This window comes from Brachyistius frenatus, unplaced genomic scaffold (genome assembly GCF_029030835.1).
Source record: "Brachyistius frenatus isolate BFR_SWC_R1_liver_20210118 unplaced genomic scaffold, ASM2903083v1 Contig_15, whole genome shotgun sequence".
Classification (NCBI taxonomy): domain Eukaryota; kingdom Metazoa; phylum Chordata; class Actinopteri; family Embiotocidae; genus Brachyistius; species Brachyistius frenatus.
The window spans coordinates 6,000,216-6,072,304 of NW_027210614.1; the positions used below are offsets into that span (position 1 = coordinate 6,000,216).

The window sequence follows — 72,089 nt, forward strand, 5'->3', positions numbered from 1 at the left end:
TATCGCATCTGTTTGGACAAGTTTAAGGAAAGATCAGGGTTTTGGTTAAAACCAAGAACTTTTGTTGTCATGTGTGCAATAAGTGGTTAAGATAAACCTTTACTTTAGAAAAGGGAAATAAACAGTAGTCTCCCATGTTACAGTCCATGTTTTGTTGACTCATCCATCCACCGTCCGCTCCTCCCCTCCTACTGTGTTGCCTAGCAGCATCCTTTGCTCCTGTCGTAGTTACCATGGCCCCCAGAGAAACTATATATCAACTACTTGCCAAAGCAACGCTGGTGCTTGATTGGATCAGTAAGGGGGACACACACTCAAAATCCTACAGTGCTGTGATTGGTTGTTTCACTATCACTGAAGTGGTGCCTAAAACTATCCCTAACCTTAACCTAACCTTAACTCTCCCACAATGTAACAACCATTAACAGGCAGAGCGTCCCTCCTGCTGATCCAATTTAGCACCAACCCCAAGCAACCTTTGGGGTCATTGTTTAAAGGAGGACAGTCTTTTTGTTATTTGTGCCTGAATCAACACAATTGTTCTTTAGTGTATTTTAAGTAATTCACTAATCAACTGCTGTTGGTCTAATTTAATAGAAACTACTGTTAAATCAGTGTTGAGTTCACTGCCATAGGGTACACAACGTAGAGGTGATATTAATGCTATGTTATGTGTTAGTGTGCATTCAGCAATTTCGTTAGAATGTACTGCTGGTGCATTGATATTATCATGTTGATCAACTAGTGAATTTTTTTTTTTTTTAAGTTTGGACATAAACTGCTGCAGAAAGGGCATATTTTCTTTTTTTTTTTTTTTTTCATTTTGATCAATGGAAAACAAGACAGAACAGTACGATTAGCAAGCAATAAATACAGGAAAAGTTCCTCGTGTGCAAAATGTACAACTCGCATTTTATGGAGAAAACATAATTAAATCCTCATAGCAACAATAATAAACATGTGGTTATCATCAAATGGTCACAGCTTGGTTAGATTTAAGCACCGCAACTACTCGGTTACGTTAAGGAAAAGATCATGATTTGGGTTTAAATAAATTGTTATATAAGTTATATTACGCACGTATGAACCCTAACCTCATCACCTACACAGACGTCTCACTTCTCACTCTTAATAAAACGTCACCTGAACCTCTTTGCTCTTGTTATAATCTCTACGGCCACGATAGGTCCCTCGTTTAAAAATTGGTCGGTAACAATCAACCTGTGCTGTCCTTTTCTGATGATGGCTGGCTGCATTAATTAACTTGGCAGAAAAAAGATGAGTGCGGCTACTTAAGAGCTGGAGTCGACAACTAAAATGCACAAGTATGTACACTGTAAAGTCAACACTCCACACAAACAAACAGAAACCGCTCTCACACCTGTAAACATGGCTGTGTATGTATCCTGAAGGTTTTATAAAAAGACAAAGGCAGTTTCAAATGGGTTTGAGACACATGCACACACATACCCACAGACACTTTCACATACGCACACGCACACCTCTAATATTGTTATATCGCTGTCAGGTTTTCAGCGGCTTGGGTTAATCAGAAAAGCAAGGGGAAGGGTGCTATCTACTCACCACACTGCCACATTTATCGATTCCATTTGCACATACACACATACCTGCTCTCTCACACACACACACACACACACACACACACACACACACACACACACACACACACACACACACACACACACACACACACACACACACACACACACACACACACACACACACACACACACACACACACACACAAACTGACACCCATTTTCACCAGAAGAACAGGAGCCCATAACACCCCTTTAACTATTCTATTGGCCCCAAATAGATTTTCCCATTTTACGCTGTAGAGGCAGGGGAAACACTGGAGCAGAACTGAAAGAGATATAAATGTATCAAAAAACAGATGAACAAACATTGTGGGAAGATTTATTACTGGAGATTTTAATAAAAATTGGAGGCGGATGAATTGATTTTGGTTTAAGGGAGGGTGTTATAAGGAACAATTTATCGGGATGGCCCAGGTAAGATGCATTATTTTCCGATTGTTATCTGGCTTCACTGTTTAAGGGGCTGATTTGTGTTGTGTATTGCATTTTATGGGTAAGAAGGAAAGGGGAACTTTCAATGATTTAGGTGGGATGTATTAATCAAAGGCAGCCGGTGTGAACCATAGATCGCCAAGCAAAAGAGGTACAGGTGACAGCTCATTCTGCTAAAGAATGTTTTGGAGCTGCACATCAGCGCTTCTCAATTCCCCTTTCTTCTTCACACTCTTTTCCACCTCCCTCTTTCTTTCTCTCTCCATCTTACTATCTTCCTCGCCTCATCATCTTAAGCCCTTTTCTCTTCCCTTCCTCTCCTGCTGTCTTTCTATATCCATGCCTCTTCTCCACAGTTTGGTGCACACTTGGTTTTAATTTTATGAGGCTGAGAGTAGCTTTTAACCATCCATGCGGCAAATAAACTGGGGATTAGGAGTATTTAGTGTTTTCCTCCTTCCCAAAAGCTTTATGCTTCCTCAGTGCTCAGTGACCTTTGCTGCTGCCTCTGACATGTGAAGAGACAAGCTCATCATCATCGGGTTTATGCATTCACTCCACTATCAGTTGGTAAATGATGTACTGTTTGCCTTTGTGCCAGCTGCCTGGTTTCTGCTCTGTCTAGCTCATAGTTTAGCTGCCTTTGTCTTGGTCTCTTGAGGTGTTTCAGTTTTTGCTGTTTTTGTCTCTCTATAAATCATCACATTTCTTTGTGCCTGTTTATTGCCATAGGTTGCTTTGCACCGGTCTCTCAATTGAGTTTACACATCTGTTTTCATGCTTTTCATGGTGTAATGCTGCTGTTTGGTGCATTGTTTGTTTGAGTTGACAAATGTACAGTTTAATACTCATTTTCTTTCTTTTTTCACCAGGTAATCCACTAAGTAACCATATTGCTGTTCAGGAAAAACTAAACAAAAACAGAAAATACAAAGTTTTCATTGACTACCATGGTATACAGAATTTTGGTTTTGGGTCCTTTTTCTAAATGAAAACATACAAAAAACAAAGAAACAACAACATACTGAAAATAAAAACAATAACGACATTTAGAACAAATATTAGGATATTTGATTGATCGGAAAATAATATGTGAAAGCTAATTTGCAAAGTGCAGACCTTCAGTTTTGGGCACCCCTGATCTCTTTCTCAGTCTTTACACTCAGCAAAGCACACACACACACACAACCGCACACATAATGAAAGGGCTATTTGGCCAGGCCAGTCACCTGTGGCCAGGCCTGATTTCTCTTGATTTGAAAGTTAGATTGGTTCTGTGATGAATGAGGCTTCTGTATGTGAGTGGGCAGGGTGGGGGAGTAATGGACTATAAATCTGTAACAGTAATCTGATTACACTATGGTCATTATGAGAATTTACTGTAGTCCAAGATAAGGAATTCAACTTAAAAGTTGAAGTACTTGCAAAGTGAACTGAAAGGGCAGTATAAGTGATTGTGTCATTTTATTTTGAAAAATCTGATAGACTTCAAAGTGCTAGTCCAATTGTGGAAGTCAGTTAGCAGGGAATGAGAGTGGGAAAACAAATCCATCAGTGGGGATAATGGCCAAAAGGCCAAATCCAGTCAAAGTTCGGACACACTCAATGAACCACAAACACAGGTGTGTTGATGCATGTTATAGGCTGGTCACTGGCAACCAGCAACAACTTCACATTCAAAATGGCAAACTGTTTAAAAGCAAGCATTATGTGACTACCAAGGTTCACAATAAACCATCTCACACGATGAATACACTGAAAAAAACTGAGTGATCAATTTACTAAGTGCTTACTTTGTGTAATTCATCTGACAAATCCAATGGTGTGGGATTGCAATCTTTTTTATTTGCTCCTTTACTGCGAGTGATACAATTATTTCTTCAGACGAACCCTTCTCACTGTTTTGGATATTTCTATCGGGCATGAAAAGTTAGCAACTGTAAGCTTTGTGTGCGGGACACTCACTGAGGTTTCTTTGTTAGGCCATGTGATACACTACAGCAACACATTGTACAACTGAATTTGGCTGCATCTGAGCATGCACACATATAATGTACATTCTTACACATGCATTCACCACAACCACAAAACAGATAAATGGCATCAGGGGACCCTGTAGTCTGTGAATCATGCACAGAGGCCCTTAAGGGCCAAAGGTCAAGGTCTTTATGAGTAGCTGAAAACCCTATGCTCTGAAACAAAGCGATATAATGTACTTTTTGCCCCCTGATTTTCTCATTTGCAATTTTCCTTGGGTAAGAACAAAAACAGTTAGAAAACAATTTAGGAGGAAAGGGGTGGAAGGTTGTTTTGGTTTTGCTATTATCTTGGGTTGAGAGAAAAGGGTAGCAGGTATGGTACAACATTTAAAGCAGCTGTCAGTTAATAATAGGGGCTCATGTCTATTCATCTGCCTCATATCATGCTTGAAACTCTGCTTCTTTCTGATCACGAGTTATCAATATACACCTTAAGGAACCAGAAATCCATAAAAAAAGCAAAGTTATAGTAGAGGCCATGCTGCATTCTGAAAGTCGTGGGAGTAGACTCCTCGGTGGCAAGCTCATGTTGCTGGAGAAAACTCCAAGCCCAGACATGGATGGAAATATCTGCATGGTCTGCATGGTCTTCACTGTGGCAAACAGAGGAAGTCCCAGGATATAAAATTTACCCAAAAGTGGTCAGCCCACGTGGAAGATGTCATCATTGTGGATGACAACTGGAGGGAGGATCTGCAGATGGTGGCTGTGGTCCTGGAGTCCCCAAGGCAGGAGTCATGGCCAATCCCTAAAAAGTGTGTAATTGGGCGGGGGGAGATTCAGTGTCAAGGGATTATCCTGGCCCAAAGGCAGGTGTGCCCCGAGCTAGTCTATTGCCATTACTGCCTGCTTGAGGCCCAGACTTAAAAATTGTGTGAGGTGGTTAACATGGCTGGCTGTTTGAGTTACAATCTCAACCTTTTTGTGTTGACCAGTCCCCTGGCTGATCTTGCTTGGAATGGAGATCCAGCCCAGTAGACAGATCAGCACTACTGGAAGGTTAAAGTGTCCCACTGGTGAACCAATGCCGAGTTTTATTTTCTGTTTGTCTCTGGACATGTTATAGACAGAAGGATGGAAGGCTTTTACTCCCAGACATGGAGGTGTTAGGTATATTCATATGTGAAGTACAAGCTCCCTCATGTTCCAAGCAAAGCAGGTTGTCATGGCAGCTGAGTTATTTTCAGGGGCAGAGGGCAGTAGTTGCAGATATAGAAAATAGTAATAAATTGTGATCAGCTCTCAATTCTATCTTGAAGTTGTATCTCTTCTTTACCTCTTTACATCCATGCTGGCACCCCCGCTGCTGCTTTTTGACTTGTTTTTGACACCACAAATTATTGACAAATGAACCGCTCATTTCTTACTCACACTTACTTCCAAAAGAGCGATGCTTGTCACCTCATTAAAGAGATGTCACTACTACGTCAATATCTCATCTGTTGTCAGGTATGTATTCTCTGCCTATCATGCATCCAAGGCATTAGATATATTACAATAATAATGGGAAAAACTGAAATAAATCTATCCTGCTTTTATATTTCATCAGAAATTCCCCAACCCAGCATCTGCCTTTTCCTCTAGACAATTACAAACCCTTTGCTTTTTCCGCTACAGTATAATGTGCAGTGATTTAAAAAAAAAAAAAAAAAAAAAAGATCAAAAAACTTTTCCAGAGGGGCTAAGTGCAAGTTAAGCAAGCATGCAAAAAGGAACTTTGATAATAGCAACATATGCAGGTACAGATGTTCACACAAGAAGAGATTCAATTAATCATTAAGTCACTCCACATGTCACTGCCTCAACTAAACAAGGTCCACCATATCTGAGCCAGAACCACTATATGTTCCTGTGCGTGTGCATATATGTTAGTGTGTGTGCACGTGTGTGTGTCCCTGTTTGTGTGTCAGGGCTGATTGCTCTTGACTTCATTAATCTCTGCAGTGTGGTTATGATTAGCTCTCTGAGGCATGCCAGAGGACATCTGACACACACGCTCACACACTCACTGTCAGGTCTGGCCACCTCTCCAGCCTGCCTCTCTCACGGTCCAACCAATTAGCTGGGAGCAAAGAGAAATAGACTAGCTCCTGTGGTGATGGGGCGCGCACACCCACGCACGCATGCACACACAGAGGCATGCAAAAGGTTTGTTATATTTTTCACAGAAGCAGTAGTGTGTCTGTGTGTTCAGAATGTCATAACTGTCAGCAGCCAAAAGAGACAGGATGTTTTAGAAATGTGTGCAAAGTTATGATCCAGGAGGGGCAGAACAAGTAATTGCAAAGACTGATTCCAGAGGCTTGAAAAATTCATTGGTATTTACTTAGAGAGCTGAGTGATACATTTCGTATTGGAATTTCTAAGTTCTACAGAGATCTCGTGATTGTAAAAAAAATTAAAAAAATTCGGTCTGTATTTGAGGCTCTAGTTAGCCTATAGTTACAGAGGTTGTTGCCGTCACTCTCACTTAAAATGATATGTGACATGTCCTTTGTGCTTGGATGTAGGAGCCAAGTCTATTTAAAAAAAAAATGTAACTGTCTGCAAGAGGGTAGAAAAACAGAGAAACAAAGAGACAGAGAAAGAGGTTGATGTCAAAGAAAAACACATTAAGAGAGAGACAGAGGAAGGCCATCATATGAAACAAATGAAAAAAAGGCCAGGCAGACAAAGATAACGCTGGGAAGCAATGCCAATCAGACAGAGGAAGCAAAAGACAGCCATAAACTAGAAGTGGAGATGAACGTAACAGCGGATGGGTAGGGGCAGATGAAAAGAACAAGTGAAGTGTAAGTGGTGAAGTGCTACAGAGAGGGAGAATTCTGAGATGCAAGGCTACACCCTGCCATGATCAGAGTATGGACTGGATGATTTATTTTCCCTCTCCAATATTGGGTGCCTGGAAGAAAAAAAAAATCTACATTCCATTAAACTACTAAGGATTTTATTTTGGAAGGAGATTGTGGGTGTGAATGTGTGGGAGTAAAGGAATGGTCATCAGATGTGGCAATCATGCAACAAAAAATGTCTCCCCTTATCTTACACTATTATTCTTTGATTGGTGGTGTGTTTTCCCTTTATTCTAAATTGTAGCAAATACAAAAAAAAGAAGAAGATGCTTTTAAAATAACTCTTTAAATTACGTAGTATACATTACCACATTCAGTAATATATCTTTGTTTATGAGGGGTACTAAACCTGGAGTTGTATGTGTTATGTTGAAACTTGCACATAAAGTGTGTCTTACATCTAAAATGCACTCTTAATTTAAGACTGAAGTGCACTTTTTCTAAATTTCTGAGGGAAAATTGTGCAAAAAAACAAGAGAAGATGAGTGAGACCTATTGTGGGTAATGTTCGATAAAGGTCGCACAGTTTGTTTGGACAGGATTGAAGATTTCAAGACTTTTGTCAAAAACAAAGTTGTGGTCAGAGAGAGAATATTGGAGTTTATAACATCAATAGAAAGGGACATGTAACTTTATTTCTAATTAAACTTGCCTATGTCACTGTAACTAGTTTTAATCAGACTTTTAATGATTTTCTCACTCAGTTACAAAGTTACAAGTTTTGTAATGTTTTCATTTCATTTAATCATTGTTTCTATTTTGGCATCAATACATTTAGATTTTTTTCAATTCTAGTTTGTTGTCCATAATTTGGGTCTTGACTGTCTACACAGAAAACGTGCTGCCAGATGAAGCTCTGCGTGTGTGTGTCAACACAGACAGCAAAATGACAAATTGGTGAAAAGAAGAATGAGAGGAGTAATGATGGAACAATAATGCCACATGTGTACTGTAGCCTGTGTGTGTATGTGTGTGCGGGTGTGTGTGTGGTGATGAATCTCTCATTGTGACAGTGGGGCCGGCAGCAGCGAATGTCCTTCTGGGTGGGACACACACACACACACACACACACACACACACACACACACACACACACACACACACACACACACACACTGAAACACGCATACACAGATGGAAACGACCACACTAATGGATCACCCCTGTCTGCATGCAATCCGCCACAAATAATGATGAACCACCCCTGCATTAAACTATTTTACACAATGCTCAATTCATTACTTCTCTCTCTCGCTCTCGCTCTCTCTCTCTCTCTCTCTCTCTCTCTCTCTCTCTCTCTCTCTCTCTCTCTCTCTCTCTCTCTCTCTGGGTATAGGTGAGCTAATAACGGTATGATATTTCCCCTTTACTGGCAGAATCATAGTTTTTATCCATTAGTAGGATATTAGGAATGAGGAAAGAGGTGGAGGGAAGGGCTTTAAATTGGTTTAAAAACATTTCCACTGTAAAAAGTAACAGCAGCCCCAGGTAGGGAAACATGAAGGAACAATTTGCATAGTTTTGACAACAAGACCAGGGCCACCTTCCACCATTTTATCACCAGCTCAAACTGGAAGGCATTCGAGTGTCGTGGGGAATTAAAAAAAATTTAAGGGAGGAAAATGGGAATATAAAGATGGATGAAATAACCCAAATAATCCCTGAGAAGGCCCCAAAAAACCTAGATGTAAAACAGCATCAGTGGTTTATTGGACACTAAGCTTGTTTTAAAGTAGCACACACTGAGCCATCCTTCATGTCAATATGAGCATTTAGGTTTACTCTGAACATTTTTTCCATATAGTCTTATTAAATCTTGCTTTTAGCAGCAAACTGTGGTCTTAAAAAGCAGCATAATTTTTTTTTTTTTTTTTAAATGATTTTCAGTTTATTATTTTAGATTTATTGACCTATCTTCAATGTAAATGTGATTATTTCTACTTGAATTTTTAAAATTGTATATTGTAAAACTCAAAAATATTGTCAATAAATTGAAAACCATGGATAGCAGTCAGTGGATGGACAGATAACAAAAAATATGATATCTATTGCCCATAAAAATCCAGTTTAGATATAAATTGATCTGTGACCAATTTTTTGCAAATACGTGGAGTTTGACTCAAAAATAAGCTTTGTGCAGAGGAAACAACAACGATTTACTTGGTTTCCACTTTGCCAATGCTCTGAGCCAGTCTCAACCAAAATAACTTCTTACCATCCATGATGCATTTGAGAAAAAAAAAAAAAAAAAAATTCTAAGCTTCAATTTGATTGGTTCTAATAGAAACTTTAGCCATTGATCATCTGTCATCTATTTTTAATGACAATTTTGTTGTTGTTGTTTTCTTATTTTTGTACTTTCTGTAAAACTAATAGGCCAACAAAACACAAATAACTTGTTCCAGTACTGGAATATGTCAGGAAATACAGTCACCAAAATTTCTTTAGTTTTTTCACAAAATCAAGATATCATGTGCAACCTTAATATTGTACCATTGTGTTAAAGCACACCAGTGGGTGCAAGAATAATTAGATAATAGCTGGTATAAAATATCCTTTTCATCTAAAATATATTTTCCGGCTTCACTTTGCTCAGTGTGGGAAAGAAGAGAAGAAAGAGTCATTATGGATTTCAATTAAGTGATCCCTGGGCAGAGAGGGATGCGTCAGAGTGGGGGAATTAATGTGCTGCGGACAGATGTTTAATAATAATGGCCGAACTGGCCCTGCCGAGAAACACACATTCCATCCGCCGCACCCCACTGTGGCTGTAGGAGCACACATGCGTCGACAGACACACTGAAAAACACACAGACAGGCCCACATACAGAGACTTACGTATAATCACTCATACGCCGACACGTACAATAATGATTCATACGCACGCAAAGTGCAGAACCTTGTGTGACACTCTCACGCACACCCATTCACCAATAGACACTGGTATCACCACTGGTGTGTGTGTCTTTATGACCAGTGCTGGCCACAGCGCATATGGCCCTCATTTAGGAACAATGGGCATGGAGAATGACTGGCTGGATGAGCTTCCTGACTGTGAGAGGTGACTGGAGGCATGTTAAATGACATGCCCCGTATGGAGAGATGGAGCGAGAGAGGGAGAGAGGGAGAGAGAGGGAGAGAAAAGAAGAGAGAGGGGATCCATGGGTAATTGTGGAGAAGGACTTATTGCCTCACTGAGCAAGGAAAATGTTTTGACTGAGAACTGACCGAGGATGAGGAAAGAAAACAGAAAAGTGGAGATACATCGGCAGACAGACGTAGAGAAGGATATCTGAAAAGATAAAGGGGGAAGAACTGCCTTGATGGAAGAGTGTGTTGCACACAGAGGGACATGGAGAAGATGTGAGTCAGGCTGGGTCTAGAAGTGGGTCATTAGACAGAGTGTAAACAGCATGTCTTTTTATGCTCTCACTCTCCTGTTTGTGCCGCTCTCTCAGAGATACGCACCTGGTGACACCTAATCAGTGTTGTGGCAGGACGAATAGCTTCCAGCTGTCCTTACAGTCATGTCAAAAACAACACTTCCCTAAAAATCTCTCCCTCTCGCTCTCTCTCTCACCAACATACGCTGTTCATACCCTCTTGTCACAACAACATTTCTCCAGTAATTACCAGGGTGGCCGCCCTCCCACCGCCCTTCGATGGATGAGCTGAACCACCATGGGTTCGACCCTCCAGCCATAACTCTACCTAGGACGTCTGCCTACTGCTCTTCGCCACTGTGGTGGCCCTCAGACAGCAAATTGGCCTCGGAGAAAGACAGAGAGACAGAAAAAGATACTCAAACAAGTGCACTGCCTCGCTCACAGAGAAGCAGGCATGCCGGTACACACACATGAAAGAGCATGGAGATGGACACGCACTCATTCACTTTCACTATTTGTCGTTTCCCTGTCTCTAAGGAGTAATCTATAACACAGACAGTCTTTTCCTCTGACCACTGGCCAGACAGATATCTTTCCTTGCACAGATAAAAAAAAAAAAATGCACACACAAACACACACACACACACACACACACACACACACACACACACACACACACACACACACACACACACACACACACACACACACACACACACACACACACACACACACACACACACACACACATACGCCCTGCTGCAGTGATCATTCTGACAGGAGGATGTGACTGAAGAGGAGTGGAGAGAAGATGAGGGGAACTGGAGAAGGAAGAGCAGGGAGAAATAAACTGATAACTGTATGATGAAGGGTGATAACGTCAGAAAAGGAGGGAAATAGATGAAGGCATGGATGGGAGAAGTGAGGCAGCTGGCAGATCAATACATAGATCCACAATCTGCATCCACAGAGCAGTCATTTTAAAAATGTCTTTACTGGAATTTCTTTCCTATTCTTATGTTATTTTAATTGCATATTTGCTTCAGTAGTAGAATAGTGGTTGTGATGGGATGGAGGCTGGGGGGACTAAATAAAGAAAATGGCATGTGTTGCATTTAATTAAGTCCATCTTAAGACAAGATCTTTTGAGAAACTCTTAATTTCTGTTATGTATTAGTTTTGTTGTTAATAATTTATTATGGAGTTGATCAACAGGGCCTTTTCTACAATTATTTTTAGTCTATTAGAGAAGTCCCTGCATATTAAAACTTGTAGGTCAATCAAAATAAATTGTTTTGAAATATGTCTGTAAACTAATATTTAAATAGTTTAAATAGTAAATCATTGTTTCATGAATTTAATGTATCTTTTTTTTAAATTGTCTTTTATTTCACAACTGTCCTTTGGAAATTGTTCACTTGTAATTGGTTTTATTTGGTTTATTTATAGGTTCTGTTTAACTTATTTTTTCCTTTTAGAAATCTCATAGGCGTATAGGACATAGAAAGTCAAGTCTGAAGAGGAATTTATGCCAATCAGGGACTAAATAGTCAGCATGTGTCAGAATTTAAATTCTGGTCATTTGTTTTTTGGGATAAGATAAAACAAACAAACAAACAAACAAACAAACAAACAAACAAACAAACAAAAGGGCTGACTTTCTCATTTGGCCCTCCATCCTGACTACTTAAGCTATGAGGTGCATTTAACTTCACAAATAATGTTGATAAACGTTATCAACCATAATGGACACAGATCTGGACAGATTACTGAATGGGTCTACTGGCCACAGGCCTAAGGGCCCAAGGTGCCAGGCCCTGGTCTGATGCCAGAAATATGAACTATATCCAAGACTGTGACAAAACAAAATGAGTTGCAAAAGAGGTGCAAATAAAGAGACAAAAAATGAAACAGACAAAATGGCAACAAAGAGATGCAAAACATATGACACCCCCCCACCCCCAAAAAAACCAACAACCCAGAAATAAATGCAAACGACCACAACGAGATAAAAAAAAAAAAAGACCGATGAGACACAAGACAATAGTGAAGAGAAGCAAAATTACCAAAATGTAACATAAAATGACCAAAGAAAGACAAAAAATTAACAAAATGTGACACAACACAACCACAAAGAGGTATAAAAGGACAACAAAGAGAGACATAATGACTACAAACAGATGCAAAATGATCAAAATGAGACACAGAATGACCAAAATGTGACACAAAAGACCATAAAAAGACAAAAATAGGAAAGAAAAGAAAGAGATGCAATATTAACATAAACAGATGCAAAATAATGCCAAACATCTGCAAGACGCAGAGTAGGAAACACAAAATGTCTGCATTTCACGTCAGTATGGCTTTCAATTTCTGGCTCCTTTGTTGGCCTTTTACACTTCTGAGTCCAGGGACCTATTCTTTCATAATCCGTCCTTATATGAATACTATATTTGTATACTTTATACACTGTAGGGTAAGTGGTATCATAAGTCAAACTCTTTTAGGTGTTTCAGTGAAGTACTCAATATCAGGACAAAAAGTAATTTTTTTCCTAAAAGCTCTGAACGCATCTCCAGTTACCTGGGAGACGTTTGTGTTGTCAGGACAACAAGTAAACTCATGCCCGAGTAGACATGGCGCAGCTGCTGAAAATACAAAGTGAAGTTGAAGAGTTTAAAAAGGAATACTTCTACAGAAACAGGTGTGTTTATATCTATATATATATACACGTATATATACACATGAATGTTCGTACACATACGAGTACGTTTTATTCATGTAAGCAGGATCGTTTTGGCAGTTGTCGAGCGTCTTGGAAGTCACCAATTATTTTTACGTTACCTGAAATGTTAATTAACGCCAACATCATATTTCCGTTCGGCAAACTGGTTAATTATCGTGTCAGGCTTGTGGTAAAAGCATCCTGTGTTTGTTTTGTTTTGTGTGTGACGGTATTCTTGGCGTCACCAGCAAACAGCGTTTGTATGCCACAAACAACGGTTGCGTTAGATTTGAGTTGTGTTTACCAAAAGACGGTGCTTCAGCTTTTAGCCTTAAAAAATAATAATAATAATAATAATAATAATAATAATGTACGTTTCATGAATCGGCACGACAAGCCAGCCCCTCCAAAGCATATAGCAGCACATGCAAACACATCGACGTGTGGCTGTGATACTATCTGCGGAGCGTATTCATGAACGTTGGTATGCTACAGCAAGATGAGCTAATGGAGCTGCAGATGACTGTCATTGTTTTTATGTCCTGCAGCCAAGCTGAAGAGACCAGACAGAAGGAGAACCATGCTGCCACCCAGATTCAGAGCTGGTTCAGAGCCTGCAAGGTGCGGGCTTACCTCAGGTATTAGATAGATAGATAGTTAGTTTATTAATCCCCAAGGGGACGGTTTTTTTTTTTATATTGTGTTTATGCGTGATGAGTGTGTTGATCCATTTTGAGCCTGTAAACCATAAAAAAAGAGACTTTTTTTTTTTTTAGTGCTCCTTCATATGCCATAGACCAACAAAAAACAAACCAACCTACAACACAGGCCTAAATATGTTATGTACCATTTCGAGGTTTGGTTGTCCTTGTACAACATTCAGACAGGCCTGTAAGAGTTAATTTCAAGGGAAACCCTGATATTAGCTCACTGCCATAATTATCCCACTTCTAGAGCTTTGCAAATGGCCTCGAGGAATAAATGTCGCTTGCACTCTGTGCTCCTTCCACAGAGAAATGAATGTCTCTATCCCTGTGCTTGTTCCTATACTGTGACCCCAGCACCATTCTGCAGGGTCAGCAGACAAACTTCCAGACAGTAGGTTAATTCAGATTACTTTAGTTAATTGATCAATGCGTTAAGTGGATAATTAGCAACAATTTTAGCTGCCTAAGTGCAACTCCGGGGTTGTGCTATCCCCACTATAAGCATTGATTTTCTGGGCATATAAATGGCCTTTTGGAAATTGATGGCCTCATTGGAGGCAGAGAATCGCAGTGGACTTGCATTTAGAGTATGTTTGAAGATGAATACAAATGTGTGCGGCTGACTAAAGGGGGTGAAAGGCTCATCGGACATGATGGAAAAGCTTGGAAGAGCAGAAATGTTCTGTGTGTGTGTGTGTGTGTGTGTGTGTGTGTGTGTGTGTGTGTGTGTGTGTGTGTGTGTGTGTGTGTGTGTGTGTGTGTGTGTGTGTGTGTGTGTGTGTGTGTGTGTGTTGTGAGAGCTTGTATTTGTAAGCATAATGTTTCCCTGACCTTCTTTTAATTTTAATCATTTTACAGCCTAACATTTGTATGCAGTAAGTCACTCTTCTCTTTTTTTGTTTTCTCCCAAAAAGAGATCACAGTTTATTCCGACTGGTGATTTTATGGGATTTTGTGGTTTAATTAATTACATTGCATGCAGGAATACAGTTCTCAAAACATCTTTGCTCTTAGCTTGGTATTTTGTTTAATCTACAGTTCCCTCATAGTTACAGAAACCTTTTAGGTTTTAGCCTTTATGTACTGAACTGGATGATTTCTGAGGATAAACAACCCAGCTAATGATCAAAGAAAGAAATCCACCATTTAATTTCCCTCTGTGTTTATCTGAATAACTTTTTTCAGGGATTCCTTCATTTCAACTTCGAAAAAATACCCATCCAATCCTCTCCCCAATACGATTTTATTACAGCCATCTGCACAAGAAGGCAATCATTATACAGAAGATATGGCGGGGCTTCACAGCAAGGGCACGTGTCAGACAAATGGTGAAGGTAAGCCAGTGCCTGGAACGGCTATAGATATATTGATTATGTTATGATAGCATGCATTAGAATTCAATTGCTATATTCCTAAGTCCCTGCGTCTGACCTTAAGAAATATAATTCAGTCATTACACATTGGGAAATTAGCACTTAGGAAAAATGATGCAATATGATAAGGAATTCCATCTATATTGCAATTCCTGGGATGCATATAGAAAAAAAGGAAAGAGTTGTGTGGGTGTGTGTTATGTGTGTGCTTTGGTAAAACAAGGCCCCATTTTCAGCATATTGCCTCCAACTGCTTCTTAATTGAACAGATTGTTGATACCGGATCCAATACCCAGCGCTCTCACGTATAATTTTCCCCTGGATTGAGTTTTGTAAACGTATCACAACAAGCTATTTATCATGCCTGTAAATTGACTGTTTGCTAAAGCATAACTGCCAGCCGTCGTTTGGGAGGCGTTCAAGAAATGGAAGGGGGGGGTTGGGGGGTTGAAATAAACAATGAAGGATGTGTCACACCACACATATGGGCTAAAAAAGAGGCTGTTTGGTCTCATTTGAAAACAGACGAGCACTAATTTGAATCACTCAAAATTGCCACGGTGTAGTATTTTGAATTATCCCTGAGAGATTCCATTCTTCACTTCCTCTATCCCTCTCTGTCTGTCTTTTTCTCTCCCGCGGACCTTATCATGTGTAATGTGACGTGCACAAAGCCTCTTCCCAAAACATCAAGCTGAATTTACAACCTCCTTTCAAGTCTTTGTCTTCCTTCCCCTTCCTCTCTTCCCTCTCTTCCCTGTCGTTATTAAAAAAGACGTGTTGAGATATGAATCCCTTTTATGGCCGACACTCCAGTTTGCTCCTGAAATGTGCCCCCAGTGGTCGGCTGGCACGTTTGGTGTTGCGACGGCTCGTTGAGCGTGTTGCTGAATATTCTCTGGCCTTTTGTTAGTCTCTTCTGTGGCAGTGCTGTCATTGATTATGAAATCCAGAGGAGAGCGTTTGGCCGTCATACATCTCCATTAGCGCGCTGCTTGACTACCATAGATTTTCTTGGCCCTTGTCTGCGTTGGTGTATTAAGAGAGTACCGTCCTCCCCTTGATACAAAGTCCCACTAACCGCTTTCTCTCTCTCTCTCTCTCTCTCTCTCTCTCTCTCGCTGTCTCTCTCTTCCTCTTTCTCTCTCCATCCCTCTGACTTTTTCTCATTCCTCCTGTCTCTCTTGCTTCCCCTCTCTCCTCTTTCTGCCCCGCTCCCTCCCCCGCTCCCCTCTACAGTGGCCCTCTCTGCGCTGCTTCTGTGCAATGTATTATGTATAAAGAGCTCTTTATCTTTGACGCCTGCTGTGGACAGATCAGAGGGCCGGGAGACAAGATGTAACGCCATCTTTTCCTTTGTGTTCACAGGAGGCATATTTTATCATGAAGATGAATTTCTACAATGAGATGGCGGTCAGGGTAAATATCACCACGGTGTCTTGTTTTAGCAAATGGAGTGTCGTGGTTGGGGGACACGCTGTTGCTCTGTGTACTGTGAATAGGAGGCCCCGTGAATAGCAGCCCAAAAGCACTTCATCATACTACTTCATTGCAAACACTGTACATCATAGAAAATTCTTTCATCTTATATGCAGCCCTTTTTTTTCTTACTTTTGATAATGTGGCACCATTTTGACATTTCTGTACAGTTTCATTTTATACATAATTTATTATCAGAATTAGGTAAACAAAAATTAAGAAACACTTTCCACTTCAAATATGTATCATTAAACCTGCTTTTATTTATACATAGTGCCTGGTAAAAGGCCCTTACCATCAGAAGGCTATACTTTATATCAATGTCTGGCTTGTATCTCATTTTTAGCAGTATTTATTTTATTTTTATTTCTTCTCAGTGCTCATGCCCATCAAATGTTCTCTTTATCCCCTTAGCAGCTACTACTGTTAAACTCATAAATTATAACACTGTAACTGTGACTGATGCTTTGGCACTTTTACACAAGAATATTTCACAGAAACCTTATGTTTTTACAATTCCATATAGCCCTCTCTTCAGGCTAACAGCCTCATTCTGCCTAAACCATTAAAGGGTTTTATAGACCAACAAAAAAATCCACTAGTGTTTATTGAAGCGGGTGTGTCGCTGTCCAGCCAGACAGAGATGGTTATAAGATTTTCATATTGGTGGAAAAGCCTGGAAATTGAGCGGTTCAAATTTTATACTTAATAGAAACCCAAACAAATAAAGCCGACCACCCTGCCGTTTCAATAAATGTCACATTATAGGAGAGACATGGGTATAGGGGAAGTGTTTGACCCAGCTGTTTAGGTCACAGGATGAAAGGTTAGAGGTGATGTCACCACGTAGAGCAAAGCAGAAGCTTCTGAAGTTAAAGAAATGAGGCCTTTATGGCCCATTTAAAATAACCACAGTTTCCTATGGGAAACAATAGGCATTTTAATGGGAAATTATGTGAAAAGGGCTGCTGGCTCAGTGGTTAATAACCCCACAAGGGCCAGAGGAGGCTTTTCTGTGCAGAGTGTTTTCTCTGTGTTTGTCTGGGATTTTTGCAGGTGCTCCAATTTTTCTCCCACTAACCTTGACCAAGGCTTTGGCCCCAGAAGTGGAGTTGGTCCCAGGGCGCTGCACTGTGCACTGCCCACAGCTCCCAACGAGATAACATAGCTCCCAAAGAGACATCATGAGGCAAATGCAGACATAGAAATTCTCCAAACAGATCGATTACATGTTACTAAAACTTCAGAAATTTAAAAATCATAAATGATTAATTGATATTATGAAAATATATCTAGCACCTGGACCTGGCCTTTTTATGATGCCACCTGTTGAAAGTTTTATCACAAAGTACAGAACTGCAATCTCTGTCTCCATCTCATGTCTTCTGACACATGCACCTCCTGGATATAATAAAGCAATAATGTTTCTTCACCGTCCACAAATGGATGAGTGAAGGACATCTGTACTCTTTTACCAACGTATTCAGTGTGTAAATAGACAGAAAGAGAGACACAAAGGGAGAAGCAATCATCTCAGAATCCCCTTGTGATATTTCCTTTGAATCAATTTTGACTCTATTCTTTTTTTTCTCTCCCCTCCTGTTGTCTTTATCACGATGTGGTAGCTAACAGAGGATAATGTATTAAGGTCGTAATAGAAACCAGTGTTTACATGCCGCACCTCGGATTTGTATTAGATTCAACAGCATCGATTTCACTAGTCAACAAAGGTCAGCAAGAACTCGAGAGGCGGCAATTACTTTATTTAAAATTATCTATTGACTGGCAGATCAATGCTAATTCTCATTTTGCTCTTTGTTGGTTTTCCCCATCCTCCACTCCTCCTCTTTTCTCCTCTTCTTCTTCTCCTCATAGTGTGATTATTCTTTTACCTGCCATTGTTTTAATCTCCTAATTAGTCTGAAGGACATCCGCCCCCTTGCTTTAAAATGGTCCACTGGTGTGGGTGTGGGTGTGTGTGGGTGTGTGTGCTTGGTAATCTGGAGCCTCCTCAATCATTGTGGCCTGATACAGTTAAATATATGAAGCTGTGACAGTTGTCTGTCCCACCTTGGAGTGTCCCTCTGTCACCATAGGGTAAAAAATGCATACAGGGTTATACTTGGTTTAAAAGTGTCCTGCCTTTATGTTAATACCATCACAAACAAAACATTTAAAAAGACAGTATCACTCCCAGGACTGAATTAGTTACTGCTTTTCCTGCAGTGACCTTACTGTCTTCGCAGAGGACACATCAAGTTAGTGTTAGGTATTAAAATAATTGCTATTTTAAACCCCTTCCATTTTGTCAACAATCAAGCACAATATTGATAACCTAACCTCTAATCCCTCAGATCCAACGACAATGGAGAGGATTCTTTGTGAAGAAGTATATTCATAACTTCTACGCACGCAAAAGATATATGGAAGGACTAGCTGTGAAAAATGAGCTTGTAAGGTAAGAAAAAAATGGTGTTGTATATGAGGCTTAAGAGAGCAGACAATTTGCCTTTATTGCCTTTTATTTTGAGCGGCCAGTTTATACTATTTGTAATTTCCTGTGTAACTCACTTCAAACTCTATTGTTTTTAGAATATTTTTCATCTTAAAATACAGTTTTCAGTATTCTTCAGGATATATTAGAACTGACATACGGCATAGTGTGACAGCTTTCTCAGTGAGAGGAATTTGTCACCCTATATATTTTGTTAGGACATATATTTGCCCGGGGGACTACTAAAAGACCGAGAAGGGAGTCTTCATATACGTGTTGACCAGAAAGAATTTTGATTAGTGTAAGGGCAGTTGGTTGAAAGCTGTACTTGTGTTCCCACAACTTTAAAATGATGGTGGGACTGGGGTAGGAGGAAAGGAAAAGTGAGGGAATGAAAGAGACTGAGAGACAAAGAGATAGAGGAGAAAGAAGAGGGAGAGAGAGCAGTCCTTTAAAGTGCTCGAGGCTAAGAGAGAGAGAGAAGTGAACGATGTGAAGAAATTAAAAATTAGCCTCTGATTTGAACCGCAGCTCGTGCATTAATAAAACATTCTGCGCTCCAGGGCTTACTGCTAGAGATATGCCATCTTTTATTTTTGACAAAAAAAACCATCATGTTTAGCTAATAGTCACATTTTTAATGTTGCTAATATATTTTAACCGAAAATATCTTTAGGCTTCTGCTAAAATTAAATGTAAATTTGTTAAAGTGCTCCTTGGATCACTGACTTCCCCCGTCACTTCCCCGCCAGCGTTCCACCTTTCCTCCACACTCCTTGCCCCTTTTAGAGGTAGGAGGTACTACACTGTTAAAGTCCATCAAAGAAGCTTCTTTCTTTTATAGTACACAAAAACAGATACACACAAACACACACAATTGCTTCAAGTATTCTGACACTTATGACCAGTGGTTGGCATCATTGTGCTTATAATATATTTTTTTTTATCAAATTTGACTATAAAGTACTTCAGAATTTAGAAAATCTATAGTAAAAAGTATGTATAATTAGACCAAAGTTTACACATCTTATGATATCTTGTAATATGAAAACCAGTATGCTGGTATTTTGTAGTTTATGTTTTTTTTTTATCATTCTGATGGAAAATTAAACACCAAAATAAAATTTGAAATGATGAGAGAAATTTGGAAATAAAGAACCATAAAATAAATTGAAGGCACAAGATGTGATTTATTTTGCAGGTTTAGTCTTGCTGTTTTGTTGTCAACCATATGACATCCCTACTTTCTTTATACACACACAAATACACAAACACATACACTGCCCCTCCTCCACAGTGGTTTAGGGTGTTGAGGTCACTTTCTCGCCAGTTAATCACATGTTTATTTAGTGCTGCTGGGGTCACGATCAATTAACGCCGTGCCGGCATTTATTTAAAATATCCTTTCCGTGTTGCTGCTGAGCCCTCGGATCGCACACTGCCTGATCAGTCACCCCGCAAAGGTCTGCTTTTTAATCCACCAGAACGCTCCCTCCCTCTCCAAGTCTGTCTGTCTGTCCGAACCGCTGCATAAATTATTCAAAGTTGGACTAATGGTCCCCGTTTAGTGAAGGCTGATCAGCTGTGCATGGTAATGATACAGGAGGAATACATACACTGCCAAACCTCTCTCTGTCCTTTCTCACGCCGAGTCTCTATTTCAATCTCTTTTTCTCATGACAGATCTTCCCAGCTTAAAAGCATCTGTGTCATTTCATTAGGTACAGCAGCCAACTAATCCATGCCACCTACACCATCCTCTTCTATCCACTGCCCTCTCTCTGCCTCCCTCCCTTAATCGCTGCCTCCTCCCGCTCTCTTTCTCCTTCTCTTTCTCAATCTATTTTGCGCTATATCTTTCTCTCCCTCTCTCTCTGCCACAGGTTCACTGTGCTTCAGTGTCCATCCTCATTCATCCTTCCTCTCCTTCTGCATAGCCTAATGAAGTCAGGACCCCAGTGCAGTCCCCACTCTGCCATAGTTTTCCATGATACCCCAACAATTTATCACTTTGTCAGGGAGACACTTAAAGTTCCTGGGCTTTAATAAGGGCATGCAGTGGGACGATAGGGGCAATTAGGAAAGCGGGGCAAGCCCGCTTTGCATATTTACTAAATGTGCTGGTGTCATCGCTGCCGCCACTAACACGGCCTGTTGACTGCATGAATTATTCCTCTATCTGCAATAAACAGCTGGGTAATTATTATTGCCATAATCAGATAAATAATTCTCCCTGTGATGTTGCAACAACGAGGCAAAGTCTTTTAACTTATCCTAAAGAGTACAAAAAAAGGAGACTCAGGGAGAATTTATGGACTGTCACTAGGCTGAGCAGCACCAGTGTGTTTTTTTCTTTTCTTTTCTTCTGGTGCTATACTGTCTCTCCTCCTCTCTCCACTTTTTTCCCTGTCTCTCTTTGCTCCAGCCGTCTTCATTCCTCCCTCTCTTGTGTCCCTCTCAAGGACATTCATGAAAGGAGAGCTGCTACAGTGGAGCGAGTGCGGGCCTGCCCTGCGATCACTCTCCGCTTCTATGCGTCAGTCTTTCTTTTCCTGCTCTTTCCTTCTGATCCAGTTTGGGTGCAGACAAGTTCACTCCGTCAGTCTGATTGGATTTGGATGTTCAGAGTGCGTGTGTGTGTCTGTTGTAGTATAATTTGGGTGCACTGCTCTCCCTGTCTCTTTAGAAAATTACTTTTTAGAGTGAAAAGTATGTAAGATGTATGAAATTGTCAGTTTTTCTTATTTTTATTTTTTTTACCATACGTATATTGATTGGCAGTATTCTCTACACTGGATTCCTCAGTTGCTTCCATACCTTTTCGTGGTGTTTACTACTTTAGTGAATTAATCAATCAGTCAGTCACTTAAATGAAAAGGAAGTGTTATGAGGGTGTTGAAGGCTCGATACATTGAGCTAGTCAGTGTCTAAATTGACTGGCTGACTAACCCCTCGTTGCCAGCTATTGAATCATTCAATTGGAGCAATTAAACAGCCAATCAGGTCAAGCCTCCATTAAATATTTAGAACCTGGCCAATTAGCTGCTCCGGTGCTGGCCTGGACGACCGCAGGTGTGGCCTGCTGTCCCACAATGCCTCACTCTCTGATATCCCATCAGTCCTTGGCGCCCTGTTGTGAACCAGGGAGTGAATTATTGAGGAAGAAGTAAGAAATGTAGCTGTACTATATTATCCATTTAAATAAGTTAAAAGTCCAGGGTGAAAATGTCAGTAAGGGTTTCAATCATTTGAAAGTAGTCCAAGTTGATTAGCTTTGTCCAACAGTTCAGCAGCCATCAAAAGTAGTCTGCTGTCAGAGGGCCTGAACCATATCATATGGCATGCTAAGCACATTGTAAGTGTCCAGTAATTATAGTGTGCATGCTATAATAAAATAATACTTTAATGTGTAAACATTAGTGAACCATAATCTACTGGATACATCCATTTACAATTTTATATTGAAACTTTAAGTAACATATCAATGCCTAATGTAATCTACGGAGATGCTGTTGCAAACAGTTGTAGTAGTAGAGTAGAATAATAATGTAATTTTACAACAGAATTACATCAAATTACTGTTGCGGTTACTCTTGTAATGATATAGAATTTCTATATTCAAAAAAACTTTAAAGCTCAATCTGTCTGATATTTACATATACTGAACTGAACTGATTTATAACACGTCTGATGGCTACACAAAATAAAACCTCTAATGCCACAGGATCCTCTTCACTACAATATTGCTATTGAAATCACAACCACTAAATGTGTACCCACCATTTAAAGCATCATGTATGCTGTTAGTACGGGCAGTAATGCCCTATTATATTAACATATTTTGTTTCAGATTTGTTTTCTGTGTGTGGAAAAATACCATTGGTACAAGGAGTTCAATGAGTGCGCTTGGTAACAAAAATATGCATTTTTAAAGTTATGTTTTCAATAACTGTAAACATAGACATTCTGCTTCCCCATCTTTTCACCCATTAAAGATACGATAATGAATTTATCTGGATTTTACCCAATAAAGGCAATCAATAAAATGTCTGTATTCTGGGTGTGTAAAATTGTGAATGAAAAAGTAATCGCCTTAAATGTGGCTCACTGTTTGTACTCTAAACAGATATTCCACATTTGTGTGGTTGAATTTTTGTCATGGTTGATCAACTCAGAAGATTCCTTCTAAGGCATCATTTTTGATTAATATAACAAACATAACTGAGAGAAGTTACAAGTTGGAATTAAAGCAAATGTTTCTTTCTTTTCACTTTCACTCAGTCAAACACACACAGATGCAGACACGCGCACACGCACAGAGGGCATGTGCCGCTTGCCGAACAGGGCTAATGAGGGTTGTATGTTGTGGCGGCTGGTTGGGTCGACACAGATCGAGGTGCCTTCAGCCGTTACAAATCTGTTTGGCTTTTGTCCACTACACAGCAATTAATAACACTGGGGCTGGGGGCTGGGAAGCAAAGGTCACCCATTCAGCCTGACCTACACACATACACACACATACACACACACACACGTACGCACATACACACATATGGACACGTATGCAAGCAAAGTGTATGAACATGTAGTATGAACACTGATACACGCATACATATTTCTGATACACATACACACACCAATACAGTCTCACTTACACTCTCTCTCAGCTCAAACACATACAGACATATGAAAACGGGTCCTGACCCCCAAAAACATTGGCAGTCATTTTTGAAAGTGCTATTAATGCATGCGCTAACACAAATGCACAGATATGCACACCAGAACCAATTGGTTTGTGAACCAGACTGTCCCACAATAAACCTAAACTTTATACTATACATTAATAAGTAATATCCCTGTTAGCCAGGTGGACAAATAGAGGCCAAGCAACCTTATTATTTACACACACATCTACACACTATTAAATTACTGTGCTTAATATTACGTAAACACATTTAGACTTTCTCTTCTATTTACCACATGCACGCTTGCACAGTGCTCTGCATATTTCATTTATTTTGTAATTTAATCTGATGCTGAGGAGGGAATGAAAATGCAAAGGCAATGGGAACGCATTGGGATTTCTTTTTAAATGTCAGTAGCCGCCGAATGTGTTAACCTCACATTACAGACACACTTTGAATATGTTGATTCGTCTGTGGAGGCTTGTAATTGAAAACAGAAGTTGGGTAGGGTAAGAAACAGTAGAGAAGAATTAAAGAAAAAAAGGAGGGATAAGGAAAGAAAAAAAAGACGCAGGATTGTTGATGAGCTATGGCTAAACTCTTATTGGTATTGCGCTTGTGGAATTAGATTGGTTTTCCTCGTAGCTTTGTGTGCGTGTTTTCACATTATCATGCCATGTGTGTTTTAGTAATTGTTTCCAATTCCCCTTTTAAGTTATCACCCCCTTGCAACAATAAGGCTGTGTGATTGCGGAATGAAATTGCTGTGTATGGGGTTTTAATGCATCCCATTTAGCCAGCTTCGCTTAACAGATGTCACAGACAGACCTGTCCTGGCTGCGGTGATGAAATATATCCATCATCCTCCCACTTAGAGCCTCTCATGCTCTCACTTTGCTATTTTCCTTCCTTTCAGACTCATTCTCTTGTTTTTCTCGAACAACTCCTCCGTCTCTCCCCGGCTGTCCCAGTGTGATTAGGCAGTTTTTTTATTCATCTGAAGGACACTTAAGGGAATTGTGAGCTTTACAACAGACGACTGTGTTAGAAATACACACAAATACATGCACAGATGTACTTGCAGGAGGTTGACATTGTGCTCAAGTCTTTTATATATATATATAGTGTTAAAATATGAGGTCAGCTGAATCTCCAGATTATGTGTCACATAACACATCAATTTGGTCTGAAAAAGAGTATTATCAAAACAGTCTATTTAAAGCAAGGGATGTAGAATTATATTTAATAAAATGTATGGGTTGTATCCGGTCAATCATTACCATTCAGCAGACTTACTGTACCTTGGTGTGTGAGCATAAGTCTATTGTTTATTATACATGTATTAATATTAAACTTTGATCCCTGTCAGGTACACATCGTGTAAATTAATTAAGTGGAAGTGAGAATTTGAATTGCAGAAATGTTTGTGTATGTTTTGTGTGCCCTGTAGGAGGGAGCTGGACGAGCTCGAGGAACTAAAGAAGAGAGAGAGAGACTGTCTGGAGATGGTAAGAGAGCAGACAGCCAAAGTCTACCAAGCTCACCGGTTACACCACCTCCTCAGTACGAAGCAGGTTTGTCTACAGAAACACAAACACACTCCCTAATGCACATATATTAAATGAAATAACAGATGAGGCCAATATTTGACTGGAGATCAATTTAAAATTTTGATTCCTTGATAACCTGAGCTATATGAAAATGGTTAGGTCTGAAGTTCTCAAATTAATATACAGTAGATATTAGAGTGCTGTCACTAGAATCCCATGTTCCCTTCATAATTCCAAAGTGCAATAATGACATTAACAAAGGTTGCAAGCATGGATGATAAGCCACGTCAGACAATGTTGTTTTAACCAAACCCATCTGCACAGACTGCAAAATTATTATTATCAGGTGTCATTGTGTCAATCTGAAATGTACAGTATGCTCTAGAGAAAACACGCATGCACATGCACGGGTAAATATGTAGGGACTCACACGAGCAGTGAGATAAACATTACTGAGTGGGAGTTCCTCCAGAAACTGTCTACAGAGAGAAAAAAGTCCTCGTTCTTTCCTTTTGTCAACACAAGTGGGCTGTGTGGAGTTTAGTTGTGTGTGTGTGTGTGTGTGTGTGTGTGTGTGTGTGTGTGTGTGTGTGTGTGTGTGTGTGTGTGTGTGTGTGTGTGTGTGTGTGTGTGTGTGTGTGTGTGTGTGTGTGTGTGTGCGTGTGTGTGTGTGTGTATGTGTGTGTGTGTGCCCGCACGCGCGCGCACATGAGTAAGTATGTGTCCTCATGGCTCTTCTGATGTGCTGAGTGGAGTATTTTAGTGCTTCCCCTGGCACAGGTGTGCGTATGTGTGCGTGTGGCATCTACGCATCCCAGTGACTCCCCACTGGGATCATAATGAAGACAAAGCACACTGGTCACTGTTGATTCAGCACCACCACTCCTCTCGCTCTCTCTATCCCTTTCTCTCTGTATCTGGTTCTTCCTCTCTCTCTCCTTCATGCTTGTGCGACCAGCATCGTCATCATCTGGCTTACTACCCACTTCCAGCAGGTATCCCATGTTCACTTCAGACACATAATCACATACACAACTTTTAAACATTTCATCATGGAGGTGTTGAAAACTACAGTACAGTGAAGATTGCATCAGGCATGACCCTCAGAGTACTTTGTATTGTAGGGCTGTATCCCTATTAGTGCATCATTTTAGCTGTCTTTCTCGACTAAATACATAAAATATTTTATGAATATGCAAGAAGGAAAGTTTATGTGCTCTTCCTGTCCTCTGTCCATATCTCTCTCTCTCTCTCTCTCTTTCTCTCTCTCTGCATATGGCAGGGGACTCTTTCCCTTCGTAGCTCTGACCTTGTCAGCAGTGAATAGATGGCTCTCCCACACAGTTCATCCTTCCTCACTTCTCGGACCCCAGCCCACACACACACACACGCACGCACGCACGCACGCACGCACGCACGCACGCACACACACACACACACACACACACACACACACACACACACACACACACACACATACACAGCTTACCAAAAGGCCCCAAGTCCCTCTGACAGAGACAGAGATGCTATGTTCCTGGGGTCAACATCATTGCTCTTCCCGTAGCTAGGTTGGTACTTGTGTGTGTGTGTGTGTGTGTGTGTGTGTGTGTGTGTGTGTGTGTGTGTGTGTGTGTGTGTGTGTGTGTGTGTGCGTGCGTGCGTGCGTGCGTGGTGTGTTTGTATGTCTTTTCGAGTGGTAAGATTTACGTTTGGGTATGTATTTGTGTGGTGTCTACGTTGCCATCCTCCTGTCTCTCCCTGTTTAAAATAGCTGTGTACACTCATCCCTAATGCAAAGTGTTCCTCATAGTTAGAGTGTCAGGCAGTTCTTGAGAACAACAAAAATAATTCATTAATTCTTTGTTGAGATGGGGACCCATCAGTAAAAACATTGCTGTTATCCAGTTGTGCCTACAAGAAATCAGGGTCAGTAGAGTTGAATTCATTTCTCTGTTGTCATTGTACAACACTTGACATTTAGATAAAAAGTACTCATGGTCTAATAATGAAACATTTACTAATTAACTAGTTTGTAATTTGTTATTTTAGAAAGAGTGAGGTTTCGGTTGATATAGTTGAAGCAATTTCCCACTTATGTCCTTTCTCTCTCCTCTCTCTGTTGTCCCACTCTTTTAGAGTGGCCTAAATAGCAAGCCTGTTATTAGCATATAGAGTAGATACAGAGTCCTCCAACTCAAAGCTTTGGTCTGGTAATTAACACACAGGCAAAAGGATCACTGTGATTTGAATAATTATTACTGAAGCTGTGGCAAATCTCTACCCCACTTAAGGACCAGTGAGGCAAAGTTTTTTTATTTTGTGTGTGTACATTTGTTTACATCCATCCATCCATCTATTCATCCATCCATCAATCAATCAATCAATCAATCAATCCATCCATCCATCCATCCATCCATCCATCCATCCATCCATCCATCCATCCATCCATCCATCCATCCATCCATCCATCCATCCATCCATCCATCCATCCATCCATCCATCCATCCATCCATCCATGTCAATGAAAATAACACCTGTTGTCAGAGGGGATCCTGAATAGTGAGTTTTATTATCATTTCAAGGTCTGACTTAAAGTTGGCATATGCAGTTTTTTGGAAAAGGAAAAAAAACCACCAAACTTTTGCTGTTGACTGGGTCTCTTGTCTGCACCCGCAGACTTTTCCTGGTGTGCACTCCCGGCGTCCTGCTCTGCTGACCGAACTTGTAGTGGTTGCCCTCCGTGCACATTGGAAGAAAAGAAGTTGAATCAGAGGGGTCAATGTCTCTTAATTGTTGCCAGTTCATGAAATATTGTCTTTTTCTCAAAAATGGTTTGTCACTGAATCAGGCCTAATATCTGGGGATGGGCACTTGCAGCCAATAGGAACGTCCTCTCTCTGAAATTACCTGTGATTGGCCTAAACTCTCGTAGGGTAGAGTCGAGAGGAGGTCCAGAAATCCAGGGTTCGCACCAAACAGCAACCAACAGTGACGTCAACCATTGGTTTGTGAACTGCTATTAAGTTCCGAGTTCGGATTTTGGCCGTCGCTATCATGCTAGTTTATAGTGGTTTGGAGCCAGAAATGACCATGTTTGGACAAGCTGGGGGGATGACTTGATCTGATTGGGAACCCGAGGAAACTTTGCCCCTCCCATCAAAAGCGAAAACCTGATTGCACCGAAGGCTTATCAATCAAAAAGACACGCCCCAAAAACACTGCTTTTGAGGCACAATTTCTAAATAATGACACAATTATTTTCAGGTGGACTGCCAGAAAACTAATAAGAAGGAGTGAATCCAAATGACACCAAAATGACTCGTGGAAAAAAACTACATTGACTTTGTATTTCATGAAAGAAGTTGAATATGAGTCTATGGAGCCAGAGCCTTCTTGGAGTCAAACCCTAGCGGTCCTCTGTGGCTTTGCAGTTTAAGACACTTCCACATCAGCTTTATCTTACAGACCCAGAAGCTACCTCCACTTTTATATACAGTCTATGCTTCGCTCAGGCCACTTGAATTACAATTTGCTGAAAGGTTATTGTGGATTTTTTTATCCAGTGATGCCAAAAAGAGAAAGTACTGCCTACCCCAGCTTTAATGGGATAATATGAAGGACAATGATAGACTAAACTTTGGTGGGAAAACTGTGTAAAAAATGTTAACACAACTGATGTTTTAAATTACCTCAGAATATCGCCGGTAATACTTTAAATGACTAACAGTTGTTAGTTTCATTTCAAGCTGTCCCAGGAGGTTCTACAATTTGATGGTCCCCCTGATAAACAAAATTACTTTTTAGTAATTTATGGACAGACTTGTGCCTCAAAATCCATGAAACATACAGTAACTGCAATATCCTTGGTATGAATATGGCTGGGGACCTTTGTCATCATGTCATCCACTCAACACTGTTTTTTATTATATTTTCAGTTTCAGTACACTGTTATGTAAAAAACAACAATAATGAGCATTGAGCAAGAGGTACGCCCACAAATGCCTGTCCAAAATACATGTATGCTTTTAATCTTGCAGATTGTTAGCAACAATTGTCTGTTTCACTTTATATATTGTTATATATATAATACAAGGTTAACCTCTCCCTCTCTTGCCCTTTCTTTCCTTAGTGCCCAGGGGTCTTCAACTCTCCATTCAGGCCGGCCCCCCATGAGATGGAGCTACTGCTCAGGCAGGTCAAGTACCAGGTCCCCCCCAGGCTGGCCTCCAGGGGTAGAGCTTGTCTCATGGGCATCCCTGGCCCAACAGACCCCAGTTTCCCAGGGACTTTTGGATCCCCATGGATCAAAACCAGCAGAACCTGCTACTCTAAGCCCAAACTGCCTCCCATTGCCAGCAAAAAACAGCAGGTGATGATGGTCAAAACTAGGACTATGACAGGCATAAACAGTTGGAGACAGAGAAACACAGCACAACAGTATGCAAGAGCATATATACAAGAGATGCTGACTCTGAGGCAAACAGGGGATTAGAGCATGCGCAGGAGGTGAAACAGAGTATTAGTTTAACAAAGTGTCATACTAATTACGAGAGCCCCCCAACATCTCCTTCTTGCCCCATGGGGGATGGTTCTTGATGAAAGCAGAGATCCTTTAAAACTCTTTTTAAAGAAGAATGATATCATTAAAGCAGGGCAGACAGCTCTCTTGGGGGCCACTCCGCAGAGTCATTTAATGCCTGTACCGTATTTCAGTGAGAGCTATGTGTGACTGTGTGGCAGAGTGTTACGATCAGATGTTTGTGTATGACAGTTTAAGTGCATATCAAAAGTAGGTCCCAAGCACAGCTCCAATTAATGTTCTACACCAGCATGATCTGTGCCATGACAGGCACATATGGATTTAATTGTACTATTCCTAAAATGAGGAATTGACATATTTTACTTGAATTTCTGTTTCAGGAAGTTTATCGTATTTTTCCTATATTTTTGGATCATTGGAACATAATATCTCATTTGAATTTGCTTAAGAGCCTTTTGTATCTTTAAAAACATGAAGCTGCATTAACCAACGTTTGATAGCATTTGAGGTTATAAAGCCCTAACGTACACCCAGCACAAAGCAGCGCCAAGCGTAACGCAAGTGTTTTAGCTACTTTCAGACCCAAACAGTTGTCATTTTCTCATCCAACACTCACATTGGTTAAATAACAAGCATCCATAAGCTTGATGTTATCAAGCGAAATGTGAGTTCATTGCTATCTGGGGGCAGCTGGAAGTGATTGTGTGATTAACCAAAAAAACCTTGTCTTAAGTTAACTGTGTAGTATTTTGCTGTCAATTTAAGGCTGCATTATTAAGTTACCACTATACATAGACGTGTACACAACATGCATACACTCTGCTTGTTACACAAAATGGGCAGTGCACAAACATGCAAAAAAATTTAGGAAAAAAATAGAAGACTGTTTACATCAATTTGCACATGAGCAGGTCTGTTTCTGCTGCACAGAGCTGTTCTTTTCTACAACTTGGCAATTCCACTGTTGTAATAGCAATCTGCCAAGGTTCAAGTGCACCTGGCTTTTAAAGGAAATTACTCTGATTGGTTTATTTTTTATCTTGTGACAGAACCCCTTTCACCATGTGCCTAAATCTGAGCTCAGATTATCTGCCCTTAAACTAGCAAAAGTGAATTTGGACATACCTACATGCATTTGGGCCATGCACGTTAGACTGTGGTCTTAGATCATTCAAATATGGACATCCCATGAGTTCTCTTTAAAACTGGTTAATATTAGTGAATTCTGAATATTAGTCCATGTTAATATTGAAAGTATTTTTGAATGATGCTTTAAGCAGTGCAACAGCCGAAGTGCAGCTAACTGAGCGGTTGTTTTCGAATGAGTTTGTTTTAGCACATTATATCATGATCATTGGCGCATTAGTGAATTTATAGGTTGTGCATGTTTCTATGTTCGTATGTGTGCATGTGTGTGTTGATGATTTGATGAGGAGCCATTTCACTATTTGTGTTATTTACGCTCTGTAGCTCTTTATAGCAAAGTGCTTTCCCTATTATTAGTTTCTAGTAATGTAAAACATGTGAGCAGAAATGAGGCGTGGATGTGCCTTATTTTATTAGCTGTACTTGACACACATACATACACTTGACACACACACATCTCCAGCTGGCTGTAGTGGGGGTGAGTCTATTGATGGTGTCAGGAAAGTCTCTGTTTATACATGTCTGTCTTTCTCTGTCCTCCCTGTACGTCTCTTTTTTTGTGTGTGCTTGGGTGTGTCATTAGTGCAGGAAGTCCCCCTTTCTTTCTTTTGCACTCACCCCTACACCCCACACCCCCTCCATCCCTGGTGTGATAACTATCTGGTGGTGATGGATAAGGTTGAGGTGCTGGCTGTGGAAGTGGTCAGGCCAGGCCACTGATCCCGTGGCGATAGGAGCAAGGACAGGGTCCCTGTCCCTCCCTCTATCGCTCCCCCTCATGCTCCCTCCTTTTTTAACACCAAACAACAACTGAAGGTCACCTTAAACAAAGAAAAAACATTTAAGATAATCTGCAGTGCGCAAAGTTTACACATAATTCTCAGAAATGAGCATATGCACGTTCACAAGTTGTTCACAAGAATGCATTTTTTTGAGGATCTGCTGGGGGATCCTTTTTCACTTCACATATAGGTTTAAATATATGTTTAGTAGTTGTAACTGAAGAATATCTTTGCATGTAGGATTGTCTGCCTTTCAAAAATGGCAACAAAGAAAAATGGCCTCAACTTACTTTCATTTATTTAAAAAACAATTAAAACAAATTTTGAGTTATTTTCAGTGAGGTTACTTTTGAATTGACTTGTTAAGACCGTAACTATTCTATTGGATATGTTTCACATGTATTCAGTGTCCTTAGTTGTACTGTAAATAGTGATAGTGTGACAAGCGTCATGAAGTCTTAAGGGGTGTAAGGGCGAAGTGAGGTTAGACAGCGAGAGGCATAAAATCTTGTTACTAAAATGACTTTTCTTGTCTTTGCAAATCTGGTATATCAGTTGACATAAGAAACCAATCACTCAAGGGAAGGAGCAACAATGTCAAGAAGATGTACAAAGACTGAAATGACAGACAGCTGTTTCAAGTTTAACTGACTTGTTTGTGAGATTTGGTCCTAAAAAAATCTGTGTTAAGTTGGACTGCACTTAGATGAATTAGGTCAGAGCAAAAAGCAGCAATATAATTGAACTATTTGCGTTTTAAGCACTGGAAGAAAGAATTAAACATAATTACAGTGTTCCTTCATGTTTGCATATATTCAATAAACAAATTACGAGAAAATTTTTTAAAAAACAGTGAATTTAACCAGTTAGAGATACTGCCTGTCTGATGTAATGTATGCCTTTATTCTATAGAACGTCAATGTCTTTAAAAACAGTTAACATACTGTTGTAGCGGGTTACATTTTACTTCATTTTCGCATAGTCTTGTGTTGAATGTCTTTATGTTTGAAGCATTATGTATTTTACTTAATGCTTCAACAATTTGTTTATTTCTTTTCATTTTATTCTGTAATAAATGGCCCTGTGTGTTGGTGGTTCTTGCAGGGTCTGCTCAGAGAGCCAGGAGAAGTGTGGGAGCAGCGCGTGCATTGCCCTGACTTGATGTTGTGTCTGCAGACTTCGTACACACACCTGGAGGAGGCTACAAATCAGCTACAGCAACAGTGAGACTCCCCAATGTGACACACAAAAAAACACACATAAAATTTGGCTAAAAATGTGGCTAAAAATTTGGCTTCTCATATACAATCACAGATACATAAACATAAATGTGTTTCTTTAAATATTTTTCCTCTCATATGATTTTTCTTTTTTTCATACACCCTAGCATGTGTCCTGACAAGACATACGAAACTGGACACATGTATATTGTTTGAAATCAAGACAGTCAAGAGCAAATTCAAGCAACATTAACTAAATGTACATATCCTTATTATGACTTCTTAAAACTCATAGGTGTACGCCAGGGGATTTCTTAAAGATGGATTCAAACTGGATTTGTTGTAAACAGTGTTCAAGTCTCTTCCTGCAATTGGTTCAAACCCTGTATGCGTTTTAATTAAGAAAAGTGCATGTGTGTGTGTGAGAGAGTATCTTTGCTAAAACACTTGACTGTAAACTCATTACCACTCAGGCTAATCTACTCAGCCGTATGCGTGTGAGTGTGAAGTACTGCTATTAACCCTGTATTTGATCTGTCTCACACAATAATTTCCCTGACTACATTATTAAAGACCACACAGTTTCTTGTCACTCTGTCTTTCTTCAGGCTTTTGTCCCACTGCAGTTAAATGACTAAATAGACAACATACAAAGATCTTTCATTTTTCCATTTTTCCTCTTCTTACTGTTACAGATTCATGCCCATAGAATTACGGTTCCATATGTTATATTGTTATTGCAACCTGTGTAACATTTTTTTTTTTGCTGTTGTTGCTGTATGATAACCAGGGGAACAGGAAGTGTGCTCCACCATCTGAGCCACAGCAGCAATTCATTCACTTAACCAGCCTTCAGATAATAGATCAAACACTGACTTTGAGAGGAGGTAGGATGAAATCGACAAACACAACAATTATTATTGGTATTATTATTATTATTAATAATAATATTATTATTATTATTATTAATAAAGTAGTCATAGTAGTAAACCTATTTTTCTGGACATCCATGCAAAAGCATAAATGAACGATTGAAATAAGACATAAACATGCAAGTAAAAACAACATTTAAGCATATGTTATCTTCTATAACTACTCTGCATTAAGATATCAAACACTTTGCAGACATACAGAGCTGATGAATGCTTTCTTTTCTGCCCTGCCGTCACACACAGAATCCTTCACGGTGTAAACCACACAAGCCTGGTGTGTTACATTGGATAATGAAGATGTAAAAACCTGTATATAATCTATTTATTTCAAGGTATTCCCACTTACCAACATAAAACTGAAAAGAGCAAAGTGCTTGGTTGAAAGGGAAGAAACTTGGCTTTAGTGTGTGCCGTAGATTTAGAGTCATTTCACTTCATCATAACAAAGTCAGTCAGCGTCAGACATTAAACTCAGCTCAGACACCAGCTTTCAGCCTGTATAGACTGATAGCAGTCCTGAGTTTACAGCGTTGTCTGGGTTCGATTTGAAAGCTACAATATAATTCTCCCCTGAAAGAAAAGAAAAGATGAAAAACAAAGAAGCAGTGCAATCTAAACCTTTTCAACTTGTGTTGCACAAATTTGTCAAAAGTGACAGCAATTTAATAAATCGCCGCTCTCCATCACACGCATATGTACACCCACCCACACACATACACACACAATTTCCAGCTATGCCCTCCACTGGCCCCTCTCCATGTATACGTAAATGAGGTGCATGCATGTGTGTGTGTGTGTGTGTGTGTGTGTGTGTGTGTGTGTGTGTGTGTGTGTGTGTGTGTGTGTGTGTGTGTGTGTGTGTGTGTGTGTGTGTGTGTCAGTGAGAGAACGTGTGTGCGTGGGCCCTGCAGTCTGGTCCAGGCATTAGGTAATTGACTGTGTCTTTGCTCAAGGCCTTTCATGGATCACCGTCCTTTATTAGCTCACTTCCCAGCACACACACACACACACACACACACACACACACACACACACACACACACACACACACACACACACACACACACACACACACACACACACAAAGTTCCCAGCAGCTCCACCCCAGCCCCTTACTCCCCACCACCAGCACCCAGACCCAATTGCCCGGAAACGAGGAGTGAAACAAGAGAGAGAGGAGCAAGGGAAGACAGAGAGAGCAGCGACAGGGGAATGAACTAACATGGCCTCAGGAAGTGGAGATAAATAAGTATGGGGAGTGAGTGGGCGGGTAAATGGGGTCTCCTCCAGCTGACAACAGAGACTGGCGGACTAAGATCAGATTTGCTCGTTACATTTTACAAACTTTGTATCAGGCAGTGTTTGTAAAATACAGTATTTGTAGCAAGGTTGGAGATCTGCATGTGTGGTAAATAATCATTTTGTGGTTGTCTGTGTCGGTGGATTGACATAATAATGCTTGTCTTGAAGCTTCTGCGTTCCTGAACCTTTTTAGTGTATTGCTAGAACATCTGTCATACTTGAAGCACTTCTGAGTCTAATCCTTCATGTCTTAATGATGCGTTTTTGGCTAATGTTATTAGCAGTAAAGAATAGCCACAGTACAGCACAAGTACAATATCCATGACCATAGAAGGTCATAGATTCGATGACAAATGCAGCTATAGTCCAAGCAGTAACTATATCCACAGCCACAGCCTCAACCTGTACAGACATGTAGAAGACATAGTTATATCGTGTCAAAGTTGGGCCTTTGGAAAGCAATAATGAGCAAAAAAAATAAAAAAATGAATCACTTAAAATATCACATTATGTCTTTTTTCTGAAGTAGATCCAAAGCATTTTCATGAAATGATAGTGTATTATTACTGAACTGGACCAACACATCAATGCAAATGCAAAATAATTACTCGGCGCAAGAGACAGCAAACGTATTGCAAAGGCACAAAAACAATTTGCATTGTGATCCCTTGGGTGCGTCATACAAGTCCAAAAAGTATCCGTCATTTAACCTAATTTGCAACAACAAATCAGGTATGCAATCATTGGACATTATAAAGGGATAATTACATTTTGAGATGATCGAAATTTGTGTACCGATATTTACATAATGTTTTATGTCATCACATCACGCTCGTGTTGTGCATGTTGTTGTTGTTGGTGCATACAATAAAAATAGTATTGCCATCTGCTTATCAAAATATTCCTTTATATGACCACTAGTGGTCAAAAAGTGCATCACAATAGAAGAGTGCTGTGCTAAATTAGATGCAGGTACGTAAATAAGTGTGTGTGTGTGTGTGTGTGTGTGTGTGTGTGTGTGTGTGTGTGTGTGTGTGTGTGTGTGTGTGTGTGTGTGTGTGTGTGTGTGTGTGTGTGTGTGTGTGTGTGTGTGTGTGTGTGTGTGTGCACATATAGCTATTCCTTATCATCTAACTGCATTTCTGATGGAATCCTAAACGTTTCCTCCGTTTACTATAAGGCTGCTGTTAGATGTTGTTTAAGAAAATGATAAAGAAAGTGGTGCCTGTCTTCAGCCCTGTCCTGTCATACTGCTGTCACTCAGAGTTCATCAGACCTCAGATTTCCCCCCCTTTCTGTCTCTCTATCTCAACTTCCATCTGTCTGTATGTCTCTACCTCTGTTTACTGTCTCTCTCTCTCTCTCTCTCTCTCTCTCTCCTCTCACTCTGTGGTAATTAGTGCATTAGTCCTATCATTGGCATCACCCCCAGCTACAGCAGCAGCCAGCAGAGCTTCTTGTCACAGCTCACAGGGCCAGTGGAGTGGACAGCTCAACCCTGGTACTCATCATCTTCATACCGTGCCGAGCCGGCCTCCCCCCAGCCACATCATCTTGCTATGTTATCCAGCCATGCTTCTAATTATTTTCAAACCCTAGCCATAGCCCTCTCACCCAGCCTCTGCCACATTACCTAGCCCTGCTCGTAATCATCACACTAAGCCTTGTTTCATCTTCTCTACACAGCCTGAAGCCTCGTCATTAACATGGCCCAGTTTTTTTTTCCTATTTCCAGACCCTGGCTCTTTGGCTTGACCATCACAGCTCTTGGCAGTATGTGCACAGCGTCCCCAGTCCAAACCAAGCACTAGAAATAGCCCTTGACCCCTGGACCTTTATTTACCTTAGCCATCTGGGTCACAGTGAGAAAGTCTGTCAGTGTAAATGTGGTCCAGCCTATCAGGACACACACACATCCACACATAATCGCATAGATGCCAGTCCTCACCTCTCCAGGATCTTAGTGCCCTGTCTTAGGCCATCAGGTGCTGTGTAAAGGTTGCCCCTTTTCTGGCTCATATGCGCCCTCACTCTCACTGCCCACGTTCCCCGTTTAAGATTAACTTCATACACTGATCAGTCATAACCTTAAAACCCATGGTGAGTGGAGTGAATAACTCTGACTACTCTGTTAGAATTGCATTTGTCAAGAAGTGGGATGTATTAGCAGCAAGTAAACACTCAGCTGTTGAAGTTGACGTGTTGGAATCAGGAAAAGTGAGCAAACATGAAGATCTAAGCAACTTTGACAAAAGCCAATCTGTGATGGCTAGGTCCCTGGATCAGAGCAAGAAAGCACAACCCATGAACTGGCAACAGGAAACCAAATCGATGCGGACACTAAGCGAAGGCCAGCCCATGCAGTTTAATCCCACAAAAGAGCAATTGTAGGACATGAAAATTCAGCTACAGAATGGACAACACTCACAACCAGACATTATCCGGGTAATGGATCAGACATATTGAAACATGGTGAACACAGGTTGAATAGAGATCATCAAATACATGTATCAAAACACAGGAAAACTTTTGTTTTTGGTATTATAGGCTCCAGGGACCAGTCCAGTGAAAGGTTGACACTAGAGTTCTCTGTAGCTCAAACCACGAGTGTTCAATCAGTCATTTTCTACATCATCCTTTAGTTGTTTTATACCATATTGAATGGCGAAGAGAAGTGTACAACAGGCTAAGTCTCATGAGTAAACTAAACTTCTTGAATTTGGAAAGTTTCGTACAGCCAATACCGGACCGTACGATGGAATACTACGAAGAATTTGTAGCTTTTGCACCAGCTAAATGCACCAGCAATGACTAATTTCAAATGCAGATATGGGAAAGCCCTCTCTGTTCATGCTAATTTTGTGGTTGTGTTATTAGCCATGTCACCAGCGGTTCTGCCTATAACCACAGAGGATAGCTAATTAGGAGGCTACGTGCTAATCAAGTACACTACAGTGAGTGGTCACGTCTGTGTCTGTCTGTGCTCGAAGCCTTTCCTTCCCTTCGCATTAGACTGACGTCCATCACAACTTTCAAAAGCCAGTATCTGATCAGAACCAACACACACCACAACACACCAGTATCCTCCTTTCCTCTTGCACGTACACGTATACAACCACAAACATACACATAAATATGTGCATACACACAAAGTATTGCTGATAGCCTACAGACACATTCACTTTCATTTCGCTCCAGTCATGTTTTTGTTTCTTTCTCTGGCCACAAACACACACACACACCCTTCTTTTCCCCAAAGAGACAACTTCATAGCCTCCTCACAGCTACTCTTAGATGGCTTTATTCTTGTTCTGTATAAGACTTCAGGATAGACGGGAAAGGAAAAGTCTGTCTGCGTACACACACACATGGCGGCTCCCTCTACATGGCCTCAGTCGTAATGTATCACCGCAATGGATACAACTGATGTATGAAGGATCTTTTTAATGGGAACTGCATTCATTAGCAATTAATACGGAAACTGAACTAGGTTAGAAAATGAAATCACGGGCAGGGGCAGCATGCACAAACTCACGTGTCTACCTTTCCTGTGTGTCTGTATGTATATATATTCCCTGTGTATCATGTCCACCCATCTATCCAGCCTTGCTACATTAGTGTCTGTATTACTGTGGTGAGAAATAAGGAATGCTAATTCTCCATAACTATTTTACAGCGTGTGTAAAACTCTGCAGCCCCTTCATTTGCACAGCCGTAAAACATTCCCCCTGCCATACTCCTTCCTACTCAGGACCTCAGCTTTATCAATTAACCCAACACTTTGCTTCCATTACGGTGGCATTTTGCACCATGAGGCCTGCATACAGAGTAACAATGAGGGCCAAGTGTGCAAAGCATGTTATTAAATGGACAGTTTCAATTAAATCATTAGCAGTCATATTTTGGTGTGACTTAAGAGAATGAATGACATTAGGCTGTTATTTATGTTCAAAGCTATTGGACCCGACTTGACCAGATTAACTCTGGTCACCTCTGGCCAATTTTTTTTTACTTAATTGTATGAATTTGTGTCAAGCTCCTTTTTAAACTAATAAATAAAAAATGTTGGCAATTTATCATGGAAATATTCTCAATTTCGGCCTTCGTTGAGTGACAGAAGTAGTAGGCTTAGATTTATTTTAGTTCTGAACATAACCGGTGCGTCTAAGTCAAGGCTTTTTCACAACAAGTTTGGAACAGCCTGTAAACTAGAGGATAAAAACCTGTATTATGTTTACACACGTGAACCTGTCAAAAAAATATTTTTAAGTGATAGTCAAGTAATCATTTAGTGTTACATTAATGGACATTAGATGGCATTAACTAACAGAAAAGTAAAATCTCTCATTCCAAGAAATTTTACAATCCTTAAATCATAGCGTTAGCTCAGTGAGAGTCAAGGATTATAATTCAGCAGAAAATTAGGTATTTTTTTATGTACCGTATACATGACGATTATTTTGATATTCGTCTTTACAGAAAGTTGTTTTCATTGCATCCCATGACACACCCAACAAGACAACACAACCACTGGCACAGTAAAATGCAGCGGCAGCATTAACATGAAAATAAAAGCTATCTTCAGTTTAAAATTCTATGTCATCATAGTTATTCTGAGGTGAAATCAAGATGGGAGACTGTTTTCAGGTCTATGTAGATGGTTTTCTCTCCATGTGTACATGGATGTAAGAGAAAGCAGGCAGACAAGCTGGATAGGGATGTCTCTACTTTAATGGACTGCCTGTCCCTGCACAGATATGCTCCACTGAACCATACAGTATGTAGTGTGGTATAATCACTGTCTATCTCTTTCTCCTGCCATCACTCCTTCTTTGCCTTGCTGTCTTGTTTATTTTTCACACTTGTTGTCTTTTTCTCCTTCTTCTTGATCTGCAGTACCTACCAGCAACTTTTTTTCTAGCTGAGTGCACAGTGTACACACACACACACACACACACACACACACACACACACACACACACACACACACACACACACACACACACACACACACACACACACACACACACACACACACACAGCGGAGGAACATGACAGGCCTCTCATACAATAGTGTGTTGGTGATAGAAGTCAACCCTGGCTGTGAAATGCAAATGCAATGTGATGGAGCTACAGTGTAGATGGACACCGAGGATACAACAGACATACATTTTGTAGACTTACATGAGTGTTTTGCTGTCATATCTATCTATCTATCTATCTATCTATCTATCTATCTATCTATCTATCTATCTATCTATCTATCTATCTATCTATCTATCTATCTATCTATCTATCTATCTATCTATCTATCTATCTATCTATCTATCTATCTATCTATCTATATATCTATCTATCTATCTATCTAGATCTACCGTTCTACGTCTTTTGGTGTTACACGGCTTTTTCCAGCGTATGTTTGTATTTTGTATACTTGGTTTTGTACCTTGTAAGCAGCTTGATATATATGTGAAAGCCATACCTTTATCTATGCTATAACATGGTTCATATATGCGCATACATGTGAGTAGGTCTTATTACAGGCTCATATGTCCACTATCCAACATTGAAGTGTGTGTGTGTGTGTGTGTGTGTGTGTGTGTGTGTGTGTGTGTGTGTGTGTGTGTGTGTGTGTGTGTGTGTGTGTGTGTGTGTGTGTGTGTGTGTGTGTGTGTGTGTGTGTGTGTGTGTGTGTGTGTGTGTGTGTGTGTGTGTCGGTGGGACCTGGAAGGGGAAGCAATCACAAACACTTAAACCTGCAAATGGCCTTGATGTCCTGTGCAAAGCAGCCTGTGTTGACTGATGAGCCTGTTAACCCTGGCTGAAACAACTCCAGCACAGGGGATTAGACAGCAATGCTGGTCCCGGCTGTTCGTGGCCGATTTTGCATGGGAATTGTGCATATTTAATCTAAGGTGTGCCGAGGTGCAAAGACAAGCCTCCCTCTTCTCCGTTTCTCATTATAGATGTGTAATAGCACCCCGAGGCTGGGGGGCCTTAATTCACCAGCCCCAGCCCCGGCCCCAGTCTTAATCTTACCCTCAGCCTCAGCCCCCACCTTCCCCCAGTGCCTGCTCTCAAACCAAATCAAAGTTGTAGTCACAGACCTCTTCCCAGGCATTGTCTCTCATAGCCCTTTCCTACTGAGGTGCCCCTATACTTGTCCTATGGTCAAACAACGTTTGTAACACACTTCAAATGTTATAATCGACGATAGAAAATAGACACAATTCTGTTACTTTTCATGAATGCCAACTTGAATGAATGAATTCCTTTGGAAAGGACCAAAATTCTAGCTTTTTGCCCTGCAACAAACTTCTTTGTTTAAAACATATCCCAGCGTTTAGCCTAAGCTTGGATTTTCTCTAAGTCCGAGGTCGTTTTACTCTTCTAAAGTGCAACTTGAGAAAACTCAAAACTCTGCTCTATCCCACACCTCTAACACTGTGTCTACACAGAAAGTGTAGTGTGAGCAGCATGTTTAGCAGAGCAGCAGCTGCTCCGAGTTCTCTGTCTGTGTGTCACACAGGGGGTGTTCAGATACAGCAAAGGTAGCATAGATCACCCATGTTTTAGAAGTGCTTAGGGCCCAATACACAGTGACAGCAGTTGTGCGCATAAAACGGAGAAAAACAGACTTGAAGAAATACACTTTGGGTCACGGCTGCTGCTTATAAGGCGTGTGACAAGCTAACTGTTATATTGTTGATTTTGACAGCTGTATTGATTAACATAGAAGCCTATTGTTCTGTCAGACACACATGACAAGGACAAGTCAAAAATATTTCTGAAATGCTTTCTGTCTAACTGTGGCCTGATTTCTCTTAGAGGTCTCTTAGAGGACTGAGTTAGTGGCACGGAGACAATGAAATTTGACTCAAGAAGACAAGTTAGAGTATTAGATTAGTGAGCTTGAAGAATTGTCAGATACCAAAACACTTCACAATGTTTTGTAATACCCCCACACAGGATTTACAGCTCCTGAAAGTTGTCATGGCAGCAACTATCTTATATTTTGTTATATAACAGTCAAAATATGGCTTTGGAGGATGATGGATAAAATGCTTGAAGGCAGCTGTTTTGACTTGTAATTGAACCACTGTGCCGTGAAAAGGTGAGGCTGATAAAGCCGTTAAGTCGTGGTAATTGACTCACATGATCGCTGTATTTTTTTATGATAATCCTTCCAGGATGAGACTGTTTTACCGATCATTAATAACATTTCGTCACCATGTTCAGACATTCCAACTCTTGCCACTGTTTCCGGTAGCTACGTTCCCGTGAGGAGTTGATGCTGCTTTTTTGTTTAAATGGTTTGTCTTTGTTTCTTTCTGCTGCATTAGTTGTGAATTCTGCATTTGTTCCCTGATTAATGCAATTGAGTGTCAATGACAAGAGCTCTCTGAAGCATCTATCTATCTAATCCCATCTATCATTCTCTCTCTCTCCGTCCTCTCATCCCCCTCTAATCCAGCCAACATTTCTCTCTGCAGGACAGAACAATTAATGCGTCTTCTCATTTAGTCACTGTCTCTCACCCGTTTTCTTTTTTCCCTTTTTCTTCACATTCCACTCACATGCATCATATTACTAACTTATGAGAGAAAAATATGTGTCGAGTGAGTGTTGGTATTTGTGTGTGTAAATGTAAGAGGGACCTCATGCTGTGTGTGTAATTTCTTGTTTGTACATGTTTCCAAACATCTTAGGCCACTGCAGAGCAGGGGATAGATATAGAGAGGGACAGAGAGGTTGAATAAGACAAGAAAAGATTGAGAGAAGGGGGAATGGAAAAACAGGATGATAACAAAAGCGGCTCAGATTTCACAGACGCATATTTCATCAATCATGTGAATAAGTCGTGGTGATTATGCATGGCGGTGGCAGGCCGAGGGGGGGCTGATTACCATACACCATAAAGGCTGCTTTCTTATCTCACACACACTGATTAGTTTCTGTCTGCAGATAGCCTCTCACTCTTCGCTCTTTCTCTCACACACACACACACACACACACACACACACACACACACACACACACACACACACACACACACACACACACACACACACACACACACACACACACACACACACACACACAGAGCAACACTCACAGAGTGTGTCTATCTCTACCATGCACATACATGCGTGCACATGCAAACACAAGCTTGCTTACTTACACACACACACACACACACACACACACACACACACACACACACACACACACACACACACACACACACACACACACACACACACACACACACACACACTTATTGCTGCTAGAATCCCAGTTAAATGGAATTTACCTGGTGGCATGAGGTCAACCCCAGGTGCCAGATGAGAAAAGTTACCTGAGCCTGTCTTTGCTAACTGTTTTTTCTTAATCAAGGACTGGAATAATCTTCCAGAGAACTGTGGTAAAATGACTGGAAATGTACTAAACACTTTCCTAAAACATTGTATGCTAGAGGTGGATTGGAGTTCCTAATGGCACAAATGTTTTGATGTGCCACCACAAGGCTGTGAAAAACAGGAACAAATAGTGGCTCCTTTTTTTCAGGCAGCTGTGTGAAAACTGTGAAGGTACACAGTAATATGTAACTTTCACACACAAAAATGTCAAAAACCGTCAAGACCTATGTTCCAGTATATTTTGTTGAGTTGTGCACTTGCATTATCGCAAATGGTTCCAACAACGTTTATACCTTGAAAACTCTGTCTATTAATCAAGGTAATGATACTTTCTTAAAACTTTTGGGGAAAGGGAAGAAAGACCGGACAATACATCATAGAGTCAAAAAGAAACTGGGCCAACTACTTAACGTTAACTAGCCACTCTATTGTACTATTGTTTATATTACTCACTCATGGTTGAGCGTGATCATTCACTGCAGTTTTCTGCATGTTTAGTCAAAATAAAGACAGCAGCTCCCATCATCCTGTGCTACTTCACAAGGTCAACAAACTCCTTTATTCTTTTCAATATTGTTTTGATTGATACTGTTTAGGTACTGTAGGTCATTTTTCTGGGACAGTGGCCTTTGCATGATGCAGAACAACTGCGAGCAAGCAAGACGGGAGGAGGATGGGGAGGTGAAGCTGGAGCAAAATTAGCTACGTATGAAAGGCCTCGCTTTGTGTCTCAACTAGAGAATTAGAAATGACTCTTTTCTCTTGCACTTCTCCCCCCCCCCCCCTCCCTCACTCTGATATATAATGTAAACTCATTTGGTAACCAGGCTGGAGCTGTGTTGCGCTGTCTGAGTGCCTGCATGTGAGAAGTGCGCCTGGGACGCATTAGGGCCTCCTGACAGGGGCCTGGGTGAAATAAGTGAAATTAATGGAGCTCCTTTCATGTCGGACAAGGCCGCGGCACCCCTTTCACGCCGCATACAGTCACAGAAAAGTCAATACTTTTTTATTACTCCTCGCTTGCCCTACATTCCCCGCTACAAGTGCTCTGCCCGCTAATTGGTTTCAGTTTGCAGAAAAAGAGAGAGAGAAATGGGAGAGAAAGAATGGGAGAGGACTCCATCCCAAAGAACACTGAAGCAAATAAATCAATCTCATATTTTTCTCCCTGCTGTCTTTTTTCATAGAGTAACATCATGGCAGAGAGAGGGAGACATGAGAGAGAGAAATAGAGGAGAGAGGGAGAGGGTAAATGGTTGGTTAGAGCATGCTTGGTCCCCAGGGAGCATAATGATATCTGGGAGCCTGTTAATGGAGACGAGTGGTTAAAGTGGTCTGGGGCCCTGGCCAGGTCACCCCTGGGGGTTTCTAACCAGCAACTCTACCTCAGCTGACTGCGTGCGCTTTGGGCTCAGAGGTACAATGGAGCATCCCCCCAAAATACAATTTCAGGCAAATGCTTTGATAGATTTGCAGAAAATTAGATTCAACTCAACTATGTGTGTGTGCAGATGTGTAGAGATGACAGAGTAAGTTTCAAAATGCATCAAGGACTCTAGTAATTATTCGCATGGTGCGTTTCTCAAGCCTTGCTGTCCAGTATGTTATCTGGTTTGTAGAATAACGACAAATGTTGTCAGTATATGTTGTTATCTTTTATTATGTTATCTGGTGCTGAATAATTACCACAGTGTATTTTTCAAAATAAATATTTTCCAGCAGCAATTCAAAATGATAAACTTGCACTTACACCATGAAGGATTTTGAATTTGACTACTGCAGGAACTGTCAGGGCAAGTCAAATTCTGTTTATATAGCTCAGTATCACAAATCACAAATTTGTCTGAAGGACTTGACAATCTGTTCATCTGTACAATATCCTCTGTCCTTCTGTCTGAACCTCAACTCAGGTGAGAAACAACTCCCCCAAAAACCTAACCCTAAATGGTATAACTGTGCATGCTTGCAGTTCTGAGTAGGTCTGCAAGTACATGTGTGTGTGTGTGTGTGTGTGTGTGTGTGTGTGCTGATGTATATATGTGTCCTGTCTGCCAGTATGCTGTTCACTGTTCTGCTAAGCTTAAGTGGCAGTGGGGTTAGCCTCTTTCAGAAACAGCACAGCCACAAATTGATGTGACACTTTGAACCCCACACACACACACACACACACACATGCACGTGCACGCGCACACCCATACACCCACACCAATCAGCCTCCAGTTAAAGGGAGGTTCCACCAGTCTCATTTTCTTTCTGCGTCCCAGCTTTTACAGCTCTGGAGTGCAGGCCAGGGCAGGTTTGGGGGGCTACAGCATTTGTGTGTGTGTGTGTGTGTGTGTGTGTGTGTGTGTGTGTGTGTGTGTGTGTGTGTGTGTGTGTGTGTGTGTGTGTGTGTGTGTGTGTGTGTGTGTGTGTGTGTGTGTGTGTGTGTGTGTGTGTGTGTGTGTGTGTGTGTGTGTGTGCAAATGTGTATGTATGTGAAGGAGCTGTCACACGAGGCTGGCATCACCATCCAGTTTGCCATCTCTTTCTCAGTTTGACAAGTCCCTGTTTCCTACCCTGTGGCCATCACACACGCATATTGAAATGCACACACACACACACACACACACACACACACACACACACACACACACACACACACACACACACACACACACACACACACACACACACACACACACACACACACACACACACACACACACACACACACACACCGTCTCCCTCTCACTTGTCTGTCACACACACATATGACGTGTGAATGTACCAATCACAAATTAGCATGTATTGTTTGAACATATAGAACGGGTTGTACACAACCCGTTAGAGATGCACAGACAACCACATGCTGCATATGATACAGTGAATGTGTTTGACAAAGCATGCAACACGCTCTGAAAAGGGTAACAGTAACACATCATATCACATCACATCGTTGTTACAGAAAAATAGAGCTTTCATCTTAAATTTAAACTGGAATGTGCTTTATTTCTTGTGTGCCTGAGCTTCCATTTGTGTGGCATCACTGCGTGATGGTCGTCATGTTTATGTGTGTGTGTGTGTGTGTGTGTGTGTGTGTGTGTGTGTGTGTGTGTGTGTGTGTGTGTGTGTGTGTGTGTGTGTGTGTGTGTGTGTGTGTGTGTGTGTGTGTGTGTGTGTCTGAGATCTTCTCTGCAGTTGTTGGCGTGAGATCACGGAGGGGTTCTGTTTGTTACAAGGACAGGCTTGTCCCTACCTCCAGGCGTCAGCATTATGATGATTGTCATGGCGATGGAGTGTGAGTGACAGGCGGGATCACATGTAGTAGCCGGGGAGCAGGAAGCCCGAACCGCCCCAGTCCCTGACATTAGTTTGTCCTTCATCAAAACTTCACACTCGTTTATAACTACTCACTCACTCTGTTGCAAAATCTTTCTTGTTTACATCTTTTTTTTTTTTTTTTTACCATCTGTCTCTCTCATGTGCTCATCTCTTTTCCTCTCTTTTACTTCTACTTCTCCAGCTCTTTCTCTCGCGCACATTTCATGCAATGGCCATCTTTTTTTCCTCCTCTCTCTCTTTCACACATTTACCTCTTCGTCGCTCTCATGTTGTCTTCTTCCAGTGCCAAATTAAAGAAAAATATTTTTGTAGGCTTTTCTGTACACCACACAACTTTCTAGGTAATGTAGCGCGAGGTTAAAAGGGGAAATATACATGCACACACACACACACACACACACACACACACACACACACACACATGCACAGTGCATTTCCTGAGCAACTTGACCGGTCTCAAAGCCACCTATGGAACAGCAAGGTATGTTTGTACGTTTGTGTGTGTGCATGCAAGCATTTGTACTCATGTTAGTTTGCCTGTGTTTTTTCGTTAAAATGTATGTGTTGATGCAAGCTTATACCTGTGTGTGTGTGTGTGTGTGTGTGTGTGTGTGTGTGTGTGTGTGTGTGTGTGTGTGTGTGTGTGTGTGTGTGTGTGTGTGTGTGTGTGTGTGTGTGTGTGTGTGTGTGTGTGTGTGCGTGCGTGCGTGCGTGCGTGTGTGTGTGTGTGTGTGTGTGTGCACATGAATGCATGTGTATGTGTGAGTTTTGGTGAGAGAACTAGAGCTTTTTGTGCATCGCAGCAGAAAAGGAGGTCAGGGTTTGCACGGAGACTCGGGCATTCATCATTAGCCTGCTGCCGCTGCCGGTAATGTTGCCTGTTACAGCCGTGATTAAGAGCCCCGCTTAGTTCCAGCAGCCGGTGCAGACGCACAAACACAAACGCACGTGTGTGGTAACAGCTACTGCTCCGGTGCGCCGCAGTTTTACAGAAAACTCTCTTTTATGCTGTCGCCCAGTTCAGCTTGCGATCATGTGAGTGTGTGTGTTTGTTGTTTGGGGACTGTGCTGTACATGGTCTCTAACTGCGAGGAGGCCTCAGGGCCTGATGAGAAACCTGTCACAGCCACTCATGAAAAGAGCAATTCACCGCTCTACACACGCTCGCTCCCTCTCTCTCACACACACACAGACATACGCACACATAAAGGGAAGTTTCACACAATCTTGGTGAGTGTATTTGTGAGTCACTGTGGATGGATGTACGCCTTCATCCCCATTTATGAGAGCCAGGAAACAGTCGTAGCAGCCTTACAATACCATTCATCAGCCTATATTTACGGGATGTCATTTTTCATTTTGTTTTTGTTCAAAGGTATGTGAAGAAAGGCTTCTTAAAAACTCTTCGCCCTGCTGCCCCTAATTAAATACCATCATGTCACACCACAACACATCACATCCTGACAGGACTAACTGAAATCAACTAGTTAGATTCATGGCATGATTGGGTACAAACCCACAAAAAATTGTGTACAGTCTGATTTCCTGATGAAAAGGTCAATCCCTCATTTTTCTTGAGATTGGGATTTGTTTAAACATTTGAAGTTGTGCTGGATTTCATCTTTTTGCCTGATTAACTTTAATGTAATCAATGCTAAAAAGAAATAAAATAAAAGATGTAATGTCTCTTTTTCTGTCTTTCCTCCAGCCATTCAAGACAGTGTATTCCACCTACAACATATTTCACAGCTTGGCTTGTCTGCACTCCATGTCATGTAGCCTTAAATGATTCACCTAAAGAGAAGTACAAATAAAGAAATATTGTTCATTGCATTTATTGTATTGTGTTTATCATAGCGATTTTCTTCTATTGAGTCTTTAAGTTTAAGTTAGGGTTCACTTTTTTAACCTTACTTTTTAAAGAAAACGCAACTTACACTGTTTTCTACCAAACGTATCATTCGTATTGTCCCAAATGTGCGTGAATTAGAGTCACCTAGTGGGAAAGTGTGACGCAAGAAGGTCTGATCTAGTGACCCTTTCTAAGCAACAACAAGTGTGCCTGTGGGCAGTGATAGTGCCAGCAGAGAAAAAGTTTTCCAGTGCTATTTAACAAAAAGGTAGAATATAATGTCTAATGTTCTCAAAACACACGGCGGCATCTTCAAATTTCTGGTTTTGTCTGACCAACAGTCAAAATCCAAATATATTTCGGTTAATATCACAGACAAGTAAGAAAACCATAAAATATTCACATTTGAAAAACTGGAATCAGTGAATTGTTGCCATTTTGGTTCAAAACAATTATTTGATCACTTGCTGCAAAATGTATTTCAAGTTTATTGCCATTGTTCCAGCTTTAAAATATATCTTAAAAATTGTCTTCCATGATCGCACGTCATCTTTTTTTTAATCTGAAACTTTTTCAAAGACTATCGCACCTTATTTAAAATTTGAGTCTAAATTATTTAGTCTAGCACTGAACTTTGTCTGGAAGTGAAGACTTTACGACAACCCTTCCTTTGCCCTCAGGCAGAACGTCCTCACCTTCACTTTCTGTCTCATGACACTCAAGACATGACACTAAAGTTTTATCATTAAGTCTAGTTGTTAAGTCTCTAACACAAACTTCCCATTGTTCCTAATGCTCTATCGTCACGGTTCCCTCAACCTGTTTTTCCTTTCTTTCCTTTCTGTCTCCCTGCTCTTCCTCTCCTTCATGTTGCTGGCATTCCCCCGGGCCTGTGCTGTAAGGCGTGGAAGAGGAGCAGAGACAGAGCATTTAGTAATGGCTTCTTAATGGGCTTGTCGACAGCCACATTAGAGCGCACAGGCAGCGGGCGAGGCCGGGCAACGATATGCCAAGCCAGATGCCATGCCAGCTGTGGCACTCCGCTCTCTCACTCACGCTCTCATTTGTAATCACATTTCTCATACGGATGGACGCCATGTGCGTAAAGGAGAGAGCGCAGACAGGCACGTCTCCTCCCAGTTCCTGCCAGTGTATTCTTTTCATCCGCTGGCGTTTATCACAAATTGGAAATAGCTTTGTACTCACGAGTTTATTTGTTGAGGTCTGAAAAAATAGCTGTGACATTAAAAGAAGAGGTTACAGATGGCAAGAAAAATAGGAAATATGAGGAACATACAGGTTTTTACAGGTACTTGTTTCAGGAGACAAAAACTAAAGAACATTTTATAGTTGTTCCAAAAACTGTTTATCATCAGTGTTATTGGGTCAACGTCCTGGTTTGACCTACTTACTGAAGCCATTTAAGTACAGAGATATTTTGTTCATTACTGGTTGGTATATCAGCGTGTTCTAGTAAATCTGTGATAAGTTATTGGCCATAGGTGTGTGAGAGGTTATTGCCAATGATGTGTGTAACATTGCTTGTGCTTTTTGCCCTATCTGACTTTGTAATCACACTTGATGAGCACAATATTATCATCATGGATTAAAATGAGGCCAATGAAAAACTAATATTGCAGTCATCTTGAACTCTCCTGTAAGGGTTGATTCTCAGATTTAATATCTGTTCAGTGAGGTACTCAGGTGTCCACGGAGGAGATGGAAGGAACACATTAGAGACAGAAATGTAAGGATGAAAGAGAAGGGACTGTGGAAGGATGCATGGATACAAGTTTAACTATTGCATGAAAATCAGAGCACTGCAGGAATGAAAGAAGGAAGGATTTGATAAAGGGAGGAAAAGGGGATGGCAGAGAGAGGGAGGAGTGATTAAATAAATGAATGGATGGATGGATGATTGAATCAATTCATGAATGTTAATATGCTAAAGTGTAACCAGGGACTGGAATGTCATTGCCAAAGGTCTTATAGGTCTCCAGTAGGGGGAGCCATGTGGCAGTGACTCCAGTCTGTGTCAAAGACCTTTATCAGTGTGTGTGTGTGTGTGTGTGTGTGTGTGTGTGTGTGTGTGTGTGTGTGTGTGTGCGTGCGTGCGTGCGTGCGCGCGCGCTGCTAAAGAATGAACAGTCAGAAGGTGGTTCTTTGTTTCCTCATCTGATCTGATCTCATTGCTCCCAAACCAAATTTTCCAAAGTCAGCGATGATCAAGTGTGATGAGGATGCAAAGAGAAGAAGTGTGTGTGTGTGTGTGTGTGTGTGTGTGTGTGTGTGTGTGTGTGTGTGTGTGTGTGTGTGTGTGTGTGTGTGTGTGTGTGTGTGTGTGTGTGTGTGTGTGTGTGTGTGTGTTTTGTGCTTCAGTGCATATCATGTGTGTGTGTTTATGTATTGGCAGCTGATAGTGTTTTAGGAGCTGAACCCTATATACAGACTAGCAACCCCGTGTGCTGTATCGACAGCTGCCAATTGTCACTCCAGTGACTGACAGTTCTGTATTGATGAACAGGATCTGCTGACAGAGAGATGGAGGACAAAACAAAAGGAAACAGAGCACCGTTGGTGGAGAGGGGCAGAGGAGACGGTTAAGAGAAGGAGAAAGGAGGACCGGTGAAATACGCTGGGAATGGGATTTTCTCAACTTTTTTAAGGTCATGGTAAGGAAAAGAGGGAAAGTTTCCAACCTGGTACACCTCAGTACACCTTTAGTTCTATCATGGGACAACATTCTCAACATTAAGCAGTCCATCAATGTAAATTCTCATTGGGATCAAGACCCCTGTTGCTACAAGAAACTTCCTCAACTCAAACCAACTGTCTGTCACATATACACATGACCACCAAAATGAAAACAGTCTCAGAAGAAATACAAGTTAGTACAGCTTGAACGTCTCTCAGAAGAATGGGTTTGTCTGATGCTGCAGCAGTAAGGTGCATAGTAATGGAAACCAGTAGCACAAGCAACCCCTTTCCAGGTCCAAAAATATGTGATTTTAGTCTGCCGCAGAAGACGAGCGGTGACTGCTGTTGTGAATTCAGTGGTGAATTAATTCCAACATACAAAATGAACAAAAATGAACTACAGGATCCTCTGAGTGATGCAGTGGACAGTTGTCCAGAGGCAGAGGAGCATAATAGTGGTACCAGAGTGTAGAGTGACCGTGACCTGAAGGTAGGAATGAGAGTTACACTAACTGTCCTGCAGGCCAGCACAGAGCAAATGCAATCTAGTGAAATTGAAGTAATTTGGTTGAGTATGATATTGTGACTTTTGTGAGCCACAAAATCAGGCATTGGGCACACAACAGGTATGAAAGTTGATCAAACTGTACTATTCATGTCTGGCTGGCTGATTGGCTGACTTTCTGTTTACTGATTGGCTTATTGGTGGACGGACTTTGATGAAGAGGGAAGCTCTGAAAATGGATTTTTGTTTCTCATTGTTTTGTAAGAGTAGTTTTGGACTGAGGTGCGATCATTGTGTGCTGATTGACCTTCGCAGCCCACACAGACACACCACACTAAAATATATTGTGTATATACACACATATACAGTACACAAACTTGTTTCTATGGGTCTGTGTGTCTGCGTGTGTGTTGCCTCACCTCAGGAAACTTGTGGCTAATTCCATTAGTGGGAGGAGAGAGTATGTAAATGAGGGGAGACAGCTGGTGGTGAGGGGAGGTTGATGGAGTGAGCCTGGGGGGGGGCACAGACACACAACCAAACACATAATCACACACACACACACACACCACTACTCTTTTCACACATGCGCAGACATGTATCGTCATAACAATATATATAATGTATATTCATTGGACCCTCACCAGATTGAAAGTTTTAAAGATCATTGCTACGGTTACATAGAAATGATATTTTTTTAGCAGGGTCGTGCCATTTTTGCTTTTATTATACAGTATATCACATGATCAGCAGCATCGAGGAAATGGGAGGTTTAGAAGGGATGTTGTCTACATGTGCACTTCTGTACTTTTGCACTTTGCAGCACTTGTTATGTCCACTCCTACTTTAGATTTCCCACCAACACTGTCGGTCAGCAGTTTGTATAATACTACTACCAGAAACAGATGGAGCTTGAAACATATAACCTCCCAAATTGTATTTTTATGATTCTTTTAACATAAAAAGAAAAAGTCTTGAATGAACATTATTGTCCAGTCGCTAAATCTTCGGTATTGGCTAATAGCACTACAGTATAAATGAAATTTTTATGGTAAGGTTAAGGCTCTCACAGTACAGTTTAATGTTCGGGAAACATTGTAGTGTTGGTTAAATCTGGCATGAAGTATAATTTACGATAAGTGTTTGCTGACATTAAACTGAAACCACAGTCTTTAAAGAACCTTAACCAGAGTGATTTTTGATGATTGAACATGATCATACACAGCACTTGTGTAAATGCCATTCACTTTCCTTTAACTTGGGTGCAAATTAACAAAATGCTTCCTTCATTTGGGGAAAAAAAACAAACATTGGCACTGAACATATTTCAAAACAAAATAATATTTGGGATTGGGGGAACTGTCCATAACACACACAAACAAACACAATGTGTGTAAGCTACATTTCCTCATAACGCCAGTGAATATGTTGAAAACTCACCATGTACACATGTGAAATCCTCAACATGTGTGTACATACATGTGTCTGTGTTGGGGCTGGGGACTGGTTGGGGTGGGTGGGGTGGGTGGGGGTGGTCAGAGGGTCCAGATGGTTGGAGAGATAGATGGAGACATAGATAAAGACAAAGAAAGAGGGAACAAAGGCAGATGTAGTGACTGTTTATCATTCAGGAGCTGCTCCCGATGGTCACTTCTCTGCTTACACACACACACACACACACACACACACACACACACACACACACACACACACACACACACACGGGTGTTGGTCATAATCCTATTTTGTAGCAGTGACCAAAGTGTGGGACTCTCATCACCTGTCACCTCATACACACACACACACACACACACACCTGTGCGCACGCACGCACACAATATAATCCTGTCAGTAACTGTGATGGAATTTGGAGAGGATTTAATTTTTATATTTCTAACGGCACGCTGTGAATCATGGGAGCAAAAAGTAAGGTCCTGGATATGCGTGTACAAACACAGACATACTTCTGTTTTCTATTTTTTGTGCAACATTTTTTTCATTTCACGTTGATCCTTTTTGACTGTTATTCTGCTGTTGCAGTGTATCTGTTTGGGGTCTCTTCAAAAGCCTGACTCACAGGTGACAACTTGCATATTCACTGCATCCATTAGTTTTCACAAAAATATTTCCTTTTCTCCCTCGTAGCAATTTTGCAGAATATTACAGTCAAATTAAAGTGAAAGCTGCCTACATGTGCTACTGGAAATGGCTGTGGGGAAATGGCTGCAGATGGGAGCCATGAGGGTAAAGGCGACTAAATGGTGCTGAATGTTTAATAGATATACATTAAACTGTCCTAAAGCGCAGGAGCAGCATGTTCAAACTGTAATTGGGTGGTTTTGCTCTTTAAAGGGAGGTATTGTTGGCTGAATGTGCTTGATTGACAGGAAATGAGAGAGGAGGCTGGGAAGTCTATCATATTGCTAATGTGATAGGTAATGCCCCGAGGACAAACACACACACACACACACACACACACACACACACACACACACACACACACACACACACACACACACACACACACACACACACACACAACGGAGTGACTCCCTTTCTATCTGTCTCTCTATACACTCCTACACACACCTCTGTTTCTCCATCTCCGTCAGTCTCAATCTCCTTCCCACACACACATGAACAGTTTGTCGGTTTTTGTTCTCACACACACCTACAGTATATAAGCACACCGAGTGTTTGGCTGCTAGGCGTTCTACTGTAGGTTAATAATGAGAGGAGAGGTGTGTGACCCTGTCAGAAGTGTGAGAAACTGACCCAAAGAAATCAGACAGGGGCCGAGACCCCCCAACCCTAAGGGCATTAAAGTGTGTGTATGTGTGTGTGTGTGTGTGTGTGTGTGTGTGTGTGTGTGTGTGTGTGTGTGTGTGTGTGTGTGTGTGTGTGTGTGTGTGTGTGTGTGTGTGTGTGTGTGTGTGTGTGTGTCCATCCCTGTCTCACGGATGACATATGTGGGGTCATTTACATACTCCTACCTTTCTACTGGATATGAGGCATCACACACACATACCCACACACATATACATGGAGGGGTGGATTGGCCTGGTGTGATGTCCCTGTCAAATGTCAGGATGCAGATGGGATGGGATGGAGGGGGGTAGGTCACGTCTGTCTCTCTTTCCCATCTTCTCTCTAACACACACACACACACACACACACACACACACACACACACACACACACACACACACACACACACACACACACACACACACACACACACTTACTTGTCTTGCCCCCCAATAGCGCTCAGTTACTAAGAGAGTTGTCAGCACGTCTGTGTGAAGCCTCAACTGTTTGACATCTGCCAGAACATGCACACACACGAATATATCCCCACACCACCTCATTTCAGAACAACAGAGCATCTCCCAGTGATCAACATTTAGACACAGTCATCACTTACTGGTCCCAGCTGCCAACACACACACACACACACACACACACACACACACACACACACACACACACACACACACACACACACACACACACACACACACACACACACACACACACACACACACACACACACACACTGGGACACACAGCTATACTTCCCTTTCCTTTATTTCTTTACCAGCTTGTCTCAAGCATGTGGTTCACTCTCTCTAATCACCCCACTCACACGCTTCCTCCTGATGAGTGTGTGTGTGTGTGTGTGTGTGTGTGTGTGTGTGTGTGTGTGTGTGTGTGTGTGTGTGTGTGTGTGTGTGTGTGTGTGTGTGTGTGTGTGTGTGTGTGTGTGTTAAGATATTTGTTTTCTCAGCTCTCCATACTTACACTCAGAGTGATAGAGAGACAAGCCTCCATTTGTCCCACTTTCATACAAGATAATGAAGCTGTCATTCTCAGACAACTTCATTGGATTGGTACAGGAGCACAGACTGCTGCTCAGGGACACACACACACACACATACACACACAACTACCTTAGTGCACAATGCTGCAAGCGATCCCCCTGGCCCTTGTTAAGCATATGTCAAATATAACCACGTATAGAAAGTGAGATTGTGTGACATATGTACAGCTGGCTGAATGGCAGACACAAAGCATAGAGCAACACGCACACACACACACACACACACACACACACACACACACACACACACACACACACACACACACACACACACACACACACACACACACACACACACACACACACACACACACACACACACACACACACACACACACACACACACACACACACACACACACACACACACACACACAGACATGTGCACACCCAGATCATATCTTTAACATGCAAACAGACAGACAGCCCTGATAGCAAATAAAATGAAATCAACCTTGAATGGCAAAATCCTCTGTGAATACTTGTCTCGTCTTTACAAGTCAATTTCATATCCTGTAGCTCAAGACAAACCTAAAGAGATTTGAGAATGATGTAGAAACAGACAGAAGATGGAGACTAATAAAAGGGGTTACACAGAGAGAGGGAAGAAAATGAAAAGTGTGTGACAGACAAAGAGGGAGCTCGGTGAGAGCTGGTGAGTGAGTTAAATTGGGGTTGAAAAATCAAAACAGTGCCACCGATGCATAAGTACAATCAGTACGACTCATTCTTGCAGACAGCTCAGTTAGTAAAGACACATGGCATTACTTAATGATGTTGTGGGTGTGAGGTCTTTCCCTTTTTGTCAGGCTGTCAAAGTCAATAGTTTGCTTCTAAATGGCCTGTGTGACTGTACGACACAAACAACACTGACTTCTTAGTTTGAGCCTCAACACTACCATTAAATGTTGGTAAATTCCTATTTTACTGTAGAAGCACTGCAATAAAGAGGACCTCCTCCTTTGCTCTTACCAAAGTCTTTGTAATGTAAACGTTGGTAATTGGTGGGCTTTAGAGGTGCTGGGAGCTCACTGGCTGCAGGCCGGCATCACATTTAACTCATAACAACAAATAAGCGTTTTTCGAAAAATGCTTTAAATAAGGTTTGATAATGTACTCAGCAATTTAGCACCGTCTAAATTTAGAGATGGATTTTAAAAACAAAGGTCAAAATCAAAGAACAAGAAGCTGACATTTTTTAACCTTTAGTCCTTTGTATGGCTCAAGCTGCTAAAACACTACACTACAGTTCCTAGACTCACATCTTTCAATCTTTACACTGACAGGGGTCCTTCTGATAAAAACAGTCTTCAATCCCAAGTAAATATAACCGTGATGATGTCACTTGGGTTATTCTCTCAGACTCTAAAGCTCCTCCAGAGACACAAAGGACATTATGCAACCTTTTTTACAGGTAGCACTTTCATCTGGATGAGTAAACCAAACGTCTGTGGAAAATCATAACAGGGCGCTTTTAATGGGTTTAAATAAACCAGGACAACCTCCTGCATTCTTCATCTAATCCTTTAATGCACTTGACAATGGAAAACTCAGACCCAGACAGAAACAGTAAGAGGCAGAACAGAGATGCTGAATGAGTGTGTGTGTTGTGTGGGAATGTGAGCAAATGAGAGAAGGGAAAAATCAGGAAGCCAGTTAACTTTTTCTATTTTATCCGATTTGATCCTCGCACCCACTCATCTCTGTCTATTCAAAGAAAGACATAATTACAGCTTTGAGTATTTAGCCTCATAATTTACTCGTTCTGTCACGTTATTTACCACTCCCTCTCTCTTTCTCTCTCACTTTCTCCCTCGGCAGGGGTTCACCCCTATAATCTACTCTGTTAGGTCCAATCCATATTCCAAGTTATTATCACTCTCATTTGCTTACTAAGTGCTCCCTTGTTTTCTTCAAATAAAGTTATAATTAGAGATTTGGTGTCGGCAGCTTGAAATACTATCTCCTCTTTATGGAATCTTGGGTGGGATGAGAGAGAATCGTGTTTTATCATACTCATGGAGTTAATGAGGATGTGCACAGCTTGATATTGTGTTTGTATGTGTGTGAGGGTGTGTGCGTGTTTTCTAATTACGTCTCTGTGACAGCTTTCTGGCCTCCAAAGTACCCATATACTGTATACCCTCTGCTGTTTTGTTTTCCCACTGATTCATGTTAATGAAGTCAGTCACAGAAGAGGGAATATACGGTTTGAAGCGTTTGCTTCATATGTCGTTTGAGATAAAAAACAACAACATTGTTGTCACGTTTCAAAACAGTTTTCAATGTTTATTTTTATTCGATAGTAAGACTGATAAGAATATGTAAAATGTCCTACCACATCATGTTCTTTTGGGTAGCTTATTTAGTCAAAATTACACTGATAGAAACTGAGAAGACTTGAGCTTCATAATTTGGCGTTCGCAGTTTTGAATACTAATCACCACTGTTTCCTGAGGATGATCCACTGATCCATTCTTACCTTCTCATGACCCACCCTGTGGGCCCAACCCTGTCTTTGAGAAACAGCAGAGTAGAGTACATTAAGACACGCCCCAGCAACACACTGATTGCATATGCTAGCTATGGTAATGAGCTGAGCTGGACAGTGGAAGACTGCTGCTGTTTATGGCAACTCATTATCTGGCCCATTGACCAGAACTGTTCTACACATCATGGAGCCCCGTGTCCTCTACATCTACTCGACCATCACTCTCTCTGCTTGTCTGGTTGGAGGGGTGTAATGTGCGTGTGTCGGTGTGTGCGTGTCAGTCAGTGGTTGGTTGAGCGTGCAGGTTTGTGGGTATGAGAGAGATAGGATGTGATAGTTGGGTAGATGGATGTATGAAGGGATGAGTGGATGGATGGATGGAAGTGGAAATGTGTGTGTGTGTGTGTGTGTGTGTGTGTGTGTGTGTGTGTGTGTGTGTGTGTGTGTGTGTGTGTGTGTGTGTGTGCGTGTGCGTGTGCGTGTGCGTGTGCGCGTGCGCGTGCGTCCATACCTGTTTACATAATGAAAAGTTAGATGATTCCAAAGCTAATGATCTCATCCACACGTGCAGCGTTACACATCCATTTGAGTGATACTTTGTGCTGGTAGTTTCATTTAAGCGCGTGTTTGCGCATGTACGCATCCGATTGTATGCACAAGTCTCGTACTCTAGAGTGTGTGTGTGTGTCTATGTGCCTGTGCATGTTACTATGATCGCCTGCCAAAGTAAAGTGTTTGCAGCCGAGAGAGACGGGGGCGCTAAGCTCAAGGGCACATTTGTTTCAAGCTAATGATAGAATGTAAATGGAGCAAATTTCCTCTGCAAGAACAGAAGCTCTCTAGCTCAAACACATACACACACATTCATACTTTCACACACACACACACACACACACACACACACACACACACACACACACACACACACACACACACACACACACACACACACACACACACACACACACACACACACACACACACACACTTTTTCCCATGCACACACACATAGCGGCATCGTGTTGATGGAGTGCAGAATCTCATTACACATCTAATAGAATAAGTGTAGTGTGCGTATGGGGAGAGAAGAGGAGCAGCCAACCTGATTAGCCTTATCACTTTATTATGCCGCTCTGCACGCAGCACACAGGACAATTGCATTAGAGAGGAGCAGATGAGCTGAAGGCAAGGAGAACTCAGCAAACACAGCCTTAATTGATTCTTCACCAAATTAGCAGGGACAGGTGGGGGGCTCACTGACTGGGTGGCTGCTTGACTGACTGGATGCTTGGTCCACTGCTTCACCGAGTGGCTGACTTGTTGGGCGGCTGGTTGACGGAGTTACGGCGAGATAAGTTCACTGACTGATTGGTTTACCGGCTGCGTTAGAGGCCTTTAGCGGAGCCGAAGGTGAAGAGTTCTCTGCAAACTCTTTAATGCTTTAATTGATTCCTCACTAGATTAACAGGGACAGGTGAGGTGACGACTTGAGTGACCTGCTGACTGACTGACTGACTGACTGATTGTTGGACGGTTGACTGAATCACTTGTTATCAAGTGCTTAGTTGTAAGTTTAGTATAATATCTGGCTTAAGTTGAAATTTTAGGGAACATGGATAGCAGCAAGTCATTGTGGTTCACCTCCATTTTATTACTCGGGTCTGGCACGGTTTCTTGTAATTACTCTGATCATAATTATTCTGTTTTGTAAATTGAAGGCTTTCATTTCATAAAAGTGAATACAGAAAAAAGTTATAGATAACCTGAATTGAATCAGATAATTTCACTTCTCTTTAACCATTTATAACAAAAAACAGACAGAGCTACACATATCAGAGGCACATGTATATACATAGAACATAGGCAGGTTTAGCAAAAGCACACACAACCTCACAGACAATCACAGACCTCACTAAGTAGATATAAAGTTAAGTTTCAAATCATTTATGCAAGTTTTCAAATTAATTGATTAAATTTGTTAACTGCAAATTGTGGGAGGTGGTATTCCCAACTTCCATATTTATCAGTGTAGTAATTTAAATGATTAAAGAAAACAATTTAATTCAAATAACTCAATATGAAAATAATAATGTATTGCCTATCACTGACTCAGATCAGCTGAGGCATGTATCCACCGAAGTAATTTCATAGCAGTGAACGCCACAAAAAGCAGCCAATAATTGTCTTTTATATATTCTAGGTGTACTTTGTTAATCACGTTCCTGTTAGTTATTCCTGTGTTGAAACCTGGGTTGCTGGGTGCCATTTGTGGGAGGACTTGGTCGGTGTAATGGAGTGTGGGAGGAGGAATGAGGGGGAGACAGTGGGAGAGACACAGGACACAAGGGGGAGAGAGTTTGTCTTTGTCTCTATAGCTCCCCCCGGGGGATTGTGGGATAGTGGAGGTTAATGAATCTGATTGGCTGGTAGGAGCTTTTCTGCTGGTGCTGCGGTTTGCACACTTGCAGAGCTTCAATTTTTTATTTCGCCAAGTTTGTCTTGGACACAGCGCAGCATGAAGGGCAGCGTGGCAAACAAAAAAAGTGTGCTAAATTTTTACTGAAGCAGTGGAAGAGCTGAATTAAAGATGCTGATACATACAGTTTAAACTTTACACACACACACACACACACACACACACACACACACACACACACACACACACACACACACACACACACACACACACACACACACACACACACACACACACACACACACACTAATCATGACATTACTGGCACCTGCACTGATACAAGGCAAAAACCAGAATGTGGTTTCAAATTATACTTGACAACAATATAGCAATATTCATGAGGAAAAATATACATGCCATAGTCTTTAAGATTACAAGATAATTGTATTTTTTGCTCCATCATTTATTTGGCCCAATCGTGGTCAGGTGTTTGCAATGTGTCTCTGTCTTTAAAGTGTATTAAAACAGCAATTAAAGACAAGTGTACAAATCAAAACATGCACAGCTTTTTATCAATTTGTGGTTTCAAATAATCAGTGTTTTTTACTGTCTCCTACAATTTAGAAAATATTCATATGCACATACACACACTGACAGAAATGACACCCATATGTAGATTATACATTCCTAAAATACTTTGATTAACTTTTTGTGTTCATACTGACAATTTGTGTTGAGTTTTCTATCTGACTTTAAACGTTTGACAACATCAGATGGATTTTTGACCATCTTTGAAAGTTGGCTGCCCTTCAACTGATTACACCTCAGTATTAATGCAGAATACCAATATTATATTTTGGTAAGGTAAAATCAAAACTTTACTTTTGTAGAAGTTGTTTCATATTATCTGTCCAGCATCAATATGCCTTTCAGATAAAAATCTATACACATTTTTTTTTTAATCAAAAACTAGCTGGTTGAACTGCCTCATTGAGCTCCTATCCACGATCTTTGATATTGAAGAGTACTTTTAAAGTATTTTTTCTGCAATCAAGGTACACATTTTTGTATTTTTAGCCAACACTCATAATGTTGTACTGGCAGCAAATAAGTGCAGACTCATTATTATAACTGGCATGTGTTTTAACATGTTCGGCTTTTTGAACCTCCAATATGTGCAGAGAAACAATTACAACCAGTCCTGAACTAAAGACAAAGTTTATGTTTCAACATAGGTTACATCTCGTTACGTCGTGATATGTGGAGCTATGCGTGTCCGCACACACAAGTGCATACAATTATTCATGTCTGTGTGTATGTGTGTGTGTGTCCCTCTTTGTGCATGCCTATGATTGCGTGTGTGTGTATGAGGCTGTATGTGTGTGTGCTAATGAGAGGGGGGGTTGGGGGGAGTGGGGAAGGAGCGGGCTGTCGCAGCAGTGCGTCCTCTGCTCTCCCGGCAGGTCACTAGCGACAGATGTTCTCAGCATATGTGGCGAATTAATTAGCCGCTAGTAAACAGAGGGGGCTGCCGCCATGAGCTGCTGGTCTGTGCCGACGCTGAGCCGCAATGGGCCGCCTTTTGTCCAAATTCCTCTTTTCCCTCCATCCTCCTCTGGTAGATATTTACAGGGAGCATCATTCTTTTTGATCAGTGGACCCATAATGAGTCGGGGGCCGCGTGTGTGTGTTTGAGTTGTGCGTGCGTACGCTCCTGTTTCCATGGGGGAGGAGTGTATGTAACAGTGTGCACCTGTGTGTATTCTGTGTACCGGTGTCTCTTGAGTTTGGAAACAGTTGAGAATGTATTTGTGTGCGCGGATGTGTGTTTGTACGTCAGCACCCCATCATTTGGACGTGGCAGCGAGCCTGTTTTTGTGATGAGAGATCCCCTTGATGACCTAATTGGTTGATTGAGGTGCATCTCTGTGTGTGTGTGTGTGTGTGTGTGTGTGTGTGTGTGTGTGTGTGTGTGTGTGTGTGTGTGTGTGTGTGTGTGTGTGTGTGTGTGTGTGTGTGTGTGTGTGTGTGTGTGTGTGTGTGTGTGTGTGTGTGTGTGTGTGTGTGTGCGTGCCAGGGCCTCAGCATTCCCTGCGCTGGGAATATTTTCACAGCCTCAGAACAACTTGGCAGAGACTGGAAACACTTTGAGAGCTGCTTGGATAAACACACAAAAGGACATGCTGATACATTTGGACTGCATTTGTAACCTTTTAAAGAAAATGAAGTTGTATTAAAGTAGTTTTCTTACTGGTATCTCCATATGACACTATAGTTTATGTACCTATATTGGATATCTAGCAGTTTCTGACAGCAATGGTGCCACATGCCTGTATAGGGGGTGTAAACTCTGCATATGGGGGTTCAAATCGAAGCTTTTTATGTAAAAGGTTTGTGAGGACATTTTAAAATAAAACTAAAATTAAACAAGTCACATTTAAAAACCTTCTGACTGATATTTCCAACAAGTAAAAATACCACAGTCTATGATCAACAGGAGTTGTGTTAGGGCATGGTTCGTGTGTGTGTGTGTGTGTGTGTGTGTGTGTGTGTGTGTGTGTGTGTGTGTGTGTGTGTGTGTGTGTGTGTGTGTGTGTGTGTGTGTGTGTGTGTGTGCGTGCGTGCGTGTGTGTGTGTGTGTGTGTTCGTGTGTGTGTGGGGCTGCAGTAATGAAGTTGTTAGTTAAAGTGGCCCCCACCCCATGGGACTAGCTTAAGCTGTGTGTGATTGCTTAGGGATCGGGCAGATACACACAAACTTATCATTATCCACACATACACATACACTCAGAGTCATTACTCCATTACGCACATGGACTATTGATTTTCTGCCATCTTTCCATCAGGTGAGAGCTTGCCAGGGAATATGGGAATGAACGCCTGGCTTGGAAAATCAAACTGTCACTCCTCCTTTCCTCTCTTCCTCCCTTCTCTCCTTCATTACAGACGGATGACAGGTCAAAGCTGCTACCATTCACTCCGTTGTTTTTCCTCCACCTGTCATCGCTCAATCACTTCATGCTTTCTAACATCTTCATCCAATAAATCTCTGTGTCCGTTGATGTCTCTCTTTATCTGTATCTGTCTGATCTATTTCTCTTTTATTTCATTTTTTACTCTCGATCTCCGGCTCATTTTGTTGCCTTTTACTTACTTCTCTTTCTCTCTCTGGTCTTTTCTACCTTTCTCTTCTGTCTGTGCACGCCAGAGCCTTCCTCTCTCTTCCTCCCTCGAAGTGATGGATTCAGTCCTCTGTTTTCTTTTCCCTTTCCCCCTCTCGTCATCTCTCTTTCCTCAAGTCTCCAACACTGCACAATCAATCAGCTGGCCCCTCCTCCCTCCATCTATCCATCCCTAAACCCCTTAGTCCCCTCTGTAGTCCCTCTTTCCACACCTTCCTCCCTCCCTACCACTCTTTACCTTCCTCCTCTTCTAATCTGCTACTTCCTCTGTATCATTAAACTCTATCTCATCACTTCTTTTTCTCCACTCCTCTCTCTTTTCTGCCCTTTCTTGATCTTCCTTTTCCCTTCCTTTCCCTGGTCAAGTTAAACATTTATGAGCCACTGTTAACAAAAAGGTCCATAATCCTTTCCAGTCCTCTTTCCTTTCCTTCCCTTCCCTCTCTTTTCCTCCCCTTGTCTTCTAACTCCTCTCCTCTCATTTAAACTCCTCTGTTCCTCATTATACCCTTTCTTGCATCTCCTCTCTTCCACATCCTCACCTTCTGTCCTCTCTCCTCACTCACCCTCTCCTCCTATCAGTCCTTAACCCTTTTCTACCTTCCACTGTCATTTCCCCCATTTCTCCTCCTCACTTTATCTCTCCCTTCCTTCACCTCCCGTGACTCCTCCCTCCTCACCTCTCCTCCCTGAGAGGAGGATACAGGATCAGAGGATGTAATTCACTGACAAGGGTATCTATATTTAATATTAATGGGCGCATAGGACCCTTCACTCTCACGCTCACACACACATATGGACACACATGCTCAGTGCCAAATAAAGAGTGATCAGAGGCTGTGTAAGGTGCTGCGTTGTAGCCCCCAGGATAGACGCCTTGTGGACACACACACAACACACACACACACACACACACACACACACACCTAGGCGCGTAATACTCGGCGCTCCAGGATGGATGTGGCATCATTAGGCAGAGGAGTGTGGCCGTTCTCAGCAGAAACGGCCACGCCGGCGGTACACATCAATCTAGCAGCGCACATTCCCTCAGATACTGTCGCTTTCTCTCTCTCTCTCACACACACACACACACACACACACACACACACACACACACACACACACACACACACACACACACACACACACACACACACACACACACACACACACACAAACAGAGAGGCAGGAACAGCACAGAGCAGTGAGGGTACAAACATATACCCACACACACACCATGGGCCTTGTAATGCATCTGCCGCTATCTTCCTTGCTCTGTTTCCCTCTCTTACTCTCTCTCTCTCTCTCTCTCTCTCTCACACACACACACAGACAGACACACACGTGTACACACACACTTACTTTGTTTAATTTATTTACTGTTGGAAAGTGCTGCCAAGGAGAAAGGGACAGAGAAGGAGAAAAATAATGTTCATCCTCTTCTCCTCTTCTCTTCTCTTCTCTTCTCTTCTCTTCTCTTCTCTTCTCTTCTCTTCTCTTCTCTTCTCTTCTCTTCTCTTCTCTTCTCTTCTCTTCTCTTCTCTTCTCTTCTCTTCTCTTCTCTTCTCTTCTCTTCTCTTCTCTTCTCTTCTCTCCTCTCCTCTCCTCTCCTCTCCTCTCCTCTCCTCTCCTCTCCTCTCCTCAGAGTTTGTTCATTTCAGTTTCAATCTCAAAGCGTCTTAATGACAGCTTAAAACATAATAGCAAATGCAGTAAATGTACAGTAATACAAGAAGGACACAATAAAGATGGAAGAAAAAGACAGGAAAGAAGGAAAAAATGCTGGTACTACACACACACACACACACACACACACACACACACACACACACACACACACACACACACACACACACACACACACACACACACACACACACACACACACCACTGTTTGATGGTACTCAACTAAACATGTCCTTTTTGCAGTCATTGAAATAAAGAATGTTATTATTTGTTGAAAAACCCTTAAAACTGTTAAATCCTTTCCTACAAAGGCAGTGAATACCTGTCACCTGCTGGTCCCTGCATCCTCCTGACCCTGCATTTTGAGAGGAATATAGCACACTGGAGATATAATGTATTCTTTTTCTTTTTTTAAAACTCACATACTTAGAGGGCATCTTGACTTATTTTAATAATTTGTTGATTTTTTTTTATTTTTTTATTTAACATTACACCTCTTTTCTCTAACAAGTTTTGGAAAGTTTTTATGTTGCTGAACACCACTGATATGTGTGTAAGGGGGGACATTATGTGACATTATGTTCTATCTCTGCAATTTTCTCTTTATATTTAGGGTAAAAATCTACATTTTGAATAACAGTTTCTCGGTATTGTATGTCTGAATTTCAAGCAGTTTTCAAATGTTCCTTACATCCTAATGATCACCATGTCTGTCGTTTTTAAGTGCAGCATGAGTATTCAATGATTTAATATAAAAGAAAAATATTCCACACACGGCTTCTTTAATATGGTGATCTCTAAAATAAAAGTTTTATCTCGTGTGTACGCTTCAGGTGTTTAAACGTATTTTAGTGTTTTCCTTGTGCTAATGATTTCCATATCAGAGTTGTTGAGAATAACAAGCGTCTATTGCAGATACCATCTGCCTGTGGGCTACACACAGCCTGACGTGTGTGTGTGTGTGTGTGTGTGTGTGTGTGTGTGTGTGTGTGTGTGTGTGTGTGTGTGTGTGTGTGTGTGTGTGTGTGTGTGTGTGTGTGTGTGTGTGTGTGTGGTGTCTCCTTGGTTTCCATTGATCTGTGGGTATCATACTGTATCAGGTAACAGAATGCTTTGGGACAGGGGCATTATTTAAATGAAAGTGGATGTGTGTGCACATGCATAGACACAAATATCCACTTGTGTTTGTGTGTGTGTGCACCTCTGTGTGTGTGTGTGTGTGTGTGTGTGTGTGTGTGTGTGTGTGTGTGTGTGTGTGTGTGTGTGTGTGTGTGTGTGTGTGTGTGTGTGTGTGTGTGTGTGTGTGTTGAAATAAAATGAGAACGGTCATGGGACGAGTGCAGAGCACAGTTTCTCTCCGTTCCTCCAGCCGACAGATGAATAGACGGCCCTATTGGGAATCAATGCCAAAACTCAAGCCATTGAACAACTGTCCGCCTTTTCAATTGTATCCCGTTTGAGAAACAATTTGACAATAACGTCAGCTTGAGAAAAAAGACACACAGTCAATATGCAGGGAGAGCCGTGTGAAGGACAATTTAGAGAGCGTCATCATCTATATGGGAGAGTGTGCGTGTGTTCTTTGTCCTCGTGAGTTTTTTGGACAGTAATGACAACAGAGCATTGTATACCCTTCACTGATAAACAGCTTCCAGAGTCATTAAAACAGATTTAGTGTGTACATACACACAGACCTGCCTGCACACACATGCAGACACATACGGTCGCAGAGAGGTGTAACTACATGAGACCAAAGACAAATGTTTCAAATAGAAATTTAATAATCTGAGGCTGAAATTCAATTTTCTACATCAAGTTAAAATGACGGATGGATTTATTTAGATTGCAAAATGATGGAAGTATTAAATGCACATTATCGCACGTTTTAGGTTGTAGATGAGTGTGAAAAGCAGCACATATTTTTTGTCTTTATATTCTGAGAAATGTGCATGTTTATTTAAGAATTATGAGGAAACTTTTGTTTAACTCAACTAACTCTTTAAATTGTTAAGCCTTTACCAATAAACATGATCAGTTTAATGTGAAAATAAACATTGTTATGTGGATAGAAAAATTAAAGCTTAAGGAAATGTCAGCTTTTTTTGTTACATTTTATTTTTTATTTTTATGTTATTAAAAAAACATTTTGTGTGTGTTTATTTTAGCATAATTTACAATGATAGCAAATACTTTGGAATATATCTATTTTTATACACATCCAACATGTGAATGTTAGGTTACACATCAAGGTTGTGTACTTGTGTGTAGGGATCACCCACACAACATGCATAAAGATGTGAGTATACTATGTTTCAGTACATGTGTGTGTTTCTGTGCTTGTGTGTCAACAGTGTTTTCAGACAGTAAACAGTTTTTGATTCCAAATACACATGCAGACACATGTGCATGTAAGGGTGCGGTTGATTAAAGCAGGGGTCTGGAGGGATCTGCCCCCCTCCCATCCATCAGTTTGATAAGTCCCTGAACAGGCAACATATTGTCTGGGATGCAAAGAAACGGCCAGGGAGATCAATTTTCAACTGTCTCACACAACTGCGCTGCTACATTCAGGTGCACGTGGTGGGCAACCACACAGGGTGTAATACGGACTATAACAGGCAGTTTTCAGCACACATACCAAACACACTCAACCACAAAACATCTGAGGGAAGGGCAGAGGGGAAGGGGGAAGGAGAGTGTGTTTGCACGGTTCGAGCAGGGAACAGTCAAGTTTTCTGTTTTGTTTTTTTCATTGGACACCGTTGTAAACATATTTGGTAGAAGTTGTTTTTAGTCAATGTTATAAAATTAATGCTGCTGTGACCACTTTCGATTTGCAATCTATTGCTTTAATTTTGTGTTCTCTTTGTCATTTTTTCATCTTCACTCTTGTGTCCATGCAGTGTCGGACCATTTTGTCTAGCCTGCCTTCCTTTAAGTGTGAATCTTGTTCTTTATGAATACTTTCTCTTTTTTTTCAAGCTGTGACCAAAAATGTAATAAATTCAATCTTGTGGCTCCCTCAGGTATTGTAAGGTTATTTATAGGCCTTCACACTGCAACCCATCCAGACCTAGACCGGCCCTGTCTGTCTTATTAGCCACGAACACAGCGGCCAGGCCTTTGTTCGTGTGTGCGCGTGTGCGTGTGGATCAATAACCATCCTAGAGGTGTGGATAGTGAGGGGCAAGGTGAGGGTCAGGGTTAGCTGCTCAGAGTTTAGGGAAATAAGTGGATAAACAGATGAGAAAGAGAGTGAGACAGAGATTGAAGTAAATTAATTACAGGAGAGAAAAATAAATGGGGAGATATTTAGTATAAGTGAGGTAATATAATTTCATAAGAACGATTGAGTTACTGAGGGGAGGAACTCAAATGCAATCATAAAATTATACAAGTTGTTTGTTTTTGTTTTCCAAATTTGAGAAGAGATGGGTAATCTTTTTAGTGGGGCACAATGACTGAAATACTAATCTCAGTTTTTCAATATTAAATCCTGAACAGAACTAAATGTGATGCATATTTTTAAAAAAAAATGACACTCACTTGTTTAAGATACGGAATATAGATTATCATTTCTCATTTGATCTGCCTGCAAGAAAGTAAAAATGTTTTTGATAATTTTGGAATATGTAAAAATAAGAAATCAATAAATTATTTAAGTAATATCATTAATATCAATATCCAACAAATGAATATAACAATCAAAAGATTCACAGAAATCTTTATATTAGATGTGGTCACAGTGTTCAGGCAAGAGGGAAAATACCCTTCTTTCTACAGTCATGTTTTTTTTTTGTAGTATTCAAGTTGCCTTCACAGCTGACAAACTTCTTCCTCCAATGATAGCTTCATATGTCAGTCACACTCACACACATACACACACATTCACACACACACACACACACACACACACACACACACACACACACACACACACACACACACACACACACACACACACACACACACACACACACACACACACACACACGACCAGGTTTTGCTCTCTACGTAATTGAATCAAATTTTCCAGCACCCTAAAAAAAAGAAAAAAGAACTGGTGTCAGCATATTTTGTTTTGCATGGACATTGATTGTCCTTCCTCCTCCTCTCTGTAAACTATAATAGTACAAATTACACTACAGCTCAGAGAGTACGGACCAAATCATCAGGGATCAAAGAGACAGCAGGAAGTCGTCCATTTCTGTCTCACTCTTTTGCACTCTTCTCCCATTCTCATCAGCTCTTTCTTACGTGCTAATTTAGATTTTGTCAAATGGAGTCCACACACACATACACGTATGTGCACATACACTCTTATTGTCATGATAATGGATTCTATGTTGTTGGCTTTGGGGTCAGGAGGTCAACATAAGCTTCTTAATGGACTGTGAAATAACCCTAACTGCATTAACCTCACAGATCTCACACACACACACACACACACACACACACACACACACACACACACACACACACACACACACACACACACACACACACACACACACACACACACACACACACACACACACACACACGCATCCATTCTCATACATATAAGGGTATACATGCAGACACACATACACACACTGGTCCCCCACACACAAACACACAGAAGCTCAGATGCGATTGGATTGGATTGGTCTTTAATTGGCAGGGCGATCGCACCTTGAGGATGGAGAGAAGATCCTTCAATCAGATGGAGTGATGGAGGGATGGACAGGAGGGAGGAAGGGAGTAATGGACGCATGGAAAACAAATGAGCGAGCCGAAAAAGAGGACGCTGTTGTGTCACACAGGGCCACGAAGCTTGTCCTGTGCCTGGACAATGGCAAAGCGCATAGAAACACATGCACACACACACACACACACATATTGTGAGGCTTACATTAAGATAATGTGTTGTGCAAATACTGCTTTGCCTTTTAGAGTATATTAGAAAGTGGATGATGTTCAAGTGCGAGCTAAGTTGGTATATAGGGAGCCAGCGAGAGGCTGCTGCTGGCTAAGTTTGACCTCAGCCTGTCATTCTCCATATGCTCTCCTCTAATACAATTATTCCTCTGTGCATGTCTGTCTGTCTGTCTGTCTGTCTGTCTGTCTGTCTGTCTTCCTGTCTGTCTGTCTGTTTCTGTCCATATATCATTCTATCCTGGAAACATAGCTATTGAAAATTCAGTGTTTCTTAAATGTGCATTTTTATTTTCAAATCATTATTTTCAAGTGACTTTTAGTTGAAAACAGAAAGCTCACTTTAGTCTTGTATCAGGTGGAAAAAAATCCAAGGAATTTGATGTATTTATCATGCAATGTTGCCATCAAGCTTCCAAGCCTAAATTAATTTCCCGTTTTGCCTTTATCTCCTCTCCTCTCCCCTTCCTTCTCCTCCTCTCCTCCTGTGCCAAGTGGGTGTCTCCCTGAGTGGGGATCACAGAGGATTTTGGGGGGATTTAGCTCCATGCCTTAAATCAGTCTTAATTTTTGCTCTCTGCTATTAAAGAGCCGCCATTAAGCTCTTCTCTTCTCGCCTCATTTCCTTCTTCCTCTTGTTTCACTTTTTCAATTTGTGTGAGAGGGGGAGTTCACTCCTCATAAAATTTCACTTTGGCCAGCCTATCATTTGCATCTGAGCCAATAAATAGCAATTAGCATTAACAATTAAACCAGCCAGTGGAACTGCGGGCAGCTCCCTGAGATGGCCTGATGGATGGGAAGGTGGATAGGGAGGAAGAGACGGAGGAAAGGTTTAGTGTGTTCATGTTTGTGTGTGTGTGTGTGTGTGAGAGAGAGACTGTGTGTGTGTGTGTGTGTGTGTGTGTGTGTGTGTGTGTGTGTGTGTGTGTGTGTGTGTGTGTGTGTGTGTGTGTGTGTGTGTGTGTGTGTGTGTGTGTGTGTGTGTGTGTGTGTGTGTGTGTGTGTGTGTGTGTGTGTGTGTGTGTGTGTGTGTGTGTGTGTGTGCGTGTGTGTGTGTGTGGCTTCTTACTACATGAACTCTCACAGGGCAATCCAGTATATCTTCCACTTTCATTTTTTTTCCCAAAGCTAATTTATCTACTGTTTCCATGGCCTAATCACAACACACACATATGCAGTGTGGGCAGAAATGCCAAGCTGGCACACCATTTGGTGCCCAGATATCACACAAATTTGACTTGTTAATTACACTCATTAAATAACAACTGTTTAGGGCGCTCCATCTTATTTTATAGTTCTGTTCTTCACCACCACAGAGTTTTTCAGATTCATTCGTAAAGATCTAATGTAATGGGGGCCACTCGTGGCCTGATGATTTCTGTTAATATAGCCTTGTGTCAAATTGTGCTGCCATTAACACATATAACTCAAGCAGCATAACAGGTGTAATG

The 72,089-nt window shown here is 41.2% G+C and overlaps 1 protein-coding gene across 2 annotated transcripts; it reads left to right on the top strand.

Annotated features, from left to right (window-relative positions):
• Nucleotides 1-12,966: 12,966 nt before the first annotated feature.
• On the top strand, nt 12,967-33,615 carry spata17 (spermatogenesis associated 17). Of its 2 annotated transcripts, none has more exons than XM_069693782.1 (8): nt 12,967-13,035; nt 13,605-13,694; nt 15,016-15,097; nt 16,505-16,555; nt 18,970-19,073; nt 25,245-25,368; nt 29,474-29,713; nt 32,917-33,615. In XM_069693782.1, exons 1-8 carry the CDS (start codon nt 12,968-12,970, stop codon nt 33,037-33,039), a joined length of 882 nt encoding a protein of 293 aa, XP_069549883.1. In that variant the 5' UTR covers nt 12,967; the 3' UTR covers nt 33,040-33,615. The 2 variants fall into 2 exon arrangements, with proteins under 2 accessions (XP_069549883.1, XP_069549884.1); XM_069693783.1 differs by having other exon boundaries at nt 29,474-29,535.
• The last annotated feature ends 38,474 nt before the right edge of the window (nt 33,616-72,089 follow it).

Bases quoted from the DNA above. Each gene is read 5' to 3' on its own strand.
- spata17 (XM_069693782.1), top strand. From the start codon at position 12,968: ATGGCGCAGCTGCTGAAAATACAAAGTGAAGTTGAAGAGTTTAAAAAG. The intron at 13,695-15,015 runs GTATTAGATAGA...ATTTTATTACAG, and splicing joins AAGGTGCGGGCTTACCTCAG to CCATCTGCACAAGAAGGCAA. The intron at 15,098-16,504 runs GTAAGCCAGTGC...TTGTGTTCACAG, and splicing joins GTGTCAGACAAATGGTGAAG to GAGGCATATTTTATCATGAA.